The 72,089-nt window shown below is 46.6% G+C and overlaps 1 long non-coding RNA gene across 4 annotated transcripts; it reads left to right on the top strand.

Annotated features, from left to right (window-relative positions):
• Nucleotides 1-22,726: 22,726 nt before the first annotated feature.
• On the top strand, nt 22,727-52,945 carry LOC140486867 (uncharacterized). Of its 4 annotated transcripts, XR_011962647.1 has the most exons (5): nt 22,727-22,787; nt 23,402-23,508; nt 33,215-33,319; nt 51,598-51,720; nt 52,254-52,945. It is a non-coding gene; the product is annotated as an uncharacterized lncRNA (long non-coding RNA). The 4 variants fall into 4 exon arrangements; XR_011962650.1 differs by lacking the exon at nt 51,598-51,720 and having other exon boundaries at nt 52,258-52,945; XR_011962648.1 differs by lacking the exon at nt 51,598-51,720.
• Nucleotides 52,946-72,089: the final 19,144 nt, after the last annotated feature.

Genomic DNA, 72,089 nt, shown 5'->3' with positions numbered 1-72,089 from the left:
TCTGTCCAAAAACCCCCCAGCCTGAACCTCACCACTGTCCAATGATGCCCCAGCCTGACCCTCACCACTGTCCAATAAGGCCCAAGCCTGACCCTCACCACTGTCCAATAATGCCCCAGACTGACCCTCACCGCTGTCCAATAATTCCCCAGCCTTACCCTCACTGCAGTCCAATAATGACACATCCTGACCCTCACCACTGTCCAATAATGACCCAGCCTGAACCCCCACCACTGTCTAATAACGACCCAGCGTGATCCTCACTGCCGTCAAATAACACCCCAGGCTGACCCTCACCACCGTCCAATAATTTCCCAGCCTGACACTCACCACTGTCCAATAACGCCCCAGCCTGACTCTCACCAATGTACAACTACGCCCCAGCCTGACCCTCACTGCCGTCCAATAACGCCCCAGCCTGACCCTCACTGCTGTCCAATAATGGCCCAGCCTGACCCTCAACACTGTCCAATAATGCCCCAGCGTGACCCTCACCACTGTCCAATAATGCCCCAGCCTGATTCTCACAACTGTCCAAAAACGCCCCAGCCTGACCCTCATTGCTGTCCAATAATGCCCCAGCCTTACCCTCACCACTGTCCAATAACGCCCCAGCCTGACGCTCATCACTGTGCAATAATGCCCCAGCCTGACCCTCACTGCTGTCAAATAATGCCCCAGCCTGACCCTCACCACTGTCCAATAATTCCCCAGCCTGACCCTCACCACTGTCCAATAACGCCCCAGCCTGACTCTCACCAATGCCCAAAAATGCCCCAGCCTGACACTCACTGCTGTCCAATAACGCCCCAGCTAAACACTCACTGCCGTCCAATAATGCCCCAGCCTGACGTTCACTGCTGTCCAATAATACCCCAGGCTGACCCTCACCACTGTCCAATAATGCCCCAGACTGACCCTCACTGCCGTCCAATAACGCCCCAGCCTGACCCTCACTGCCGTCCAATAACGCCCCAGCCTGACCCTCACTGCTGTCCAATAATGTCCCAGCCAAACCGTCACTGCAGTCCAATAGTGTCACAGCCTGACCCTCACCACTGTCCAATAATTACCCAGCCTGACCCTCACTGCCGTCCAATAACACCCCAGGGTGACCCTCACCACTGTCCCCTAATTCCCAAGCCTGACCTTCACCACAGTCCAATAACGCCCAGCCTGACCCTCACCACTGTACAACCACGCCCCAGCCTGACCCTCACTGCCGTCCAATAATGGCCCAGCCTGACCCTCAACACTGTCCAATAATGCCCCAGCGTGACCCTCACCACTGTCCAATAACGTCCCAGCCTGATTCTCACAATTGTCCAAGGACGCCCCAGCCTGACTCTCATTGCTGTCCAATAATGCCCCAGCCGGACCCTCACTGCTGTCCAATAATGCGCAAGCCTTACCCTCACCACTGTCCAATAACGCCACAGCCTGACGCTCATCACTGTCCAATAATGCCCCAGCCTGACCCTCACTGCTGTCAAATAATGCCCCAGCCTGACCCTCACCACTGTCCAATAATTCCTCATTCTGACCCTCACCACTGTCCAATAACGCCCCAGCCTGACTCTCACCAATGCCCAATAATGCCCCAGCCTCACACTCACTGCTGGCCAATAACGCCCCAGCCAAACCCTCACTGCAGTCCAATAATGTCACAGCCTGACCCTCACCACTGTCCAATAATGACCCAGCCTGACCCTCACCACTGTCTAATAACGACCAAGCCTGATCCTCACTGCCGTCCAATAATGCCCTAGCCTGACGCTCACTGCTGTCCAATAATACCCCAGGCTGACCCTCACCACTGTCCAATAATGCCACAGCCTGACCCTCACCGCAGTCCAATAACGCCCCAGCCTGACCCTCACCACTGTACAACTACGCCCCAGCCTGACCATCATTGCTGTCCAATAATGCCCCATCCGGACCCTCACTGCTGTCCACTAATGCCCAAGCCTTACCCTCACAACTGTCCAATAACGCCCCAGCCTGACCCTCACTGCTGTCAAATAATGCCCCAGCCTGACACTCACCACTGTCCATTAATTCCCCAGCCTGACCCTCACCACTGTCCAATAACGCCCCAGCCTGACCCTCACTGCCGTCCAATAACGCCCCAGCCTGACACTCACTGCTGTCTAATAATGCCCCAGGCAAACCCTCACTGCAGTCCAATAATGTCACAGCCTGACACTCACCACTGTCCAATCATGACCCAGCCTGACCCTGACCACTGTCTAATAACGACCCAGCCTGATCCTCACTGCCATCCAATAACACCCAAGGCTGACCCGCACCACTGTCCAATAATGCCCATAGCCGGACCCTCACTGCTGTCCAATAATGGCCCAGCCTGACCCTCAACACTGTCCAATAATGCCCCAGCGTGACCCTCACCACTGTCCAATAATGCCCCAGCCTGATTCTCACAACTGTCCAAAAACGCCCCAGCCTGACCCTCATTGCTGTCCAATAATGCCCCAGCCTTACCCTCACCACTGTCCAATAACGCCCCAGCCTGACGCTCATCACTGTGCAATAATGCCCCAGCCTGACCCTCACTGCTGTCCAATAACGCCCCAGCTAAACACTCACTGCAGTCCAATAATGTCACAGCCTGACACTCACTGCTGTCCAATAACGCCCCAGCTAAACACTCACTGCCGTCCAATAATACCCCAGCCTGACCCTCACCACTGTCCAATAATTCCCCAGCCTGACCCTCACCACTGTCCAATAACGCCCCAGCCTGACTCTCACCAATGCCCAATAATGCCCCAGCCTGACACTCACTGCTGTCCCATAACGCCCCAGCCTTACCCTCACCACTGTCCTCTTATTCCCCAGCCTGAACCTCACCACAATCCAATAACGCCTCAGCCTGACTCTCATCACTGTCCAATAATGCACCAGCCTGACCCTCACTGCTGTCCAATAATGCCACAGCATGACCCTCACTGCTGTCCAATAATACCCCCGCCTGACCCACACCACTGTGCAATAATGCCCCAGCATGACCCTCACGACTGTCCAATAACGCCCCAGCCTGATCCTCACCAGTGTCCAATAACGCCCCAGCCTGACCCTCACTACTGTCCAATAATGCCCCAGCCTGAGCCTCAACACCGTCCAATAACGCCCCAACCTGACCCTCACCACTGTACCAATAATGCCCCAGCCTGATCCTCTCTGCTGACCAAAACCCCCCCCAGCCTGACCCTCACCACTGTCCAATTATGCCCCAGCCTGATCCTCACCACTGTCCAATAATGACCCAGCCTGAACCTCACCACTGTCAAATAAAGCCGCAGCCTCACCCTAACTGCTGTCCAATAACGCCCCAGCATGACCCTCACGAATGTCCAATAACGCCCCAGCCTGATCCTCACCAGTGTCCAATAACGCCCCAGCCTGATCCTCACCACTGTCCAATAAGGCCCCAGCATAACCCTCACCACTGTCCAATAACGCCACAGCCTGAAGCTCCCTGCTGTCCAATAACACCCCAGCCTGACCCTCACTGCCGTCCAATAACGCCCCAGCCTGACCTTCACCACTGTCCAATAACACCCCAGCCTGACCCTCACTGCAGTCCAATAACGCCCCAGCCTGACCTTCACCACTGTCCAATAATGTCACAGCCTGACCCTCACCACTGTCTAATAACGACCCAGCCTGATCCTCACTGCCGTCCAATAACACCCCAGGCTGACACTCACCACTGTCCAATAACGCCCCAGCCTGACCTTCACCACTGTCCAATAACACCCCAGCCTGACCCTCACTGCCGTCCAATAACGCCCCAGCCTGACCTTCACCACTGTCCAATAATGACCCAGCCTGACACTCACCACTGTCTAATAACGACCCAGCCTGATCCTCACTGCCGTCCAATAACACCCCAGGCTGACCCTCACCACTGTCCAATAATGCCATAGCCTGACTCTCACCACTGTCCAATAATGCCCCAGCCTGACTCTCACCACTGTCCAATAACGCCCCAGCCTGACCCTCACCACTGTCCAATAACGCCCCAGCCTGACCCTCACCACTGTCCAATAACGCCCCAGCCTGACCCTCACCACTGTCCAATAACGCCCCAGCCTGACCCTCACCACTGTCCAATAACGCCCCAGCCTGATCCTCACCACTGTCCAATAACGCCCCAGCCTGACCCTCACCACTGTCCAATAACGCCCCAGCCTGACCCTCACCACTGTCCAATAACGCCCCAGCCTGACCCTCACCACTGTCCAACTACGCCCCAACCTGTCTCTCACTGCTGTCCAATAACTCACCAGCCTGACCCTCACTGCCGCCGAATAACGCCCCAACCTGACCCTCACCACTGTCCAATAATGGCCCAGCCTGACCCTCAACACTGTCCAATAATGCCCCAGCGTGACCCTCACCATCGTCCAATAATGTCCTAGCCTGATGCTCACAACTGTCCAATAACGCCCCAGCCTGACCCTCACTGCTGTCCAATAATGCTCCAGCCTGACCATCACTGCTGTCCAATAATGCCCAAGCCTTACCCTCACCACTATCCAATAACGCCCCTGCCTGACCCTCACCACTGTCCAATAACGCCCCAGCCTGACTCTCACCACTGTCCAATAACGCCCCAGCCTGACTCTCACCACTGTCCAATAATGCCCCAGCCTGAAACTCACTGCTGTCCAATAACGCCCCAGCCTGACCCTCACCACTGTCCAATAATACCTCAGCCTTACCGACACCAATGTCCAATAATGCCCCAGTATGACCCTCACCACTGTCCAATAACGCCCCAGCCTGACCCTAACTGGTGTCAAATAACGATCCATCCTGACCCTCACCACCGTCAAATAAGGCCCCAGCCTGACCCTCACTGCTGTACAATTATGCCACAGCCTGACCCTCACAGCTGTCCAATAATGCCGCAGCCTGACCCTCACAGCTGTCCAATAATGCCGCAGCCTGACCCTAACTGGTGTCCAATAACGTCCCAGCCTGACACTCACCACTGTCCAACTACGCCCCAGCCTGACCCTCAGTGCTGTCCAATAACACACCAGCCTGACCCTCACCACTGTCCAATTACGCCCCAGCCTGACCCCCACCACCGTCCAATGACGCCCCTGCCTGACTATCACCACTGTCCAATAATGCGCCATCCTGACCCTTACTGCTGTCCATTAATGCCCCAGCCTGTCCCTCACTGCTGTCCAATAATTCCCCAGCCTGACCCTTTCCAGTGTCCTATAATTCCCATGCCTGACCCTCACCACTGTCCAATAATGCCCCAGCCTGACCCTCACCACTGTCCAATAATGCCCCAGCCTGAACCTCACCACTGTCCAATAATACCCCAACCTGACCAAAACTGCTGTACAATAATGCCCCATCCAGACCCTCACCACCGTCCAGTAACACCCCAGCCTGACCCTCACCACTGTCCAATAATGCCCCAGCCAGACACTCACCACCGTCCAATACTGCCCAGGCCTGACTCTCACCACTGCCCAATAATGCCCCAGCCTGAACCTCACCACTGTGCAATAAAGCCGCAGCCTGACCCAAACTGCTGTCCAATAATGCCCCATCCAGACCCTCACCACCGTCCAATAACGCCCCAGCCTGACCCTCACTGCTGTCCAAACCCCCCCCAGCCTGACCCTCACCACTGACCAATTATACCCCAGCCTGACCCTCACGACTGCCCAATCATGCCCCAGCCTGACCCTCACCACTATCCAATAATGCCACAGCCTGACCCTCACCACCGTCCAATATTGGCCCAGCCTGACTCTCACTGCTGACCAATAATGCCCCAGCCTGACCATCAGTGCTGTCCAATAATGCCCCCGCCTGACCCTCACAACATTCCAATAATGCCCCAGCCTGACCCTCACTGCTGTCCAATAATGCCCCAGACTGACCCTCACCACAGTCTCATAACGCCCCAGCCTGACCCTCACTGCTGTACAATAATGCCCCAGCCTGACACTCACTGCTGTGCAATAATGCCCAAGCCTTACCCTCACCAATGTCCAATAAGCCCCCAGCCTGCCGCTCACCACTGTCCAATAATGCCCCAGCCTGTCTCTCACTGATATCCAATAATGCCCCCGCCTGACCCTCACCACTGTCCAATAACGCCCCAGCCTGATCATCACCACTGTCCAATAATGCCCCCGCCTGTCGCTCACCACTGTCCAATAATGCCCAGCCTGACACTCACCACTGTCCAACTCCGCCCCAGCCTGACCCTCACTGCTGTCCAATAACACACCAGCCTGACCCTCACTGCCATCGAATAACGCCCCAGCCTGAACCTCACCACTGTCCAATAGTGCCACAGCCTAACCCTCACGGCCCTCCAATAACGCCCCAGCCTGACCCTCACTGCTGTCCAATAATGCCCCAGCCTGACCCTCACTGCTGTCCAATAATGCCCTAGCCTGACCATCAATGCTGTCCAATAATGCCCCAGCCTGACCCTCACAACATTCCGATAATGCCCCAGCCTGACCCTCACCGATGTCCAATAATGTCCCAGCCTGACCCACACTCCTGTCCAATAATGCACAAGCCTAACTCTCACTGATGTCAAATAATGCCCCAGCCTGACCCTCACCACTGTCCAATAACGCCTCAGCCTGACACTCGCTGCTGTCCAATATCGCACCAGCCTGGCCCTCACCACTGTCCAATAATGCCCCCGCCTGACCCTCACTGCTGTCGAAATACACACCAGCGTGACCCTCACTGCCGTCGAACAACGCCCCAGCCTGAACCTCACCGCTGTCCAATAATGCCCCAGGCTAACCTTCACTGCCCTCCAATAACACCCCAGCCTGACCCTCACTGCTGTCCAATAATGGCCCAGCCTGACCCTCACGACTGTCCAATAATGCCCCAGCGTGATCTCACCACTGTCCAATAATGCCCCAGTCTGACACTCACTGCTGTCCAATAAAGCCCCAGCCTGAGCCTCACCATTGTCCTATAATTCCCCAGCCTGACCCTCACCACTGTCCAATAATACCCCAGCCTGACACTCACTGCTGACCAAAACGCCCCAGCCTGAACCTCACCACAATCCAATAACGCCCCAGCCTGACTCTCACCACTGCCCAATAATGCCCCAGCCTGACCCTCACTGCTGTCAAATAACGCCCCAGCCTGTCCCTCACTGCTGCCCAATAACGCCCCATTCTGACCCTCACCACCGTCTAATAACGCCCAAGCCTTACCCTCACCACTGTCCAATAATGCCCCAGCCGGACACTCACTGCTGTCCAATAACGCCACAGCCTTACCCTCAACACTGTCCAATAATACCCCAGCCTCACCCTCACTGCTGTCCAATAATGCCCCAGCCAGACCCTCACCACTGTCCTATAATTCCCCAGCCTGACCCTCACCACTGTCCAATAATACTCCAGCCTGAACCTCACCACAATCCAATAACGCCCCAGCCTGACTCTCACCACTGTCCAATAATGCCCCAACCTGACCCTCATTGCTGTCCAATAATCCCCCAGCCTGACCCTCACCACTGTCCAATAATGCCCCAGCCTGACCATCACTGCTGTCCAATAATGCCCCCGCCTGACCCTCACAACATTCCAATAATGCCCCAGACTGACCCTCACCACTGTCTAATAACGCCCCAGCCAGACCCTCACCACTCTCCAATAACGCTCCAGCCTGACCCTCACCACTGTCCATTAATGCCCAAGCCTGAACCTCACTATTGTCCAATAATGCCCCAGCCTGAGCCTCAACAACGTCCAATAATGCCCCAGCATGACCCTCACCACTGTCCAATAATGCCCCAGCCTACCCCACACTGCTGTCCAAAAACTCCCCAGCCTGAACCTCGCCACTGTCCAATGAAGACCCAGCCTGACCCTCACCACCGTCCAGTAACGCCCCAGCCTGACACGCACCACTGTCCAATAATGCCCCAGCCACTCACCACCGTCCAATACTGCCCAGGCCTGACCCTCACCACTGCCCAATAATGCCCCAGCCTGAACCTCACCACTGTCCAATAAAGCCGCAGCCTGAACCTCACCAATGTCCAATAAAGCAGCAGCCTGACCCAAACTGCTGTCCAATAATGCCCCATCCAGACCCTCACCACCGTCCAATAACGCCCCAGCCTGACACTCACTGCTGTCCAAACACCCCCCCAGCCTGACCCTCACCACTGACCAATTATACCCCAGCCTGACCCTCACCCCTGCCCAATCATGCCCCAGCCTGAACCTCACCAATGTCCAATAATGCCCCAGCGAGACACTCACCACCGTCCAATACTGCCCCAGCCTGACCCTCACCACTATCCATTAATGCCACAGCCTGACCCTCACCACCGTCTAATATTGGCCCAGCCTGACCATCACTGCTGTCCAATAATGCCCCAGCCTGACCCTCATTGCTGTCCAATAATGCCCCAGCCTGACCATCACTGCTCTCCAATAATGCCCCCCATGACCCTCACAACATTCCGATAATGCCCCAGCCTGACCCTCACTGCTGTCCAATAATGCCCCAGACAGACCCTCACCACTGTCTAATAACGCCCCAGCCAGACCCTCACCACTCTCCAAGAATGCACCAGCCTGACCCTCACTCCTGTCCAATAATGCACCAGCCTAACCCTCACCACTGTCCAATAGTGCCCCAGACTGACCCTCACCACTGTCCAATAATGCCCCAGCCTGACTCTCACTGATGTCAAATAATGTCCCAACCTGACCCTCACCACTGTCCAATAACGCCTCAGCCTGACACTCACCACTGTCCAATAACGCCCCAGCCTGACACTCACCAATGTCCAATAATGCCCCCGCCAGTCCCTCACCACTGTCCAATAATGACCCAGCCTGATCCTCACCACAATCCAATAACGCCCCAGCCTGACCCTCACCACCGTCCAATAATGACCCAGCCTGACCCTCACTGCTGTCCAATAACACAACAGCCTGACCCTCACTGCCATCGAATAACGCCACAGCCTTACCCTCACCACTGTCCAATAATACCCCAGCCTCACCCTCACTGCTGTCCAATAATGCCCCAGCCAGACCCTCACCACTGTCCTATAATTCCCCAGCCTGACCCTCACCACTGTCCAATAATACTCCAGCCTGAACCTCACCACAATCCAATAACGCCCCAGCCTGACTCTCACCACTGTCCAATAATGCCCCAACCTGACCCTCATTGCTGTCCAATAATCCCCCAGCCTGACCCTCACTGCTGTCCAATAATGCCCCAGCCTGACCATCACTGCTGTCCAATAATGCCCCCGCCTGACCCTCACAACATTCCAATAATGCCCCAGACTGACCCTCACCACTGTCTAATAACGCCCCAGCCAGACCCTCACCACTCTCCAATAACGCTCCAGCCTGACCCTCACCACTGTCCATTAATGCCCAAGCCTGAACCTCACTATTGTCCAATAATACCCCAGCCTGAGCCTCAACAACGTCCAATAATGCCCCAGCATGACCCTCACCACTGTCCAATAATGCCCCAGCCTACCCCACACTGCTGTCCAAAAACTCCCCAGCCTGAACCTCGCCACTGTCCAATGAAGACCCAGCCTGACCCTCACCACCGTCCAGTAACGCCCCAGCCTGACACGCACCACTGTCCAATAATGCCCCAGCCACTCACCACCGTCCAATACTGCCCAGGCCTGACCCTCACCACTGCCCAATAATGCCCCAGCCTGTACCTCACCACTGTCCAATAAAGCCGCAGCCTGAACCTCACCAATGTCCAATAAAGCAGCAGCCTGACCCAAACTGCTGTCCAATAATGCCCCATCCAGACCCTCACCACCGTCCAATAACGCCCCAGCCTGACACTCACTGCTGTCCAAACACCCCCCCAGCCTGACCCTCACCACTGACCAATTATACCCCAGCCTGACCCTCACCCCTGCCCAATCATGCCCCAGCCTGAACCTCACCAATGTCCAATAATGCCCCAGCGAGACACTCACCACCGTCCAATACTGCCCCAGCCTGACCCTCACCACTATCCATTAATGCCACAGCCTGACCCTCACCACCGTCTAATATTGGCCCAGCCTGACCATCACTGCTGTCCAATAATGCCCCAGCCTGACCCTCATTGCTGTCCAATAATGCCCCAGCCTGACCATCACTGCTCTCCAATAATGCCCCCCATGACCCTCACAACATTCCGATAATGCCCCAGCCTGACCCTCACTGCTGTCCAATAATGCCCCAGACAGACCCTCACCACTGTCTAATAACGCCCCAGCCAGACCCTCACCACTCTCCAAGAATGCACCAGCCTGACCCTCACTCCTGTCCAATAATGCACCAGCCTAACCCTCACCACTGTCCAATAGTGCCCCAGACTGACCCTCACCACTGTTCAATAATGCCCCAGCCTGACTCTCACTGATGTCAAATAATGTCCCAACCTGACCCTCACCACTGTCCAATAACGCCTCAGCCTGACACTCACCACTGTCCAATAACGCCCCAGCCTGACACTCACCAATGTCCAATAATGCCCCCGCCAGTCCCTCACCACTGTCCAATAATGACCCAGCCTGATCCTCACCACAATCCAATAACGCCCCAGCCTGACCCTCACCACCGTCCAATAATGACCCAGCCTGACCCTCACTGCTGTCCAATAACACAACAGCCTGACCCTCACTGCCATCGAATAACGCCCCAGCCTGAACCTTACCACTGTCGAATAATGCCCCAGCCTAACCCTCACTGCCCTCCAATAACACCCCAGCCTGACCCTCATTGCTGTCCAATAACACCCCAGCCTGACCCTCACTGCTGTCCAATAATGCCCCAGACTGATACTCACCACTGTCTAATAACGTCCCAGCCTGACCCTCACCACTGTCTAATAACCCCCCATCCTGGCGCTCACCACTGTCCAATAATGCCCCAGCCTAACTCTGACTGCTGTAAAATAATGCCCCAGCCTGACCCTCACCACTGTCCAATAACGCCCCAGCCTGACACTCGCTGCTGTCCAATATCGCACCAGCCTGGCCCTCACCACCGTCCAATAATGCCTCCGCCTGACCCTCACTGCCATCGAACAACGCCCCAGCCTGAACCTCATCACTGTCCAATAATGCCCCAGCCTAACCCTCACTGATGTCCAATAATGGCCAAGCCTGACCCTCATGATTGTCCAATAATGCCCCAGCGTGACCTCACCACTGTCCAATAATGCCCCAGCCTGACCCTCACTGCTGTCCAATAATGCCCCAGCCTGAGTCTCACCACTGTCCTCTAAGTCCCCAGCCTGACCCTCACTACTGTCCAATAATACCCCAGCCTGACACTCACTGCTGACCAAAACGCCCCAGCCTGACTCTCACCACTGCCCAATAATGCCCCAGCCTGACCCTCACTGCTGTCAAATAACGCCCCAGCCTGTCCCTCACTGCTGCCCAATAACGCCCCATTCTGACCCACACCACCGTCTAATAACACCCAAGCCTTACCCTCACCACTGTCCAATAATGCGCCAGCCTGACCCTCACCACTGTCCAATAATGCCCCAGCCTCACCCTCACTGCTGTCCAATAATGCCCCAGCCTGACCCTCACCACTGTCCAATAATACCCCAGCCTGAACCTCACCACAATCCAATAACGCCCCAGCCTGGCTCTCACCACTGCCCAAAAATGCCTCAGCCTGACACTCACTGCTGTCCAATAACGCCCCAGCCTGAACCTCACCACAATCCAATAACGCCCCGGCCTGACTCTCACCACTGTCCAATAATGCCCCAGCCTGACCCTAACTGCTGTCCAATAATACCCCAGCCTGACCCTCACCACTGTCCAATTATGCCCCAACCTGACCCTCACCACTGTCTAATAACGCCCCAGCCAGACCCTCACCACTCTCCAATAACGCTCCAGCCTAAACCTCACCACTGTCCAATAATGTCCCAGCCTGAGCCTCAACACCGTCCAATAATGCCCCAGCCTGACCCTCACCACTGTCCAATAATGCCCCAGCCTACCCCACACTGCTGTCCAAAAACCCCCCAGCCTGAACCTCACCACTGTCCAATGATGCCCCAGCCTGACCCTCACCACTGTCCAATAAGGCCCAAGCGTGACGCTCACCCCTGTCCAATAAAGCCGCAGCCAGACCCTCACCACTGTCCAATAACGCCCCAGCCTGACCCTCACTGCTGTCCAATAACACACCAGCCTGACCCTCACTGCCGTCCAATAACACCCAAGCCTGACCCTCACCACTGTCCAATAATGCCCCAGACTGACCCTCACCGCTGTCCAATAATTCCCCAGCCTTACCCTCACTGCAGTCCAATAATGTCACATCCTGACCCTCACCACTGTCCAATAATGACCCAGCCTGACCCCCACCACTGACTAATGACGACCCAGCGTGATCCTCACTGCCGTCTAATAATGCCCCAGCCTGACTTTCACCACCGTCCAATAATGCCCCAGCCTGACACTCACCACAGTCCAATAACGCCCCAGCCTGACTCTCACCAATGTACAACTACGCCCCAGCCTGACCCTCACTGCCGTCGAATTACGCCCCAACCTGACCCTCACTGCTGTCCAATAATGGCCCAGCCTGACCCTCAACACTGTCCAATAATGCCCCAGCGTGACCCTCACCACTGTCCAATAATACCCCAGCCTGATTCTCACAACTGTCCAAAAACGCCTCAGCCTGACCCTCATTGCTGTCCAATATGCCCCAGCCGGACCCTCACTGCTGTCCAATAATGCCCAAGCCTTACCCTCACCACTGTCCAATAACGCCCCAGCCTGACGCTCATCACTGTGCAATAATGCCCCAGCCTGACCCTCACTGCTGTCAAATAATGCCCCAGCCTGACCCTCACCACTGTCCAATAATTCCCCAGCCTGACCCTCACCACTGTCCAATAACTCCCCAGCCTGAACCTCACCACAATCCAATAACGCCCCAGCCTGACTCTCACCACTGTCCAATAATGCACCAGCCTGACCCTCACTGCTGTCCAATAATGCCCCAGCCTGACCCTAACCACTGTCCAATAATACCCCAGCCTTACCGACACCAATGTCCAATAATGCCCCAGTATGACCCACACCACTGTCCAATAACGCCCCAGCCTGACCCTCACCACTCTCCAATAATGCCCCAGCCTGACCCTCACTGTTGTCCAAAAAACCCCAGCCTGACCCTCACCACTGTCCAATAATGCCGCAACCAGACCCTCACTGCTGTTCAATAATGCCCCAGCCTGACCCTCACCACTGTCCAACAATACCCCAGCCTTACCGACACCAGTGTCCTATAACGCCCCAGCCTGACCCTCACTGCCGTCCAATAACGCCCCAGCCTGACCCTCACCACTGTCCAATAATTCCCCAGCCTGACCCTCAACACTGTCCAATAATGCCCCAGAGTGACCCTCACCATTGTCCAATAATGTCCTAGCCTGATGCTCACAACTGTCCAATAACGCCCCAGCCTGACCATCACTGCTGTCCAATAACGCCCCAGCCTGACCCTCACTGCTGTCAAATAATGCCCCAGCCTGACCCTCACCACTGTCCAATAACGCACCAGCCTGACCCTCACCATTGTCCAATGATTCCCCAGCCTGACCCTCACCACTGTCCAATAACAAATCAGACAGACCCTCACTGCTGTCCAATAACATCCTAGCCTGACCCTCACTGCTGTCCAATCACACCCCAACCAGACCCTCACTACTGTCCAATAATGCCCCAGCCTGACGCTCTTCACTGTCCAATAATGCCCCAGCCTGACCCTCACTGCTGTCCAATAATGCCCCAGACAGATCCTCACTGCTGTCCAATAATGTCCCTGCCTGACCCTCACCACTGTCCAATAATGACCCAGCCTGACCCGCACCACTGTGTAATAACGACCCAGCCTGATCCTCACTGCCGTCCAATAACACCCCAATCTGACCCTCACCACTGTCCAATAATGCCCCAGCCTGACGCTCACCACTGTCCAATAATGCCCCAGCCTGACCCTCACTGCTGTCCAATAATGCCCCAGTCTGACCCTTACTGCTGTCCAATAATACCCAGCCTGACCCACACCACTGTCCAATAATGCCCCAGCCTGACCCTCACTGTTGTCCAAAAACCCCCCAGCCTGACCCTCACCACTGTCCAATAATGCCCCAGCCGGACACTCACTGCTGTCCAATAACGCCAGAGCCTTACCCTCACCACTGTCCAATAATGCCCCAGCCTCACCCTCACTGCTGTCCAATAATGCCCCAGCCAGACCCTCACCACTGTCCTATAATTCCCCAGCCTGACCCTCACCACTGTCCAATAATACCCCAGCCTGAACCTCACCACAATCCAATAACGCCCCAGCCTGGCTCATACCACTGCCCAATAATGCCTCAGCCTGACACTCACTTCTGTCCAATAACGCCCCAGCCTGAACCTCACCACAATCCAAGAACGCCCCGGCCTGACTCTCACCACTGTCCAACAATGCCCCAGCCTGACCCTAACTGCTGTCCAATAATACACCAGCCTGACCCACACCACTGTCCAATAATGCCCCAGCCTGACCTTCACTGTTGACCAAAAACACCCCAGCCTGACCCTCACTGCCATCCAATAACGCCCCAGCCTGACCCTCACTGCTGTCCAATAACGCCCCAGCCTGACCCTCACTGCTGTCCAATAATGCCCCAGCCAAACCCTCACTGCAGTCCAATAATGACCCAGCCTGACCCTCACCACTGTCTAATAACGACCCAGCCTGATCCTCACTGCCGTCCAATAACACCCCAGGCTGACCCTCACCACTGTCCCATAATTCGGAAGCCTGACCTTCACCACAGTCCAATAACGCCCCAGCCTGATTCTCACAATTGTCCAAGGACGCCCCAGCCTGACTCTCATTACTGTCCAATAATGGCCCAGCCTGACCCTCAACACTGTCCAATAATGCCCAAGCCTTACCCTCACCACTGTCCAATAACGCCCCAGCCTGACTCTCATCACTGTCCAATAATGCCCCAGCCTGACCCTCACTGCTGTCAAATAATGCCCCAGCCTGACCCTCACCACTGTCCAATAATTCCTCATTCTGACCCACACCACTGTCCAATAACGCCCCAGCCTGACCCTCACCACTGTCTAATAACGACCCAGCCTGATCCTCACTGCCGTCCAATAATACCCCAGCCTGACGCTCACTGCTGTCCAATAATACCCCAGGCTGACCCTCACCACTGTCCAATAATGCCCCAGACTGACCCTCGCCACTGTCCAATAATGCCCCAGCCTGACCCTCACCACTGTCCAATAATACCCCAGCCTGATTCTCACAACTGTCCAAAAACGCCCCAGCCTGACCATCATTGCTGTCCAATAATGCCCCAGCCGGACCCTCACTGCTGTCCACTAATGCCCAAGCCTTACCCTCACCACTGTCCAATAACGCCCCAGCCTGATGCTCATCACTGTCCAATAATGCCCCAGCCTGACCCTCACTGCTGTCCAATAATGTCCCTGCCAAACCCTCACTGCAGTCCAATAATGTCACAGCCTGACCCTCACCACTGTCCAATAATTACCCAGCCTGACCCTCACCACTGTCTAATAACGACCCAGCCTGATCCACACTGCCGTCCAATAACACCCCAGGCTGACCCTCACCACTGTCCCATAATTCGCAAGCCTGACCTTCACCACAGTCCAATAACGCCCCAGCCTGATTCTCACAATTGTCCAAGGACGCCCCAGCCTGACTCTCATTGCTGTCCAATAATGGCCCAGCCTGACCCTCAACACTGTCCAATAATGCCCCAGGCTGACCCTCACCACTGTCTAATAACGACCCAGCCTGATCCTCACTGCCGTCCAATAATGCCCCAGCCTGACGCTCACTGCTGTCCAATAATACCCCAGGCTGACCCTCGCCACTGTCCAATAATGCCGCAGCGTGACCCTCACCACTGTCCAATAATACCCCAGCCTGATTCTCACAACTGTCCAAAAACGCCCCAGCCTGACCATCATTGCTGTCCAATAATGCCCCAGCCGGACCCTCACTGCTGTCCACTAATGCCCAAGCCTTACCCTCACCACTGTCCAATAACGCCCCAGCCTGATGCTCATCACTGTCCAATAATGCCCCAGCCTGACGCTCACTGCTGTCCAATAATGCCCCAGGCAAACCCTCACTGCAGTCCAATAATGTCACAGCCTGACCCTCATCACTGTCCAATCATGACCCAGCCTGACCCTCACCACTGTCTATTAACGACCCAGCCTGATCCTCACTGCCGTCCAATAACACCCCAGGCTGACCCTCACCACTCTCCAAAAATGCCCCAGCCTGACGCTCATCACTGTCCAATAATGCCCCAGCCGGACCCTCACTGCTGTCCAATAATGCCCAAGCCTTACCCTCACCACTGTCCAATAACGCCCCAGCCTGACTCTCATCACTGTCCAATAATACCCCCGCCTGACCCACATCACTGTCCAATAATGCCCCAGCCTGATCCTCACCACTGTCCAATAACGCCCCAGCCTGACCCTCACCACTGTCCAATATCGCCCCAGCCTGAACCTCACCACTGTCCAATAATGCCCAAGCCTGACTCTCACTACTGTCCAATAATGCCCCAGCCTGAGCCTCAACACCGTCCAATAACGCCCCAGCCTGACCCTCACCACTGTACCAATAATGCCCCAGCCTGATCCTCACTGCTGACCAAAAACCCCCCCAGCCTGATCCTCACCACTGTCCAATAATGACCCAGTATGACACTCACCACTGTCCAATAATGACCCAGCCTGAACCTCACCACTGTCAAATAAAGCCCCAGCCTGACCCTAACTGCTGTCCAATAACGCCCGAGCCTGACCCTCACTGCTGCCCAATAACGCCCCAGCATGACCCTCACGAATGTCCAATAATGCCCCAGCCTGACACTCACCACTGTCCAATAAGGCCCCAGCATAACCATCACCACTGTCCAATAACGCCACAGCCTGAAGCTCCCTGCTGTCCAATAACACCCCAGCCTGACCCTCACTGCCGTCCAATAATGTCACAGCCTGACCTTCACCACCGTCCAATGACGCCCCAGCCTGACCCTCACTGCCGTCCAATAACGCCCCAGCCTGACCTTCACCACTGTCCAACTACGCCCCAACCTGTCTCTCACTGCTGTCCAATAACTCACCAGCCTGACCCTCACTGCCGCCGAATAACGCCCCAACCTGACCCTCACCACTGTCCAATAATGCCCCAGCCTGACCCTCACTGCCGTCCAATACCGCCCCAGCCTGACCATCACTGCTGTCCACTAACGCCCCAGCCTGACTCTCACCACTGCCCAATAATGCCCCAGCCTGAAACTCACTGCTGTCCAATAACGCCCGAGCCTGAACCTCACCACAATCCAATAACGCCCCAGCCTGACTCTCACCACTGTCCAATAATGCACCAGCCTGACCCTCACTGCTGTCCAATAATGCCCCAGCCTGACCCTCACTGCTGTCCAATAATGCCCCAGCCTGACCCTCACCACAGTCCAATAATACCCCAGCCTTACCGACACCAATGTCCAATAATGCCCCAGTATGACCCTCACCACTGTCCAATAACGGCCCAGCCTGACCCTCACCACTATCCAATAACGCCCCAGCCTGACCCTCACCACTATCCAATAACGCCCCAGCCTGACCCTCACCACTATCCAATAACGCCCCAGCCTGACCCTCACTGCCGTCCAATAATGACCCAGCCTGACCCTCACCACTGTACAATAATGCCCCAGCCTGACCATCACTGCTGTCCAATAACGCCCCAGCTTGACCTTCACCACTGTCCAATAATTCCCCAGCCTGACCCTCACCACTGTCCAATAATGCTCCCGCCTGACCCTCACCACTGTCCAATAACGCCGCAGCCTGACCCTCACCACTGTCCAATAACGCCCCAGCCTGACCCTCACCACTGTCCAATAACGCCCCAGCCTCTCCCTCAATGCCTTCCATTAATGCTCAGCCTGGCCCTCACCACTGTCCAATAACGCCGCAGCCTGACCCTCACCACTGTCCAATAACGCCCCAGCCTCTCCCTCAATGCCTTCCATTAATGCTCAGCCTGGCCCTCACCACTGTCCAAAAACGGCCCAGCCTAACCCTCACCACTGTCCAATAATGCCCCAACCTGATCCACACCACTGTCCAATATCACCCCAGCCTGAACCTCACCACTGTCCAATAACGCCCAATCCTTACCCTCACTACTGTCCAATAATGCCCCAGCCTGAGCCTCAACACCGTCCAATAATGCCCCAGCCTAACCCTCACCAGTGTCCAATAATGCCCCAGCCTGACACTCACTGCTGTCCGAAAACCCCCAGCCTGACCCTCACCACTGTCCAATTATGCCCCAGCATGACCCTCACGACTGTCCAATAACGACCCAGCTTGACCCTCACCACTGTCCAATAAGGCCCCAGCCTGACCCTCACCACTGTCAAATAACGCCGCAGCCTGACCCTCACTGCTGTCCAATAACACACCAGGCTGACACTCACGGCTGTCCAAAAAATCCCAGCCTGACCCTCACCACTGTCCAATTATGCCCCAGCCTGCAACTCATCACTGTCCAATGAAGCCACAGCTCGACTAACTGCTGTCCAATAACGCCGCAGCCTGACCGTCACTGCTGTCCAATAACGCCACATTCAGACCCTCACCATCGTCCAATAATGCCCCAGCATGACCCTCACGACTGTCCAACAACGCCCCAGCCTAATCCTCACCACTGTCCAATAACACTCCAGCCTGACCCTCACATTGTCCAATGACTCCCCAGCCTGACCCTCACCACTGTCCAATAACAAATCAGACAGACCCTCACTGCTGTCCAATAACATCCGAGCCTGACCCTCACTGCTGTCCGATAACGCCCCAGCCTGACCTTCACAACTGTCCAGTAATGCCCCAGCCTGACCCTCACTGCCGTCCAATCACACCCCAGCCAGACCCTCACCACTGTCCAATAATGCCCCAGCCTGACGTTCTTCACTGTCCAATAATGCCCCAGCCTGACCCTCACTGCTGTCCAATAATGCCCCAGACAAACCCTCACTGCTGTCCAATAATGTCCCTGCCTGACCCTCACCACTGTCCAATAATGACCCAGCTTGACCCGCACCACTGTGTAATAACGACCCAGCCTGATCCTCACTGCCGTCCAATAACACCCCAGTCTGACCCTCACCACTGTCCAATAATGCCCCAGCCTGACGCTTACCACTGTCCAATAATGTCCCTGCCTGACCCTCACCACTGTCCAATAATGACCCAGCCTGACCCGCACCACTGTGTAATAACGACCCAGCCTGATCCTCACTGCCGTCCAATAACACCCCAGTCTGACCCTCACCACTGTCCAATAATGCCCCAGCCTGACCCTCACTGCTGTCCAATAATGCCCCAGTCTGACCCTTACTGCTGTCCAATCATGCCCCACACTGTCCCTCACTGCAGTCCAATAATGCCCAGCCTGGCCCTCACCACAGTCCAATAATGCCCCAGCCTGACCCTAACTGCTGTCCAATAATGCCCCAGCCTGACCCTCACCACTGTCCAATAACGCTCCAGCCTAAACCTCACCACTGTCCAATAACGCCACAGCCTCTGCCTCATTGCCTTACAATAATGCTCATCCTGGCCCTCGCCAATGTCCAAGAACGCCCCAGCCTAACCGTCACCACTGTCCAATAATGCCCCAGTCTGACCCTCACTGATGTCCTAAAATACCCCAGCCTGACCAACACCACTGTCCAATAATGCCCCAGCATGACCCTCACCACTGTCCAATAACGCTCCAGCCTAAACCTCACCACTGTCCAATAATGCCCAAGTCTGAACCTCACTATTGTCCAATAATGCCCCAGCCTGAGCCTCAACACCGTCCAATAATGCCCCAGCCTGACCCTCACCACTGTCCAATAATGCCCCAGCCTGAACCTCACCACTGCCCAATAAAGCCGCAGCCAGACCCTCACCACTGTCCAATAACGCCCAGTCCAACTTGCCCATGCTGACCAGATATCCAAAATTAATCTAGACCCATTTGCCAGCATTTGTTCCATATCCATCTTAAACCCTTTCTACTGATTCAGTTTATTTTACTTTATCAGCACTTGAAATACTGACATTTTTTTCTCCCAACATTGGTTAAAGAAATTATAAGTTTATTCATCCAAGTTAATTTTGTAATCTTTCACAAAGAAAAAAGTGAAAACAACATATAGCTGAGTGCAAAACAAAATACTGCAGCTGTGCGATATCTGGGAACACTCTAAAGGTGAGGCACTGATACTGCACAAGTTTGTCAGCACGGTTTCAATTACTGACAATAATTTAGTCATGTCTTAGACTTCCCATAGTTAAGGTAAATGTGAGATATCTGAATTTCATGAATTGGTTCCTATTGCACTTTGATCAACAAAAATTATTCTTGGTTTAAACTTCTCAAAAGAGAAAGTGATGACCAAAGAAGCTGGATATCAGAGTCGAAAAGTGTCATGCTGGAAAAGCACAGCAAGTCAGGCAGCATGTGAGAAGCAGGAGAGTTGATGTTTCAGGCATAAGCCCTTCATCAGGAATCACAGGCTTCAGAAAAATAACTGGCATAGACTTATGCCAATACATATGTAGAAGGGTCAGATTAGAGACTAATTTCAGATTTGGTACCATTCAGTGCAACATTTCAGTATGATATTTACATATGTACCTAAAAGAGAAGTTGTCTAAAATTACAAGCTGTAGGATGATTATAGGATTAAACCTGGAAATAAAGCTGGTGACCCAGAATGGCAAAGTGAAGTCCCATCAATATCGTCTTGGGCAGTGTCAAGTAAGAATTTGAGAGCAGAGTTGCCACTTTGGTGTAACCTGCAGTCTGGCCAAATTGCAGCAAAAATCTGTTCAATTTTATCTGCAAACTATTGAATGCAAAATCCTCCTTGCACAATAATGAGGCAGCATTTTGGGATGTCATTTTTAAAATATATTATTTTCAAAGTTACTCACAATTAAGAGTGATCACTTGGTGCTGTCTGCATAACACAGTATGAAAAGGAATTAATAGAAAAAACATTATAACCCAAATTCAGAGTCACTAATTCATTGATATTGCATGGGTCCAGCATTTATAAGTAATCAATTTTTAAAAATAAATACAGATACATTTACTAAGTATATTGGAGTACAGTCAAGTTTCTTACTGAACAGTGACAGGATTGGACAGAGTCCACATGGATTTAAGAGAGGGGAATCATACTTAGCAAATCTACTGAAAGAGTCTACAGAGTCGAATATTAAAGTAAGAAATTGCAGGATATTTAGAAAAGCTTATTATTAAACATGGTAGACTGGGTTTTGTGAAAGCGAAACTATATTTGACAAATTTGCGACAGTTCATTGAGGAGGTAACAAGCAGGGCTGATAAAGGGCAATCCAATGATGTTCTGTATTTGGATTTTAAAAATGCAAATGATAAGGTGCTACATAAAAGTTAATTGCACAATTTAGGAGCTCATAGTATCGGCGAAATGTATTAGCATGGACTGAGGATTGGTTAACCACACTGGCTGTTGCTGAGTCCTCACTTGGAGTACTGTATACAATGTTAGCTCCCATATTTAGTAAAGGATAAACTAACATCGGAGACCATTCAAAAAAGATTCACTTAGTTGCTTTGAGGACAAAAGGGTTGACCTATCAAGAATAGATAAGCAGGGGTGATCTTATGGAAACAAGATTCTGAGGAGCTTGACAGGGTAGATGTTGACTAGATCTTCTAGCACCAGTGAAGTCTCAAACCAGTTGACATTACATAAGGGAACATTCATTTTAGAAAAAGTAAAGAATTTTTTTCTCTCAGTGAATGGCTAGAATTTTCTCGCCCAAACAATTGTGAAAGTTAAATGTGGGAGGGAAATAGTTGGGTTACTCTTCGGAGGGTTGTTCTGGCTTGTTGGGTTGAAAGGCCTGTTTCCACATAGTAGAGAATCTGTGATTCTGTCTCAAATTATTTTAAAAGAGGGCACATAGATTTTTGAAATGTTGAGCAGTTGAGGGCTATGCGGATCAAGCATAAAAGAGGTGTTGAGGTCTGGTTTGGCCAAGCCGTGATCTGATAGAATGGGGGAACAAGCTGAAGGCAATGAATGCCCTACTCCTGCTCCGGTTCCTTGAGGCTCCGTTTCATGTTTTTTGTTGTTTCCAAAGAAGAGTGTGATACCATGTGCTAAAGATCTCAGATGTTGTGAAAATGGGGTGTTTATGTACTGGTTCAGATGGCAATGATTCATCAATCACAGCTATGCAGTCGTGAGTAGGAAGGCAATTCCCTCCATGAATAAATGAAATCTACTGCAGAACTCACACAAAGGGAATTCTTACCCTCAGTAAACTCTCCCATCACATTATCCAACATATCAGCTAAAGCAGGACGCACTGCGCATGCTCTAGCTAACAAAGTGACCCGCGGGTGATTGATGTCAGCACCGGACCAATGAAAGGACGGTGGGCGGATCTGGAGGACTTAGCGGGAGGTTGGTCCTTCAGCCAATCAAAATAAATGAAGGGCGGAGCTAAACTAAACCATGTGATCCCCCTCGTGCGGCGCAGAGTCGCCGTAATGAATGCTCTGGAAGTTATGGAGAGAAAGGATACGGTAAGGAAAGAAATAAACAGGGAAACGGGAGAAAAACTGCGTTGCTATGAGCGGAGAGGTTTTACAAACAAATTGTGCCCGTCGGAAAACACAAATTTGAACGTTCCAGTCCCGTGTTTGCAGTAAATTAGGAATGGCCTCAGCGCGGTTGCGGGCCTGAGTGAGCGCCGCCATCTTTATTCGGGACAACGATTCACTGAATATGTGCACCGCCGCCATCTTTGTAGGGGGCAAGGTGCAGCCAGGCGCATGTGCAGCCTTTCTCTCGTATAGAGTCACTGAGATCATAGCAGCCAATACTGCTGATTCACCTCTGGGCTCCCTCATAACCACTTTGTCAGTATATAGCTTCCTCAATCTCGAACTATGGGTGTATTTTTACTTTTATAGATCCTTTGTAAGTGAGTTTTTCACTGCGGCCCAGCTCCTGACCATGTACTGCTGTATTATCAGATTACTTTTTTCTTGAATATTTTTGACAGTCAAGAATTCTTTTTTTCCAACAAGCAAGTGTATTTTCCTTTCATTTCTGACTATCAAATTCTGCACCAATTTCATTCCTTGTAATCCATTTTGCACTCCCTGAAACATCAACTGTGTTTCTCCTTCCACAGATACCAGTGATTAATGCCAAAGCCCTGTTGCTTGTGGCGAGGGTGATGTTTGACTTTCTTGTACAGCTGCAGTTTGTGTGGTGAAGGTGCTCCTACAATGTGGTTGGGTAAGTGACATTATAGATTATTCATTCAGCAACAGTGATGATTTGAAAATAATGCCCAAATCAACAACAGTTTGTATTTTTATTATCATGCTTATAATTTCACAAAAATACTATTGGGAACTTTAGACATAAGGCCAGAGATGGCGATATTAGGTCAGGTGACCAAAAGCATTGCCAAAAAGCAGGTTTTGAGTGATGTCTTAAAGGTGGAAAGCAGACCTGTGAGGTTTTGGCTGCGAAGTTCAGACCATGCTGCTTCAGCAACTGTAGAAACAGACATACAGGTGAAGTAATGAATTCACAAATGGTTGGGAGTCTCGAAGAAAATGGGTTGTCGAGGTCTCGGTGTGTGTGGTGCAGGGAGCTAGGGATTATCACAGCCAGGAATTAAATCAAGTGTGAGAATTTTAAATTGAGGGATATTGGCCAGGTGCTGGCAGGTGACACTAGATTGGGTTGGGTTATCTGGCCGGCATGGACGGGTTGGACCGAAGGGTCTGTTTCCATGCTGTACATCTCTGTTGATTATAATTAGGAGCCTTTTCATGAATCAACAAGCAGAAATTTAGACTTTGTTGAGATTACAGGGAGGTTGAATGTGGGAAGCTGGCCCTGAGTGTGTTTGGAAAATGAAATCTGGAGATAACACAAGGTGGATGAGATGACATGAGCTGAGACAAGGGTGGAATCAGCTAGAAATAGTGGTCTTGGAGTGGGACTGAGTTATCACACTCACCTCACCTCTGGGATTCAGCTAGTTGCCAGATTGTGAATCAGGGCGGTAACACAATCGGGAGCTGAATGGTCCTGGTGGAGCCTAAAATGAGTCTCGCTGAGCTGACTGTTGCTGAGCAGCTGCTGCTTGGTAGCTCTGTCGATGACATCTTCCATCACTTTACTGCTGATCGAGTGTGGACTGATAGATGGAAATTGCCTGGGTTGGGTTGCCCTGTGTTTTTGTGTTGAACATCCCTGGGCAATGTTCCACATTCTCGGTAGATGCCAGTGCTGGAGCGGTACTTGGCTTGGTGGGTGGCAAGTTATGGAGCACAAGATATCAGCATTATTGCCAGAATATTGGCAGGGCCTGTAGCCTTTGCACTACTTAACCATTTCTGAACTGAACTGCTTTAAAATTCACTTCTGTGATGTTGGAAACCACTGGAGAAGCCTCAGATGGATCATCTCACTTTGCACTTCTGGCTGAAGATTGCTGCAAATGCTGTCATCTTATCTGGTGCATGGGTGTGTGAGGCCCCTCCATCAGTAAGGGTGGGGATATCTGTGATACTTCCTCCAGTGAGTTGTTTAATTGTCCATCACCGTTCACAACTGGGTGTGGCAGAACTGCAGAGCTCCGATCTGTTCCATTGGATGTAGGATCACTTAGCTCTGTTGCTTGCTGCTGATGCTGTTTGATATGCAGGTAGTTCTGTTTGATAGCTTCACCAGGTTGGCACTTTGTTTTTAAGTCTGCCTGGTGCTGCTCTTGGCATGCCCTCCTTTACTGTCCATTGTGATGGGTGAGAGCAGGATTTAAAACCCATGAGATTACAGATTGTGCTGGAGTACAGTTCTGCTGCTGTTGATGTCCCACAGTGCCTCAGAGATACCCAGTTTGAGATCCTACATCTCTTCGAAGTCTGTCCCATTTCGAACAGTGGTAGTGCCACTCAACACGATGGAGGTTTTTCTTAAGGCAAGACTTCTGTCTCCAAAAGGAATGTGTGATGGTTGCTCTTACCGATACTGTCATAGACAGATGTATCTGCAGCTAGTCAATTCATAACAATGAGATCAAGTATGTTTTTCCCTCTTGTTGGTTCCCTCACCACCCGCTGCAGACTCAGTTGAGCAGCTATACCCTTTAGGACCTGACCAGCTCAGTCAGTAATTCTATTGCAGAGCTCGTCTCAATTGTGAACATTGAAATCCTGTACCCAGAGTACATTTGACACCATTTTATTGCCTCAGTGCTTCCTCCAAATGTTATTCAACATGAAGGAGGAGTGATTCATCAGCCAAGAGAGGGCGGGACGTGGTAATCAGCAGGAGCCATGAGACTTCCTGGTCTCCGGAGTCAATGCTGAGTACTCCCAGGGCAAATCCTCCCTGTCTGTACACCACTGTGTCACCACCTCTGCCTGGTCTGTCCTGCCGGTGGGACGGGACATATCCAGAGATTTCAGGAGAAAGTGAAGACTGCAGATGCTGGAGATCAGAGATCAGAGTTGAGAGTGTGGTGCTGGAAAAGCACATCAGGTCAGGCTGAAGAAGGGCTTAGGCTAGAAACATCGATTCTCCTGCTCCTCGGATGTTGCCTGACTGTTGTGCTTTTCCAGCACCACACACTCGATATCTAGGGATGGTGATGGTCGTGTCTGGTCATCTTTGTAAGGGATGATTCCGTGGGTATTACTTTGTCAGGCTGTTCCTTGACTAGTCTGTGAGACAGCTCTCCACCTTTTGGCACCAAAAACCATATGTTAGTGAGGAGGAGGTTGCACCATCGAGAGGGCTGATTTTGTGGTTGTAATTTCTGGTGCCTTGTTAGTTGCCAACTGGTCCATCCAGTTTCATTCCTGTATTGTGACTTTGCAGTGATTAATACAGTGAGTAGCTGGCTGGGCCGCTGTCAGGTTGGCAGGATTTTTTCGCCATTGACAATGGTTTCATGGAGATGAGATTCCTAATACGTTTTTTTTCTTGAATTCAGATTCCACCATCTGCCAAGATGGGATTCGAAACAGGACTTCAGTCATTTGTTTTAATATTCTGGATAAAAGCTAAATACATCAGTTTTGTTCACTCATTTTAAATATCACTAACCCTGGTTTTGTTTCTTTGTGAAACACTGTCCATCATCCTGTCTCCTCCAACAACGAGTGAGGAGCACATGGAGTTTCTCTGTCACTAAGACTGAGATAATCCGATCTGCTGTTTCTCTCCCTCCCACTAGCCCACTGAGCCAAACTGCCTCACGTGGTGTTCCTGGTTTTGTCCTAAACCTACATGTTTCTCCAGTCTCTTGTCAAGCCTTATCAGAGCTCACCTTGACCCTTTACCCTAATCTCGCTAAACTCACTTTCCAACTCTCTTTCCTCCGCTGCCGCCTTCATCACTCCCCCTCGCCAATTCATAGATATTGTTCCTTGTTCTGTCTGTTGGTCTTTTCTGGTTATGTCCTTCTCTCCCATTCTGTGAAAAACTAATATTTGACCTCACCGTTGTTGGAAAATCCTGCTCCATCTCCACTCTCCCTTTCCTTTCTGAATTCCTTGCATTTGGTGTCCCTCAACGATCTATCCTTGGTCTCTCCTGTATCTCACGTACATAGTGCCAGGAGGTGATATCATCCAAACACACTGTTAGGTTTGACATGTACACTGACGATGCCCAGCTCTCCCTCCCCATCATCCCTCTCCATTACTCCACTGTTACTCAGTTATCAAACTGCTTATCACATTCCCACTACTCGATTAGCTGCAATTTCCTCCAATGAAACGTTGTCATGGTTAAACCCATTGCCTTACCTTTACCTTTCTGCTGAGCCCCTCCCTCCCACTGGGAACTGTCTGAGGCAGAACGACACTCTTCACAATATTGCTGTTATGTCTGACCCCAAGGTGACCTTCTGTTCAGACATCCACACAATCACAATACCAGGAAATCCAATCTCTTAAACGTTGCTCTTCTCCACCTCACCCCAGCTCCATTGCTACTGAAACCCCTTACCCACGTCTGTGTCGCCTTAAACTTGAATCCAAAACAGAACTTTTGATTCCGTAACTCAGAATCTTGTTTCAGGCTCCCCTCTCAGTATTTACCCTCGGACACATCCTCTCAGTATTTATCCTGTCAAACCCCTTAAGAATCCCATCTGTCTCAATGAGATCACCTCTCTTTCTCCAAAATCCAGTGAGTAGAGTCCCAACCTTTTCAGCCTTTATTTAAACGATAAACCCTCCAAACCAGGGATCATCTCATTGAATCTTCCCTGAAATGCCTCCAATAAAGTGACACATTTCCTTATCTAAAGGGACCAAAACTGCTCTCATTCCTGCAGATATGGTGGTCTCACCAGCACTTCCACACATTACTCTCGGGTATATACTCCAAGCTCTAATAATGAAAAACTTTGAAATGAAACATTCCATTCCCCTTCCTGATTCCCTGTTGTAACTGTGTGATAGCTTTCTGTGTTTCCTGAACAATTACCCCTGGTCCCTTTGTTATGCAGCTGTCTAAAGTTTCCACCATTTAAATAGTACTTTGTTCTTTTATTATCTCCTCCAAAATGAGCAACTTCCCATTTTCCCAAGTTACACCCCATCTAGCAACTTGTTGCCCCCTTCTCCTGTGTATCTCTCTCTTTTCATAATCCTCTTAGACCTTTACAGTTATGCCTTTTCTAGGAGATATTCCCCCACTTCCCCTTCTTCCAAACATTTACTGGGAGCACTGGGCAGTGGGAAGCAGGCGGAGTTGCTATCTTTTTAGGGATATGCTTTGGAGTGATTGAGAGGATCTTCCTACCCATTGGTCAGGTTGGAGACAACTTGCCCATCGTTAGGCATTAGCCTTTCACACCCATGTCTTGTGCTGCCGCTCTGCCTCATCAATGAAATGAAAGAAAATAAAGTAATTCTTGTTCCCCATATCTCACTGATGCTTGGATCATTTTCTCCAATGTGTCAAAGAACTGCTGTGTTCAGTCACATGAGATCTCAAGTTGGAATCTCCTAGAAACCCACAGATTTGCCTCTGAGTTGACTGCTGATGTCCTCAAGGGTAATATGTACAGTAATCCTGGGCCACGAGGAGGAGATGTGGGTTTCTAACTTGAACTGATAGTGACAGATTTTATAAACTTGTATTAGTAATCTCAGTAAATATTCTGCTAAACTCTGATTGAATTACTCAGTACATCAGGATCTGGATATTCACATTGTGTGTGTGTGAGTATTGTGTTCCAGATCAATCCCATTTGCTGCTTAAAAATTCTCCTTTGAATCATCGCATCCTCTCAAAAGGTCTCCCCAAACCTTCAATGTGTCATGTAATCCTTTTATGATGACCTGATGAGTGTAAGGTTTATTATTCGAATGTGTAATTTTTGTATAAGGATGTCTCAGAGAGGGAGCAGAATATTCTTAAAGGGGAGAATATACATTTTGAGGGGAGGCAGTTGTTTATTGCTGTCAATGACAGGAATAGAAGAGTTCACATTATTGGATCATTGGAATCTCTTGTGGGGTAGAATTGCCCTCCATCAGAAGGATGGATTGTACTAGCACTGGAAGGGAACAGTTGCTAGCTCTATTCAGGAGGCATTAAACCAGTGAAGAAATGGGAGTAAACCCAGAGAGAGAGAGTGAGGGAAGAGCTCAGTCTGACTCTGGTGCAGTTCAGCCGTCAAACAGTCAAGGCAGACAAGGGCAAGGCACAGAATGAGCAGTTACTCTGCATTTATTTCAATGAAGGAGGCCCGATAGGTCGGGCAGAGGAGCTCAGGGTATGGTTTTGAACATCGCACTGGGATATTATAGCAATTACAGAGGCATGACTTAATGATGGATAGAACCAGCTGCTTAATATTCCAGTGTATAGATGCTATAGCAAAGATAGAAAGGGGGCAACAGAGCAGGGGGAGTGGTATTTTTGATTAGGGATAACATTACAACTGGGCTTCAAGAGGGTATTCCTGGGAGTACATCCAGGCAGCTTATACAGGTGGAACTGAGAAATAAGAAAGGGATGATCTCCTTATTGGGATGGTAATGTTGACCCCCTTCCCCAGTAGTCAGCAGGGATTTGAGAAGCAAATTTACTAAGAGATCACTTATCTGTAAGAACAGTATGGTTGTGTACAAGACTTGACCTTCTTTGTTATTCATTCACAGGATGAGGGTGTCACTGGCTAGGCCCAAAAGGTAGTAAAGAGTCAACTACATTGCTGTGGGTCTGGAGTCTCATGTAGGCCAGACCAGGTAAGGATGGCAGATTCCTTCCCTGACGGGTATTAGTGAATCTGATGAGGTTTCTTTTTGCAATAATCAACAGTGGATTCATGGTCTTTAATAGATTCTTAATTCCAAATTATTATTGAATTCACATTCCACTGACTGCCGTGACTGGATACAAACCCTGGGCCCCAGAACGTTATCAGGGTGTCTGGATTATCCATCTAGTGATAATCTCACTCGGCCATTTGGCAGGGTGAGTGACTGAGGTATCCGTGGGGCAGCACATCAGCACCAAAGATCCCATGGTCTCTGTGGAAGATAGAAAGGGCTGGGGAGGGAGATATATCCCTGGTGGTGGGGTCAGACTGTAGGTAGCGGACATAGCAGAGGTTACTGGAGATTAGTGGGTGGCAGGTGAGGAGTGGGGGATTATATTCTTATTGTTGTTGGATGGGTGGGGGGAAGACGGAGGTACAAGAAGTGGAGGATATGCGTTGGAGTTCATTGTTGATCAAGTGGGAGGGAAATGCGGTCCTTGAAAGAGGAAACCTTTCTGGGATGTCCTGGAGTGGAATTGCTTCTCCTGGGAGCAGATATGGCAGAGGCGGCGGAATTGGTAGTACAGGATCACGTTTTTACAGGAATATACGTGAGGGTAATCAGGAGAGCAAAAAGGGGACTTGGAATATCTCTAGGAAATAGTTTAAGGAGAATCCAAAGAGATTCTACAAATACTTTAAGGATAAAATAACCAGACACAGAATAGGACCCCTTAACGATCAACAAGGCCATCTATGGAACAACAGGAGGTGGGAGAAATACTATGCTATTCTATTCTGGAGAGTTTGGAGAAATAAATAGTGATAACTTGAAATAATATTACAGAGGAGGAAGTACTGGATGTCTTAAACAGTGGCAAGGTGGATAAATCCCTGGGACCTGATCAGGTGTATCCCAGAAATTTGTGGAAAGCTAGGAAGGTGATGGCAGTGCCCCTCCCTGAGGTATTTATATCATTGTTTGTGACAGGTGAGGTGCTGGAAGATGGGTGCCATTATTTTAAAAAGGTGGTAAGGAAAGGCCAAGGAACAAGAGAACAGTCAACCTAACGTCAGTGGTAGGTAAATTGTTGGAAGGGATTCTGAGGGACAGGATTTACATGTATTTGGAAAGATGAGGAATGATTAGTGATAGTCAACGTGGCTTTGTGTGTGGGAAATTCTCTCTCTCTAACTTGATTGAGTTTTTTTGAAGATGTGACAAAGATGATTGATGAAGGCAGACTGTGGACGTTGTCTATATGGGCACTGAACGATGTTCCACAAAGCAGACTGGTTAGTAAGGTTAGATAACATGAAATGTTGGGAGAACTAGCCATTTGGATACAAAACTGGCTTGAAGGTAGGAAGCAGAGTGTGGTGATGGAGGGTTGCTTTGCGGACTGGAGGCCGGTGAGCAGCATTGTCCTGCACGAATGGATATTGGGTCCTTAAATAAATGACTTAGATGTTCATATATGAGATATGGTCAGTGGGTTTACAGAAGACACCAAAATTGGAGGTGTAGTGGACAATGAAGAAGGTTAGTTCAGAATTCAACAGTATCTTGACCAGATGGGCCATTGGAGCAAGGAATGGCAGACTGGGTTCAATTTAGACAAATGTAAGCTGTTGGATTTTGGAAAGGCAAATCAGAGCAGGACTTGTACACTTAATGGTAAAGTCCTTGGGAATGTTGCTGAACATAGAGACCATGGAGTGCAGGTTCATTGTTCCTTGAAAGTAGAGTCGCAGGTAGGCAGACTAGTGAAGGTGGTGTTTGGTATGCTTATATTTATTGGTCAATGCATTGAGTACAGAAGCTGGGACGTCAAATTGTGGTTGGACAGGTCATTGATTAAGCCATTTCAGGAATTCTGTTTTAAGTTCGATATTCCCTGTTCTGGAAAGGATGTTGTGAATCTTGAAAGAGTTCAGACAAGATTTACAAAGACTTTGCTAGGGTTGAAGGATTTGGGCTACAGGGAGAGGCTGAATAGGCCAGGGTTAATTTCCCTGGAGAGTCAAAGACTGAGAGGTGACTTAATGGAGATTTATAAAATCATGAAGGGCATGGATAAGGTGAACAGCCAGGGTCTCTTTCCCGCCCCCCAGTTAGGTGGGTTCAAAATAAGATCACATGGGCTTAAGTTGAGATGTCAAAGATTAAAAACAGATCCTAGGGGCAAAGTTTTCAAGCTGTGTGTGGTGTATGTGTGGACTGAGCTGCCAGATAAAGTAATGGAGACTGATACAATTACAACATTTGAAAGGCACCCGATTGGGTACGTGAATAGGAAGAGTTTCCAATGATACGGACCAATAACTGGCAAATGGCGCTCCGTTTGTTGAGGATTTCTAGTTGGCATCAACCAATTGGACCAAAGGTCTGTTTCTGTGCTGTACATCTCTATGACATAATAAATGAAAATAAGATGTGTTCCTCTTTTGTGGAGAGCTAGCAGAAGCACAGATAATTGTCCTTGGAGCTGAGAAGGTTAAGCAGTGATTTTGACCAGGTGCAAATTTGTTTCTAGGATATCTAATCTGCAGAGAGAGGGGAATTGTTAACAATGTCACAATTTTAGTAACTATTTTCAGGTAATTGGCAAATAATGTGAATATGTGAACATTATTTTATTCAGTACGTTCTGAGTATCTGGAACAGTCTGAATGGCAGCTGGACACAGACTCAGCAGTTATTCATAAACAGATTTGGAATTTTACTTTTTAAGGGAAGATTTGAGGGTCTATGGGCAAATGGGAAGGGAATTGGGACAGATTTGCAGCATCTTCAGAGGGAGAGGTTACAGCCCCAATGGGTTGAATAGCCCCAGCCCCTGTGCTCTGTGATACTGTCCCATTGACTGTGAATGTTGAAGCTCATCCCAGGGGAGAGAGAGGGAGGATCCCACCACTCACCTCACAATGGGCCCCGATGATTGATGTCAGCGCAGGCCAATGGGGGGCAGAGGGCAGTACTGGAGGACCAGGTCGTACCACTTTGTCCTCCAACCAATCGGAGTGAATGAGGGCATCCTCAAGGCTGGAACTAAAGAAAGGCACATATCGCAGAGATTTGCGGAACTGGAGGACATGAGATAGGGAGCGTTCTGTGGCTGGTGAGGAATTATATAAATAAGGAAGAGTTGTGAGGCTGGATGAGGTGACAGTGATCGGGAGAGTTGAGGATGGAGGAATTTAGAGTTAGTGAGGATTAGAGTCATAATGTTAGACAGCGAGGAAACAGGCCCTGTGGTCCATCCAGTCCATGCCAACCATAATTCCAAACTGAACTAATTGTACCTGCCTCCACTTGGTCCACATCTCTCCAAATATTTCCTATTTATGTACTTATCTGAAGGTCTTTTAAATATTGTAATTGTATTCACAGCTACCACTTCCTCTGGAAGTTCATTTCAGATGTATACATTTTTTTTTAAAACTAATGTCTTTTCTCAAATCTTTCTAATTTCTTCTCAAAATGAATGCACCCGAGTTTTGAATCCCCCTCTCCCCCGGCTACACTCTTTCTGATTTTGTAAGCCTCTAATAAGGTCACCCCTCAACTCGTGCACGCCAGTGAAAAAAATTCCCAGCCTATCCAGCCTCTCCTTTGAACACAATCCTTCCATTCATGACAATATGCTGGTAAATCTCTTCTGAACCTGCTCCAATTTAATAATATCCTTCATATAACAGCACAACCTGAACTGGACAGAGTATTCCAGAAGAGGCCTCCCCAACGTCCTGTACATCCTCAACATAACGTCCCAACTCCTGGACTCAAAGGTCTGAACAATGAAGGTAAGTGTGTTAAGCAAAGCACCTTCTTCACCACCCTGTCTACATGTAACACAAACTTCAAAGACGTGAAGCTCTCAGTCTCTCAGGCCCTACTTTTATTGAGTGTAAATCCTACCCTCGTTTGTTTTGTCAGGATGTTATATTTTGCATTTATTCCAATCCAAAAAATTTTTGAGTATAAAGGCTGTAGGAGTATAATTAAAAGGGAAATCAGGAGGCAACAAATGGACGTGAGATAGCTTTGGCGCATAGGGTTCAGGATAATCCAAAGGGCTTTTGTAAATACATGAGGAACAAAAGGCTAACTAGGAAGAAAATAGAGACCCTCAAAGATCAGCAAGGCAGCCATTGTGTGGAGATGCAGGCATTGGGCAAGATAGGAAACAAGTATTTTGCATCAGTGTTTACTGTGAAGAAGTACATGGGAGATATAGAATGTGGGGAAATAAATGCTGACAACTTGAAAAATGTTCATATTACAGAGGAGAAGGAGGTGCTCAATGAGTGGCTAAGGAGCTGGTGCAGGGGAAAAGGATTCACGTTTTTTGGATCATTGTGATCTCCTGGAGTAGAGTTGACCTGCATAAGAAGGATGGATTGTACCTGAATTGGAAGGTGTCTAATATCTAGGCAGGGAGACTTGCTGGTGATACTCGGGAGGCATTAAACCAGTGAGGGAGTGGGTATAAACCCAAGAAGATAGTGAGGAAAGAAGTATGTCTGAGGCTGGTACAGTTCAGAAGTCAAATAGTCAAGGCAGGCAAGGGCAAGGCACAGAATGAAGTCGGACTGAGCAGTTACACTGCATTTACTTCAATAGAAGAGGCCTGACAGGGAAGGCAGATGAGCTCAGGGTATGGTTTTGAACATGGCACTGGGATATTATAGCAATGACAGAGGCATCACTCAGGGATGGATAGGACTGGCAGTTTAATGTTCCAGGGTATAGATGCTATAGGGATAATAGAGAGGGGGACAAGAGAGGAGGGGGAATGACATTTTTGATTCTGGATAGCATTATGTTTTTGCTTAGGGAGGATATTCCTGGGAGTACGCCCAGTGAAGTTATTAGGTGGAACTGGGAAATAAGAAAGGGATGATCACCTTATTGGGGTTTTCTGTATGGATTTCGTCCGGGCGCTCTGGTTTCCTCCCATAGTCCAAAAATGTGCAGGTTGGGTGGATTATCCAGGCTGAATTGCCCACAGTGTTCAGGGATGTGTAGGTTGGCTGGTCCTGGGAAATACAATGTTACAGTGGAAGGTTAGGAGGCTCTCCAGGTCAGTATCAATGTGATGGGCTGAATGACCTACGTCCACTCTGTTGGGAGTCTCTGATAATTCTACTAGTGTTAAAAGAGTTACAGAAAATAATATACCAGATCTAAAAGTTAAGGTTCTGAATTGGACAAAGGCCAATTTTGATGGCACAAGGCAAGAACTTTCATCTGGCCCCTCGAGCCTGCTCTACCATTCAATAAGATCAGGCCTGAGCTTTTCATGGCCTCAGCTCCACTTTCCTGTTCTCTCACCATAATCCTTAGTTCCTTTCCTGTTCACAAATCTACCTTTTGACCTTAAGATAGTCAAGTCGCTAACCTAAATTGCTGCACTCAGCAGCAAATTCCACAGATTCACAGATTTAGCTGAAGAGGTCCAACCTGAACTCAGTCCTAAATCTGATACCCCCTTATGTTGATGCTCTGCTCCCTAGTTTGACCCACCCCTAGTGGAAATCACCTCCCTGCTTCTATCTTATCTACACCGTTCATAATTCATTTTTTTTTTCCCATCCAACCTCCCATACTTTGAAATTCCAATGAGCATACTACCAGTTTCCTCAATCCCTCCGCATACACCAACCCTCTGAAATCCTGACTGAAACTAGTGAACCTCCTCTGTACTCCCTCCAGTGCCAGCACATCCTTGCTAAGGTAAGGGGACCAAACTTGTACACAGTACTCCAGGTGTGGCCTCCCCAGCACCCTGTACAGCTGTAGCCTAACTATCCCTCTAGCAATGAAGGACAATATTCCCTTCACTGCCTTATTTACCTGCGGTACCTACAAACCAACTTCCTGTGATTCATGCACAAGGACACCTAGCTCCCTCTGTACAGCAGCATGTTGCATGTTTTCACCATTTCATCATCAGTTAGCTGTTAGTCCGACCAAAATGGATGACTTCACATTTCCCAACCTTGTCCTCCATCTGCCAGATCCTTACCCCCTCACTTAACCTATCTGTATCCCTGTGCAGACTTACAGTGGCCTCTGCAGACGTTGCTCTACCACTCATCTTCGTGACGTCTACCTTTCATGAATCGATGCTGTGTCTGCTCAATGAGATAATTGCTATCCACATAGCTCACTATTTCTTCCTTAAGAGATCGGGCATTTTCCCCACCAAAGAAGTTACGCTAGCAGGTCCATTTTAAAATATTCGCATCACATTTGTAGCTTGCCAATCTGTCAGAACTGTCCCAGAGTCCAACAAATTTTAGTGAATTATCACGAGGGCATTTGCTATTTACCTTCTGTTAACGTCCCCTGGGATGCATTCCACCACGGCCAGGCGACCCATCTATCTTTAGGCTGTTATCTTTCCCAACACCACCTCTTTACTGAGAATGATTGCTTCTCTGTCCTCATCTGCCATTGCGTCCATAGGCCTGCGACAACGAGAGTACACAGACAGTATGATCCTGTTAAGGCCTTGACAGGTAGTGTAGGGAATGCTGCCTGTCGTGAGAAATTGAGGGTCTGGTCAAGAAAGTGAAGGAGGGATACGGCAGGTGCAGACATCTGTGTTTGATTGAATTCCTGGAGGAGTATAGGGGCAGTAGGAGTATACTGGAGGGAAAACAGGATAGCAAAAACGGGACATGACAGAGCTTTGGGAAATATGTTCCCAGAGAATCCAGAAATTCCAGAAATACACTAAGGATAAACGAGTAACCAGGCAGAGAATAGGGACCCTCAAAGATCAAGGAAAAGCTCCTGTTTGTCCAAGATAAGTATATACCTGTCAGGCAGGGAGGAAGCTGTAGAGTGCGGGAGCTGTGGTTTACAAAGGAAATGGAATCTCTCTTCAAAAGGAAGAAGGCGGCTTATATTAGGATGAGATGTGAAGGCTCCGTTAGGGCGCTTGAGGGTTACAAGGTAGCCAGGAAAGTCCTAAAGAAAGAGCTCAGAAGTGCCAGGAGGAGACATGAGAAATTGTTGGCGGATAGGATCAGGGTAAACCCTAAGGCTTTCTATAGGTATTGAAGGAATAAAAGAATGACGAATAAGATTAGGGCCAATCAAGGATAGTAGTGGGAAGATGTGTGTGGAGTCAGAAGAGATCGGGAAAGCACTAAATGAATATTTTTCAACAGTATTCCCTTCAGAAAACGCCAATGCTGTTGAGATTACTGAGATACAGGCAACTAGACTGGGTTGGATTGAGGTTCATAAGGAAGCGGTATTAGAAATCTTGCAGAGTGTAAAAATAGATATGACATATCCTAGGCTCCTCTGGGAAGCCAAGGAGGAGATTGCCGAGCCTTTGGCATTGATCTTTAAATCATCATTGTCTACAGGAATAGTTCCAGAAGAGTGGAGGATAGCACATGTGGTTCCCTGTTCAAGAAGGGGAGTAGAGACAGCCCTGGTAATTATAGACCAGTGAGCCTTACTTCAGTTGTTGGTAAGGTGTTGGAAAAGGTTATAAGAGTTAGGATCCAGAAAAGAATAATTTGATTAGGAATAGTCAGCACGGTTTTGTGAAGGGTAGGTCGTGCCTCACAAACCTTATTGAGTTCTTTGAGAAGGTGACCAAACAGGTAGATGAGAGTAAACCGGTTGATGTGGTGTATATGGATTTCAGCAAGGCGTTCGATAAGGTTCCCCACAGTAGACTATTGTACAAAATGCAGAAGGATGGGATTGTGGGAGATAAAGCAGTTTGGATCAGTAATTGGCTTGCTGAAAGCAGACAGTGGTGATTGATGGGAAATGTTCATCCTGGAGTCCAGTTACCAGTAGTGTACCACAAGGGTCGGTGTTGAATCCACTGCTGTTCCTCATTTTCAGAAATGACCTGGATGAGGGCGTAGAAGGGTGGGTTAGTAAATTTGCAGACAACATTGAGGTCGGTGGAGTTGAGGATAGTGATGAAGGATATTGTACGTTACTGAGAGACTTAGATAAGCTGCAGAGCTGGGCTGAGAGGTGGCAAATGGAGTTTAATGCGGTCAAGTGTGAGGTGATTCACTTTGGTTGGAGTAACTCGAATGGAAAGTACTGGGCTAATGGTATGATTCTTGGTAGTGCAGATGAACAGAGAGACCTCAGTGTCCAGGTACACACAGATCCCTGAAAGTTGCCACCCAGGTTGACGGGGTTGTTTACAAGGCATACAGTGTTTTAGTCTTTATTAATAGAGGGATTGAGTTCCGGAACCATGAGGTTATGTATGCTACAGCTGTACAAGACTCTAGTGAGGCAGCACTTGGAGTATTATGTGCAGTTCTGTTCCCCACATTATAAGGAGGATGTGGAAGCTTTGAAAGGGTGCAGACAAGATTTACTAGGGTGTTGCCTGGTATGGAGGGAAGGTCTTACGAGGAAAGGCTGAGGGACTTGAGGCTGTTTTCATTAGAGAGAAGAAGGTTGATACGTGACTTAATAGAGACATACAAGATAATCAGAGGGTTAGATAGGGTGGACAGGGAGAGCTTTTTTCCAAGAATGGTGACAGCGAGCACGAGGAGGCATAGCTTTAAATTGAGGGGTGATAGATATAGGACAGATGTCAGAGGTAATTTCTTTACTCAGAGTAGTAAGGGTATGGAATGCTGTGCCTGCAACGGTAGTAGATTCACCAACTTTAAGTACATTTAAGTCGTTATTGGACAAGCATATGGATGTACATGGAATAGTGTTGGTTAAATGGGCTTCAGATTGGTATGACAGGTCGGCGCTACATCGAGGGCCAAAGGGCCTGTACTTTGCTTTAATGTTCTATGTTCTATGAGCAATATGCTGTAAGGATTGTTGCTGGGTCCCTGCTTTTCATCATTTATGTAAATGTTTTCTCTGTGAATATAGGAGGTATGGTCAGTGACTTTACATAGATACAAAAATGGAGGTGCAGTAGACAGGGAAGAAGGTTACCTCAGATTACAATGGGACTTCAAACAAATGGGCTTTGGAGTGGCAGATGTAGTTTAATTCAGAAAAATGTGAGGTGCTCCGTTGTGGAAAATCAAATCAGGGCAGGACTTATACACTTCATGGGAAGGTCCTGGGGAGTGTTGCTGAACAAAGAGAACTTGGAGTGCAGATTCATAGTTCCTTGAAAGTGGAATCAGAGATAGGCAGGGTTGTGAAGAAGGTGTTTAGTATCCTTGCCTTTACTGGTTAGTGGATTGAGTATAGGAGTTGTGGCTGTTCAGCACGTTGATTCAGCCACTTCTGGAATTCTGCTTTCAGTCCTGGTTTCCCCACTATCAGAATGATATTGTGAAACTTGAAAGGGTTCAGAAAAGATGTGCAAAGATCTTACTAGGGTTGAGGGTTTCAGCTATATAGGGATAGGCTGAATAGGCTGGGGCTGTTTTCCCTGGAACATCGGATGCTGAGAGGTGACCTCAGTGGTTGATACAATTGTGAGGGACATGGATAGGTTGAACAGCCAGGGTCTTATTCCCAGATTAGGTGAGTCCACATTTATGGGGCACAGGCTTAAGGAGTGAGGAAAACAATTTATAAACGATCTGAGGGGCATTGTTTTCAAGCTGAACATGGTATGTGTATGGAATGAGCTGCCAGAGAAAGTGTGGTGGCTGGTACAATTGCAACTTTTAAAAGGCATCTGATTTGGGTCAGTGATTAGGAAAGGTTTAGAAGGTTATGGGCCAAGTGCTGTCAAATGGGACGAGATTAATTTAGAATATCTAGTCGGCATGGACAAGTTGGACCGAATGGTTGGTTTCTGTGCTGTACGTTTTGATAGCACTGAAACATTAAAATTAATATAAGTTTCTCTATGTGGAGAGTTAGCAGAAGGTCAGATAATTCTCCTTGGAGCTCGGAAGGTTAAGCAGTGATTTCACCCAGGAGCAGATTTCTTTCCAGGATATTTAATTTCGAGAGACAGAGGGAGAAATTATTAACGTCACAATTTTTAGTAACTACTTTCAAGTAATTGGCAAATAATGCAGGTTAAAAACGTGCACATTATTTTATTCCGTAAATTCTGAGCATCTGGATCAGTTTGAACGACAGCTGGATGCAGATTCAGTATTTATTGTCAAAACAAATTTGCAATTTAGCTTCTTTTAAGGAAGGATTTGGAGGACTACAGGCAAATGGGAGGTGAATTGGGACAGACTGGCACCATCTCCAGAGGGAGAGAGTACAGCCCCAATGTGCTGAATAGCCCCCAGTCCCTCTACTCTGTGATACTGCCCCCTTTCACTGAATGTTGAAGGTCATGCCAGTGCAGAGCCATAGAGATGTACAACAGGAAAACAACCCCTTTGGTCAAACTAGTCCATGCTGACCAGATATTCTAACCTAACTTCGTCCCATTTGCCAACACTTGGTACACATCCCACTACACCCTTCCAATACATAGACCATTTGGCATCTGGATGGGTATAATTGTACCAGCCTCCATCACTTCCCCTGACAGAAGATTCCATACACGCACCACCTGCTGTGAACAAACTTGACCCTCTGATCCCTTTTATATATTTGCCCTCTCACATTAAACCTACGCCCTCTAGTTCTGGACTCCTCCACCCCAGGGAATAGACCTTGTCTATTTATCCTATCCATGCCCCTCATGATTTGATAAACCTCTATAAGGTCACCCTTCAGCCTCCGATAGTCCTGGGATGAGTGCACAACTCGTATCACAATGGGGCCCGGGTGGTTGATGGCAGCTTCATAGGAGAGTTGGTGTGATCCTCCAGCCAATGGGAGTGAATGAGGGGTGGGTCCAGTGGCCAACACGTGACCATGAACTGTGCAGGTGCAGTGTGACTGTGGTGGGGGTGTACTCAGGGAGTGAGAGAGACAGCAGAGACTGGGAGAGCAATTGAGTTTGTATGGACTGGTAGTGTTTATAAACACACGGTTTTAGGCGGCGAGACCTGAATTAGAAATTCCTAGTAAATTAGAACCAAAAGAACTGCGGATGCTGTAAATCTCTTACAACAGCCAAAAGGTACTGGTAAAGCTCAGCAGGTCTGGCAGCATCTGTGAAGAGAAAACAGAATTAACATTTTGGATCTGCTGACCCTTCCTCAGAACTGATGTGACTGAAAAGAAATGTCTGTTTATATGCAGAAAGTTGGGGTTAAGGAGTAAATGATAGGTGGTGATAGAGTCCAAAGAAAGATGGGAGCAGTAGGACAAAGGAGTGGATAACGATCTGGCTGGGGGAGGGTGAATAACTGTTTATGGCCACTTAGTGGCTAGCCATAGGTAGTGTATAATGGCAGGCTATATGATAACAAGGACTGGTATGTGGGTTAAGAGCCTAGGGCACTAGGACATTGGAGAGTTCAGGACCTAAAATAATTGAATTTGATACTGGGGCTAGAGAGGTGCAGGGTCCCCAAGTAGAAGATGAGGTGTTGTTCTTCCAGCTTGCGTTAATGTGTGGCGCTGGAAAAGCACAGCAGGTCAAGCAGCATCTCAGGAGCAAGAGAATCGACGTTTTGGGCATAAGTCTTTGATCAGGAATGCCGGGATTGGATGGAGAAGGGGGGTAGTAAGACGGCTGAGAGATAAGTAAGAGGGATGTGTGGGGTTGGTGGGAAGGGAGCTAGGAAGGCTAGATGTACGTGGAGGGTAATGGAGAGAGGGTGGAGTGGATAATTGGATAAGAGGTTGAACAGATGGGACAGCTCAAGGGGGTGTTGTCGAGTTGGAGGATTGGATCTGGGATAAGGTAAGGGAGGGGAGATGAGGAAACCTTGATTCTGTGGTTAAAGGGTCCCAATGTGGAAGATGTGGTTTTCTTCCTCCAAGCGTCGGGTGGCTGGGATTTGGTGGTGGAGATGGCCCAGGACTTGCATGTCCTCGGCGGAGTGGGTGGGGAAGTTGGCGTATTCGGCAGCAGGATGATGGGGTTGGTTGGTGCATGTGTCCCAGAAATGTTCCCTGAAACATTCCGGAGGTTGGTGTCCTGAATCCCCAGTGGAGAGGAGACCACATCGAAAGCAAAGTCCATAATAGGTGAGGTGTTTGGACGTGCTGGAAATTCTCTGCTGGATGTGGAAGGATCCATTATGGGTGAGGGGGATGTGTGGGCATAGGTTTTACACCTCTTGCATTGGCGAGTGGATGGTGGATGGATCTGACTAGGAATTCACAGGGAATCATCTCTGTGGAATGCTGAAAGGAATGGAGAGGGAAATCTATCTGGTGGGATCTGATTTGTAGGTGGTGGAAATGGCGGATGCTGATGCGTTGTATCTGGGTGGAAGGTGAGGACTAGGGGGTTCTATCCTTGCTGCAGATGGAGAGGTGTAGTTTAATGGCATAGGTGTGGGAAGTGGTGGAGATACACTGGAGAGTATTGTTGACCACACGGGAGGGGAAATTGCAGTCCTTGAAATACGGGGCGTTTTGGTATGTTCTAGAGTGTTCTGCCAGCTTGCATCAAGCTTCACTGGAACACTGCAGTAAGCATGAGACAGATGTTGGCCACGGAACATAACTCATGTGTTAAAGTGACAGGCAACTGGAAGCTTGGGGTCTGTTTTGCAGCAGAACGTAGATCATCAGCTGCCATTTCCAGTACCTCCACTGAGATGTTGCCAGACACAGGTTCCTGTCCCCTCCATTAACAGCTATGCACCCTCCCAGCCAGATTGTTATCCACTCCTTTGTCTTTCCAAATGTTCCTGTCTGTCTTTGGGCTCTGTCCCCACCTATTATCTACTCTTTATACCCCTATTTCCTGCAGTCCAAAGATATGCAGGTTAGGTGAATTGGCCCAGCTAAATTTCTTGTGGTGTTCAGGGATGTATAGGTTAGTTGCATTAGTCAGGAGAAATGTAGAATGATAGGGTCGGGGAATGGGTTTGGTTGAGAAACTCTTCAGAGGGTGGGTGTGGACTTGTTGGGCCGAATGGCCTGTTTCCACACAGTAGGGATTCTAATTTTCCCAGCTGCTCGGTTTTGAGGAAGGGTCACTGGGCCTAGAATGACCCTTGGTTTACGCAGGAGGAGGAAATGGGAATGGGGAGGGTTTATTAGATTAGATTACTTAGTGTGGAAACAGGCCCTTCGGCCCAACAAGTCCACACTGCCCCACCGAAGCGCAACCCACCCATACCCCTACATCTACCCCTTACCAACCAATATGGGCAATTTAGCATGGCCAATTCACCTGACCTGCACATCTTTGGACTGTGGGAGGAAACCGGAGCATCCGGAGGAAACCCACGCAGACACGGGGAGTACGTACAAATTCCACACCGTTGGTCGCCTCAGGCAGGAATTGAACCCTGGTCTCTGGCGCTCTGAGGCAGCAGTGCTTGCCACTGTGCCACCGTGCCGCACCTAATTACACTCTGAACAGCTAGTTAGGCCTGAATTAGAAACTCTTGGTCCCACGTTTACAGCAAATGGGAAAATGTCTGTGGCCCTCAGGTCCTGGGTTATGGCCGCCATCTTTATTTGGGGCAAGGTACAGCGAGGCACATGGACATGTCATCTTCCTTGGTGGGGGAGGGGTGATTGAAAGCGGAGCGTTTACACATCAAACACATACCAAGAGAAATTGTTGCCTTTACTGTTCAGCCTGCACTGACTGTGAGTTTTGTTTTGTGAATTCATTTTATAGGATATTAATTGAGAATAATTGAGACAGGGATCTCAAAAGCAATTTTCTATCGTCAGCAGGGTCATCAGGATCTGAATACCATTGACATTTAACTGTGGAAGGGGAAAGGTGTGTCTGTTCTGCCTGTGGAAAAGTATTTGTTTCCTTCAAGCAAAAAGAAGCACGGGCGGCACTGTGGCACAGTGGTTAGCACTGCTGCCTCACAGCGCCAGAGACCCGGGTTCAATTCCCGTCTCGGGCGACTGACTGTGTGGAGTTTGCATGTTCTCCCCGTGTCGGCGTGGGTTTCCTCCCACAGTCCAAAGATGTGCAGGTCAGGTAAATTGGCCACGCTAAATTGCCCATAGTGTTAGGTAAGGGGTAAATGTAGGGGTATGGGTGGGTTGCGCTTTGGCGGGGCGGTGTGGACTTGTTGGGCCGAAAGGCCTGTATCAACACTGTAAGTAATCTAATCTAATAGTCAAATTTGTGGCTGGATCATCCTTTGGGTTTGTGTTTAATTCTGGGCCCTGCAGCTGTGCAAGGTGTCATTGGCCTGAAAGGGAGCACAGATTTATCCAAATTATACCTCATCAGATTTAGGAACTGTCAGATTTAGACCCAATCACCCACTTCATGATGTTCATCTGTAAACTCCTCATTTTCAATTCCCTGCAAACTTCTCATTAAAATTCCTTATGCACTCAAATTGCAGCACCATTTTGGGTGGAATGTTCCAGATTCTGACAACTGTCTGTTCATCGAGAAACTACTGAAGTCCTTGTTGACTCTGGGATTACAAAGGGCTGAATTGAAAGATGAGATGCTGGTCCTGAGCTCCCATCGAGATGCATTGGAACAGTACAGGAGGCTGAGGGCAGTGTAGGTATGAGCAGACAATGAAAATGACAGGGCTGCACTGTGAGGGCTGCTTGGCTCAATGAGAGTGTTTTGGAGTTGGGTGTAAACAGAGCAAGGGGAGACAGGGAGAAGGTGAACCACAGCTTCAGTTTTAGTTCAGGCCGTTCAGAAATTCACGTGATCTCAATGGGAACAGGCAAGTTGTAAGCAATACCTGCTGAGTTTTTTTTAAAAACAAATTTTATAGTATAAAATGTCAGCTTAAGTAAAGATCGGGGCTTTTGATTATAATGGAAATGTCTGAAGAGAAGGAAGGTTGCTAGCTCATTTAGATTCTCCTAATGGGAGTAACGAGCTGATACGAGAGAGACATTGTGACAGGAGCCCTTAGACCAGTGGTGTGCTCCTCTTGCACAATGTGGGTAATAAGGGACACTTCCAGTGTCTGTGACGGCTATGTGTGCAGCAAGTGTGTTCATCTGCAGCTACTGGGAAACTGTTTTTCAGACCTGGATCTGAGAGTGAACTCACTGTGGAGCAATACTGAGAATGTTATGGACAGTACGTTTAGTGAGTTAGTCACACTGCAGGTGAGGGTGACACAGGCAGAAAGGGAATGGGTGACCATCAGATCAAGTAAATGGTCAGGAAGGACCCCATTGATCGTTCCCCTTTTCAAACATATATTGTGCACCGCTTGGGATTCTATAAGGGGGGAACAGGTGGGGTGGACTCTCAGGGGAAATCAGCAACAGCCAGGTTCATGACACTACAGATAGCTCCGCTGCACAGAATGGGAGGAGGGAGAAAGGCAGAGCTATAGTGACAGGAGATCCACTAGTCAGGGTCAGAGACAGGCATGTCTGTGGCCACAGACATGAATCCAGGACAGTGGAATTGAACCCAGGTCCATTTATTGATAAGTGCACAGACCAATAAAGGTCAGCGTCCCAAATGCAGCCTTCAGCACTTGAGCACCCTGAAACTCTACTTTCCAGGGTTTGTGCACTTGTTCTGAGCCCTTCAGTGGGATTGCAGGGGATAGGGAGAAAACAGGAACAGCGTTGTGTTGTAGATCTACAAAATAACGGTCACCCTTCCCTCTCTGTCTCCCCCATCGTACCTCCTCCCCACCGCAGGGAAAACACCGTGTGTATTTACCCTATCCATGCCCCTACTGATTTTATAAACCTCTATAAGGTCACCCATCAGCATCTGACGCTCCAGGGAAAACAATGTATTCATCCTCTCCCTGTAGCTCAAATCGTCCAACCCTGGCAGCATGCTTGTAATACTTTGCTGACCCCTTTCAAGTTTCACAATATTGTTTTGATAGGAAGGAGACCAGAATTGCACGCAATATTCTGAGCGTGACCTAACCAATGTCCTGTAGAGCCGCAATACGACTTCCCAACTTCTGTACTCAGTGCTCTGACCAATAAAGGAAAGCATACTAAACACCTTCTTCACTATCCTATCTACCTGCAACTCCACTTTCAAGGAGCTATGAACCTGCACTCCAAGGTCTTTTTGTTCAGCAGCACTCCCGAGGACCTTACCATTAAGTGTATCCATCCTGCTAATATTTGCTTTCCCAAAATGCAGCACCTCTCATTTATCTAAATTAAACTCCATCTGCCAGTCCTCAGCACATTCAACCATCTGATCAAGATCCCATTATAATCTGAGGTTATCCTCTTCACTGTCCACTACACCTCCAATTTTGGTGTCATCTTACGAACATTACTTCCTATATTCACATCCAAATCATTTATATAAATTATGAAAATTAGTGGATCCAGCACCGATCCTTTGTGACACCCCACTGTTTTTTTTAGATTACTTAGTGTGTAAACAGGCACTTCGGCCAAACAAGTCCACACCGACCCGCCGAAGCGCACCCACCCTGACCCATTCCCTTACATATACCCCTGCACCTAACACTACGGGCAACTGAGCATGGCCAATTCACCTAACCTGCACATCTTTGGACTGTGGGAGGAAACCCACGCAGACACGGGGACAATGTGCAAACTCCACACAGTCAGTCACCTGAGTTGGGAATTGAACCCAGGTTTCTGGCGCTGTGAGGCAGCAGTGCTAACCAGTGTGCCACCGTGCCGCCCAAGGTCTCCAATCTGAAAAGCAAACTTCCACCACCACCCTCCTGTCTTCTACCTTTGAACTTTTGTATCCAAATGGCTAGTTCTCTCTGTACTCCGAGATCTAACCTTGCTGACCAGTCTCCCATGGGGAAGCTTGTTGAACAACTTACTGACAACCACGTAGATCATTTCCACCGCTTTGCCCTCATCAATCCTCTCTGTTGTTACTTCAAGAAAATTGACTCAAATTCATGAGACGTGATTTCTCTCACACAAAACCGTTATTAATATCCAGGACTTAACTCTGTACATTGGGGTCTGCGTCACCCAGTTATGGCTGTTAATATTCTGGATAAAGTTCCCATACACCAGCTTTGTGTTGGTGACTGTGAATTGAGTCTTCTGAATAAAACCAACACAGATGAGTTCCTTTGGAAAGGCAGTCCCAATATCCCTCAACCCCCTCGCATCTGCTTTGTCTCCTCCTTCCCCACCGTAGACAGTAAGTGGGAGGAGCTCATGGAGTTTCCATGTGAGTGAGATTGAGAAAATCTTCCCTTCTTTCCACTAGACCACCAAGAAATGGTGGTAGTGTCCTTACCTCTGGACCAAGAGAATCGGGTTCAGAGTTTGGTAACAGCATCTTTGAAGAGGCTGATTAGTAAACCTGCCCAAGCCACCAGACCATACTGTCTCCCAGCTGTCCCTGCCTGAGCCTCTAAACAGAACCTTCCTGTAGTTTCTCTCCTATCAGACTCTCCCATTGCTCAGTTTGTCCAGGATCCCCTCCTGCTGCTGCACTGATCCTGTCCCTCACTGACCTGTCCATCCCCCAGTGTCCTCCACATTCATTTGTTGTTTACAATCCCATTGTCCCAGTCCTCCAGCCCCGCCCCCTCCACTCTATTGGGTGCAGCTGCTGTCAATCACCCAGGCACCTGTTTGATCTGGAGCATGCTCTGTAAGAGGGGAGACCAGTGCACGGGCGCAGTGCTGGCCAATTGTTGGCGTATGTGCAGTATGGGTCAGTGCCAGGGAGGGAGGCTGTGGATGTGTGGGATTGATCTGTCACTGGCTGCTCCCTCCCTTCCTCCCTCTGAGAACAGGATCCAGGGGAATAGTCCCTGCCCTGGTATCGTGACAAATGGTCAGTGTATCTGTGGGGGAGCATTTTGCAGAAAGCTATCAGAACTCGGGTGAAGATTCAGGAATGTTATGGAAAGGAACAAAGGTGGGCCTGCAATTAATGTTCTAATTTGGTTCATTTTAGTTCAACCAGATATGATTTGTCCAGTGTGTGGAGGATGGCTCTCATCAGAGGGTCGGTGTGGGGGAAATAAATAAGAGGTTCCAGATTGGGAAAAAAAATCAATGTGGGTCTGACCAGGAAGGAAACCCTGGAAGGTGGGGGGAGGATTCACCAACACCCAGGAGGCTCCCAGTCAGATTCATTGATTTGATTAGATTAGATTTCCTGCAGTGTGGAAACAGGCCCTTCAGCCCAGCCAGTCCACACCGACCCTCGGAAGCGTAGCCCACCCAGACCCATTTCCCTCTGACTAATGCACCTAACACTCTGGGCAATTTAGCATGGCTAATTCACCTGACCTACGCATCTTTGGATTGTGGGAGGAAACCGGCGCGCCCGGAGGAAACCCACGCAGACACGGAGAGAACATGCAAATTCCACACAGACAGTCACCCAAGGCTGGAATCGAACCTGGGGCCCCAGTGCTGTGGGGCAGCAGTGCCATCGTGCCACACCTTTGTTTTGGCTCTTAGCCTGCAGGCAGGAGCGAGGAAGCTGAATTCAACGAGAGGAGAGAGTACTAGAACTGGGTGTGGAGGAAAGGAGTGAGGAGATTGGTTTGGATTTCAGTTCACAGAAGAGAGAAACTGTGAGACTGAGAATTAAAGCTTTGGGGGAACAAAGAAACTACAATTTAATCCTATGATTGTCTTATGAATTTCCATCCTGTATTAACAGTGGTGAATTGTTTTCTCTGTTGTCGGGTATTGAAAGGGCGGATTTGTGGATGAGAAATTCAAATTGAATTTCATGTTCCGTTTTGATAGTTACTTGATCCGTGGCGATCTGAATATCATTGACCTTTTCATGTGGAAGGAAAGGTGTGTATTCTGTCCGTGGGCGAATAGTTCAAATCTCAATGTGACTGGAAACATTACTGAGACACAGCCAAGTCCATGTTAGTGTGGTGACTGTGGAGAGAGATTTCATTTGTTTTTAAAAGTCTGAAAATACATGTCACATTTCCCAGGAACAATTAAGTTACAGATTTGTTTTGTATGAGGACAAGTTTTTAATTAACCATGCAACCAGAAAGACACAAGGATACCTGCACCATGGGGAACACTATGAAAACGGGATTGTTGTAAAGGAGTTAATTATCGATCATGGCTTGTAATCCGTTGGCGTTGTCACGTTGGTTCCAGTGCCGTGGGGAGACACTGGAAATGTGATGAGTGCAGTGTAGGTTTCAGTTATTAAACTGGAAAAAGTGCAGAAGAAATGGGCTCAGGGGCCTGAGTTAGAGGGAGAGGTTGGACAAGCGAGGATTTTCTTTTGTTTAGAGCCGAGGAAACAGAGGGGAGATCTATTTCTGGAAGTGTATAATATTGTGACAGGTTTGAGTAAGGTGAATGCACTCAGTCGTTTTCCCAGGAAATCAAGGAGTGGAGGGCATCAGTTTCAGGTTAGAGGAGAAATTATGAAAGGGAACCTAAGGGGCAACTGTTTTACACAAAGGATGGGTATGTATATTGAATGAGCTGCCAGTGGAAGTGGTTGGGGTGGGTACATTAACAACATGTAAAAGACATTTGGACAAATACATGGATAGCAAAGGGTCAGAAGCAGATGGGCCAAGTGTGCAGGGAAATGGGGTTCGCGTGGATGGACATATTGGCCGGCATGGGCCAGTTTGGTCCAATGTGCCTGCCTTTGCTGTAGGACTCTGATTCCAAGTATATTTACTATTTCTCCCGCTATCTCTGGTAGCACCCTGGGATGTATTCCATCAGGGCAAAGAGACGTGTCTACCTTTAGCTCCATTAGCTTACCCGGCTCTAACACTTTCGTGATAATGGTTGTTTCTTGGTCCTCGCCTTCCTCCGTCGTCTTATCAATTACTGGCATGTTCTTCGTGTTCTCCACTGTGAAGACTGACTGCTGTGTACTCATATTCCTGAACCCTGCTGGATAGGAATAACCAGGTACAGAACTCTGAGAGGTCGTCTTTGAGTCTTTATTGATGAAACATGGAAGTTACCTGGATAGTGTCCATGCAGAACACCTCCAGGAAGCATCAGGTAACTCCCCGCCTGTCCGATGTACGGCTCCCATTCATATACCTTTGTGGTTTGTGGTTTTGAATGGACGCTGTCTCTCAGTATTATCTCCATGGCATTGGCAGTTAAAAAGTCGAGTTCAGCTCAGCACTTTGTGGTTAAACCACATACCCCTCCCCCACGGGCCTGTGGCTCAGTGAAGTATCTGACAGGCACTTCAGTTGCAGTGGGGCTGTCTGCCAGGATTCTGATGTGGAAGAGCCGGTGTTGGAGCGGGGTGGGCAAAGTTAAAAACCACACAACACCAAGTTATAGTCCAACAGGTTTATTTGGAAGTACAAGCTTTTGGAGTGTGCTGTGATTTTGAACTTGATCAGGATTATCTCTATGGTAACAGTTAAGTGCTTCAACAATTACAGAGGCCATATGTTCCTCACACAATAGGTTCCCCTCTAGCAGGGTAAACTGCTATTCTGGCCCTGGGGATAGCTACTTATTGCTTTTCTCCCCCAATCCCATCTAGGTTTCTGTTGATCTTTAAAGTTATTCTAATCTCCTAGTTTCTCCTTGGTCTTTGCCAATTTGTATGCTTTCTATTTCAGTTTGATAGACTCCCTTATTTCCTGAGTCGTCCATGGCAGATTACTCCTTTTCCTACAGTCCTTCCTTTTCACTGATATATACTTTTGCTGAGCAGTTTGAAAACATTTTTGATATTCCTCCACTGGCTGTCAACTGTCCCAACCTAAACTCTTTGCTCCCAGTCTACATTAGCCAACTCCTGCCTCATCCTATTGTAGTCTCCTTTGTTTAAGCACAGGATTTTGGGATTGGATTTAATCTTCCCGCTTTCCATCTGTGTTCTAAATTCAACCAGATTAATGACAAGTCTTTTATCAGATTACGAGGTGAGGTGATGTTTCCTGGGTGTTTTGGTTTTCATCGTCAGAGACCTTGGCTTTGTAATAAAGTACAGGATAGGTATTCAAAACAAAGTAAAGTGGACGGTGTGAATGTACTACACAGTCTAAAACCATAAATCACTGTCTCCCCTCAGTTTACATGATTTGGAGATGCCAATGTTGGACTGGGGTGTATAAATTTAAAAATCTCACAACACCAGGTAAGAATCCAAAAGGTTTAATTGGTAACACACTAGCTTTCGGAGCGTTGCTCCTTCATCATGATCCAATTAAACCTGTTGGACAAGAACCTGTTGTTGTGTGATTTTTAACTCCCCTCAGTTTATAATTACAAAATCATTATCTCCCACACGCTTCCTCACTATCTAAGTTTGGAACGCTAATCCACCTGACTATCCTGCTTTGTCAAAAAATCTCCTTTGGTGAAGGTGGTGAGTTTTGGATTCAGCTTTCCAGTTATTACCGTCAGAAGATAGGCACTGGGCACAGGAGAGGCAATGCAGCCCTTCGAACCAGCTCCACCGTTTAATACGGTGATGATTGAGCTCACCTCGGTCTCAGCTGGATTTTCCCACCTGCTCTCTCTCACCCTTCAACTCATTGCAAAATCAACATCTCTATCTCTTCAGTAAATTTGCTCATTGTCCTGGCATCCACCGCATTTTGAATAGGGAATTCCACAGATTCACAGCACATTGAGATAGGTACATTCTTCTTCATGAGTATAGAATAGAATCCCTACCGTGCAGAAACAGGGTAATCATCCATGGAGTCCGCACCATTCCTATAATGAGCATCCCATTCAGACTCACCCGTTCCCTGTACTTCCCATGGTTAATGGCTTAACCTGCACACGCATGGATACTGTGGGCAATTTAGCATCGACAATCTACTTAACCTGTACATCTTTGGACTGTGGGATGAAACTGGAGCACCCAGAGGAAACCCGCACAGACACAGGGAGAACATGTAAACTCCACACAGTCACTTAAGGCTGGAATCAAATCCAGGTCCCTGACGCTGTGAGTCAGCAATGCTAACCATTGAGCCACCTCTGCTTAAAATCTGCTCCTCCTATTAACCTATCCACACCTCAGTTGGCTGAATCTATATTCCTTACATCAGAAAATCAGATTGTGGAAGCAGATGTCTCAGTAAAACCCAGTGACAGTCCATATGTTCTGTGTATCTGAATGGGGATACTATACACAACACCCTCCAGTCCACACTTTTCTTTCACTTTCCTGAGACAGGGCTCCAGTGGCTTCATGGGGACTACAACTTCAACAATCCCTGAGGCAGGGATCACACGTGTGCGGGGAAACCCGGCACTGTATATGTCCAGAATGTGGGTGCGTTTTGGAGATGTGCTTTGGGTAAGTATACTTTGCGGAAAATATTTCACACTGTGATTGGCTGGAGGAGGAATGTATCTGCTTATAATATTGATCTGTTGGGGGGTTAAAGTGTCACTACACCCATGTAGGACCACTCTCCATCCCCAATTCATTGTAATGCTGGGAATCACCTAATGGGGAATGAAGAAGGATCTGACCCATTCTCACAGACTGAAGGTTCCTCTTCTGTCCAGGATCTGCCACCTCCCTTTCTGTTTCCTTTTGTTTCATTCTGCTGTTAGATTATTGACTTGCAGCAACTGAAGGGAAAGGAAGTGAACCCAGAAAGGGTGCAGAGTCTAACCAGGGACGGGACGTGGTGGCATGGATCTGTTTATCAGTAACACCATGAGAATGTAGAGGGTGTACATTAGGGGGTAGTAGAGTCAAAATGGTGGGAGAGAGTAAGTGGGCTGGAGGGTTACAGCTTTGGGGGAAGGAAGGGGAAAAAGATATTCCAGAGAAACTAGAATTGTCTGTTCTGAATTTCTAATCTGTACATATTCTTTTAGACAGGGTGCTAGATGGTGAAGATTTGCAGACTGAAATCTCAAAATCACGTGCAGGTCGTGATTAAGTTAACCAGCATTTGAAGAAGCAAAGATGGAGAATCACTGGGCCAAAATCCTGCAACACTCTCCCTCCCATCATTGTCGGTCTATCTGCGCCAAATGGACTGTGAATGGTACAAGACAGGAGCTCACTACCATCTTCTGAAGGGTAACGAGAGTTGGGGTATAAATGCTGGCTGAGACCGTGATGCCCATATCCTGGAAATGGGTTCTATCTCTAGTTGCTGAAAACCAGTTGATGTTAATGCAGGATAATGAGGGACGCTGAGTACATCCTCCAGGAGGCAGCACCATCACATTACCTCTGCCTGCACCTACACAGCAACGCCACTGGAACAAAAGGCAGTGAAACCAAAGGAGGAATTAGATATAGTTCTTCGAGGTAAAGCCATGAAAGGGGATTGGGACGCAGCAGGAATAGGAGACTGAGCTGGATGGTCAGCTGTTTCCCATTGAATGGTGGAGCAGGATTGAAAGGCTGAATGGTCTCCTGCTGCTATCTCCCAGGTCTGTATATAGTCATGGAGCCCGGGTAGGAAGAAGGGGGCAGGGATTCTCCAGGAGATTGCACCTCCACAACAGTTTTCAGTGAGGGATGGTTTGATGGATTTTATTTAACATTTATCTTTAACACAAGGTTTGTAAATTTTGGCTTTAAAATGTTGTAAAAGTTTTTTGCACAGCAAATAAAATTAAAGAAAATAAATTGAACTGTCTGAATGTAACAGTTTTAAAGCTTTCAACCTCCTGTAAAGCAAAATCCTGTCTATTCCCAGACATCATCACTTTCCAGCTACTCCAACTCCAGGGAAATATTCCCTCCCTGTCTGAACCTTTGGTTTGATTTAACAGCTTTTCAGTTCTCGTTCTATGAGCTGTGAAGCGTTCTTTTTCTCATTTTTTCCAACCCAGAAATGTGATCACAGCAACCTTCCCACCATCAAAATCATCATGACGCCATTTTGCTTTTGGTTAACATATAATCACCAGCAGTGCAAAAGTGAGGACTGCAGATGCTGGAAACCAGAGCCTAGATTAGAGTGGTGCTGGAAAAGGGCTTTTGCCAAAACGTTGATTTTCCAGCTCCTCAGATCCTGCCTGAACTGCTGTGCCATTCCAGCACCACTCTAATCTAGACATATCATCACCAGCAGTAAACCATTTGTGTTACCAGTTAAATATTTATAAACAAAGCCCATTACGGGCCAAGCAAACCATTACAAGTGACAGAGTGGGAAGGGACTAAATCAAAGTAGAGTTGGGGGGAGGAGGGGGCAGCGGTGGAGATAAAGCACTATATCTCCTGCGGTGCCCACCTCTATCTGAAGGCAGAGAAAGCATTGATTCGCACCACCTGCTCCTTCTCCAAGGACATCCTTCTGTGTAACCTTTATCCTCAATCATAGAATAGAATCCCGACAGTATGGGAGGAGAGCGTTGGCCCATCAGACCCCACCGACCATCCGAAGCACATCACTCCCAGAGCACTCCATCACTGTTACACTGCATTTCCCATGGCTGATCCACCTAGTCTGCGTATTCCTGGACACTGTGGACAAGTTAGCAGACTGATCCACCTAACCGTCGCATCTTTGGGCTGTGGGAGGAAACCAGAGCACCTGGAGGGGACCCACACTATCATGGGGAGAATGTGGGAACTCCACACAGGCCGTGGACCAAGGCTGGACTCCAACATTGTGCCTGATGCTGTGAAGCAGCCGTGCCACAGTCACAATTTAAATCGAAGCAGATGATCACTGCTCATTGTCACATTGCTATTTGTGGAGACTTACTGCCCAGAGAGACATCCTGAGGTTCAGAAAGTGGCAATGTAAGTTCAGTCAAATCCAGCTCAGTTAATGTGATTAACAACAACAACATCAATACTCCAACAGTGTGATCATGTACAAGGTCCACTCCTGACTCTGATGGACAGTAACATCAGAATCAGAGTCCTGCAGTCCACACGGAGCAGGGGGATGACCACTTCCCTGTGAGCACTCACTGGGCTCTCCATCGTGTTGAAGATGCAGCAAAACCCTTGTCTCACAGAGGGGTGAACAGCTCCGACCCAGTGTGAACGCGCTGGGGTCTCGGGGGTTGGATGAATAACTGAATCCCTTCTCCCATACTGAGTATCTGAATGGCCTCTCCCCCTGTGTGGGCTCACTGGGACTTCGCAGGTGGTGCATTCGTGTGAATCTTCCCCCCCACTCCCCCCCCCGACACTGGCAGCAAGTGAATGGCCTTTCCCCAGAGTGAGCTCACTGGTGTTTCAGCAGGTCGCTGAGTGAATCCTTTCCCACAAAGTGAGCAGGTGAATGGCCTCTCCCCGATGGGAATGCACTGATGTCTCCGCAGGTGAGAGATTTGAATGAATCCTTTCTCACACATGGAGCAGGTGAAGGGTCTAAATCCACTGTGCCATCTCTGGTGCCTCAGCAGGTTGTAAGATCGAGTAGTTCCCTTCCCATACATGGGGCAGGTGAACGGCCTCTCCCCTGTGTGACTGTCAGTCAGTGTCGCGCTGGGAGGTGTAAGTGAATCCCTTCCCACAGTCCTTACATTTACACAGCCGCAACCTGGTCCAAACATATTGGTGTCTTCTCAGATCACATGACCAGTTAAAAATTCGACCACATGCATAACATAGGAATGATTTTTCTGTGCTGGGAATGCTGCTTTCACCTTCCATATTACCGATAAGGATCAGGACCTGCGGAATTGGACGACCCTGCAGTTGATGTGATGTTAAAGTTCAGTTTCACATCTGGGAACACTCTCTGTCTGTAAAACAAGGTTTCCCCTATCATTACTACAACTCCCAACACCAGCTCTCCCTCCAATTTCCCTGAATTTCTAAATTTGGACTAATGCAATGACCTACTTCTGGTGCCTTTCTCTCACTTGTTTCTGAAAGTAAGTTGGGGCCATTTTGAATAATTTTATACACTTTACCAGCAGAACTCGTACTTACTTTGTCATTTACGATTTGTAACCCATGGGAAATTTGTTACCATCTCCGATGACCGTTATAATGCTCTGACCACTTCTCTGGAGCCAGTACAAGTCAATTATAACAATTACCAATAGATTGTATCTGAACGGGATGCCCCCACAACAATAGGAGCTCTGACACTCAATGCCCATCATTTAAGTTCCATTTCTTAAAGCCCCTCATGTGTCTGGCAATCTGGCAATACAATCGAAGATATTATATACAGTAACCTTTCAGTCTCAATTGCCAGTTCCAGTCCTTGAAGCAGCCAGTAACACACCATAGTGACTTGAATTCTAACAGCAGCATTGCCTGGCAGAAGAGATTGAGGAGAATGAAGCTGTCTTCTCTGGACTATCTAAACATGAAACACTTCAAAAGAACAGAAATCTTAAAGAGATCAATATGGTAGACACAGCAAGGATGTGTGTCCTGGCTGGTGTGTCTGGAATGAAATCAGCACTAACTGTGGTATCTTTACCCAGCATCCCCTTTAGCTGCATAAATGTTTCAGATTTTTTTGCTGCTCTAATTCCACTCTCTTGATCACTCCCACTTGTAACTGCTGTAATGTTTGTGGTCGTGCAAATTTATAACATTTGATTTATTCCATCCCAAAACCTCTCTGTATAGATGTCTCACTTTTGTTCACCGAGACTCTCATTCAATCTGACCTCTTCACAATCCCTTCTCTGATAATTCCTTCTAGGGCTCAGAATGAAATGTTCACAGAAGGACAAAAGGAGGCTGATTGACTCATCAGATCTCCAAAGGATCACCTCACCAAATGCCATTCTTTACCTTTACCCCATAAACATTCCCATTCATCCCCTTCCAATAACTGTTCAATTCTATTCTCGTCATTGTACCTGGCTCCACCTCGGTCTTTGGCAGTGCATTCCATAAACTTTCTCTGCATGAAACCGTTTTGTCTCATGTCACATGTGTTTCTTTTGTCAATCCCTTTACATCGGTGCCTCCTCATTATTGATTCTTCCATGCATGTGAACATTTTCTCCCGATCTACTCTCACTAGATCCCTCTTGGAGGTATTTTTACCCAGTATCCCCTGGGATGGTGAATATCATCTCTCCCAGTCCGAGGAGACCAGTGAGAGACCATTCAGGTGCTCTCACTGTGGTACTGGGTTCAGTACACCATCCAGCCTCGCTGTACTCCAGCGAATTCTCACTGGGGAGAGGCCATTCACCTGCTCTGAGTGTGGGAAGCCACGGACTCAGATATCCAGCTTAATGAAACATCGGCGAGCTCACAAGTAACCACAGCGATTGGATTTGTTTTGTTTGTTCATGGGATCATGCCATCACTTGCTGGGGCAGCACTTGTCATCCATTCTAACTGCCCAAGAGATGGTTCAGAGTCAACCACATTATTCAGGGTCTGGATTCACATGTAGGCTAAACCAGGTCAGAATTAGCACAATTTCCTGGACCCAGTGACATGAAGATTTCTGGTCTATTATCCTATTTCAGAAATATTAATGAATAATGTTTGCATTTGAATTAAAAGTGAAAGACCAAAATGTGTTTTATTCTGATTGAGCACATCCTCCTGTTTTCTCAGTTGTTATTGACAGTCTCATTCCTCTTGCACCGGAACCTGTTCCAGACAGTGTTACAGAAAAGGCAGAATGGTCAGCTGCAGTTGGTCACCTGACTGGTCACTGGTCCCAAAGGTGCACTCTCCACAGATGCTGCCAGATCTGCTGAATTTTTCCAGCTATATCTGCTTTTGTTCCTGATATCCCAGCATTTGCAGATGATCAGTTTTTCAATATTCATCTTGCCTGTTGCAGAGGAGTTTATTGATGAGTTCGTAGGGTTTTGAAAATTGCAAGTTAAGCCACAAATCAGCCATGATCATCCTGAATGGCAGAGCAGGATTGAGGGGCTGAATGGCCTCCCCCTGTTCCAATTAAAGTTGTCCATCTGCAGCTTGTGGCAGCATTTCCCCTCACTGTTCACTTCACATCCATGTCTAACACACTGTTACTGACTGAACCAACCTCCTGTATTTGAACTAAACCTGTTCATGTTCAGTGGCTCCCTCTCCGGCCACCTGCATTTAACTCTCATCATGGAATGCTGTCTCGTGTTACTGCGGGAATGCCCACAAGGATTAATCCTGGAGTCTGTATCCCTGGGATCCACAAACCCCGTTTATTTCCTCCTTCCTCTTTCATTCTGGCTTTTGAACTGTCAGTTTCAATCCATTCTCCTGTCATGCTCTTCAACATATCCATGTGGGTGGACTATAGGCAGCTGGGATTTAATAAAGGGAATGGGGATTAGGCAGAAACACTAAGAGAGGTGACAGCAAAGAAAGCTCTCATGGTAACAGCAGAGGTTCTCCGTGTCCCAATGAGTGGTGAGGCACCTGAGATTGTGGGGGGAGGCAGATTCAATCAGGGATTCGGGAAAACACTCAGACAATGACCTATCCATCTGATTGTTGACTCAGACAGATAGGCAGAAAGAAAGATGCACATTTAGATAGCATCTTTGATGACCTGGGGAAATGAAACATGCTTCAAACCCAATGATTTCAACCTCAAATCTCTGAAAACACAGACACTAAGCTTCCTACTTATACCAGGTTGTCTCTCAGCCTCCTCTTTTCTTAGGAAAAGAGTTTTAAGCTATTTAGCCTTTCCTGGTGATTATAACCTCTGCGTTTCTGTCACATTTGTGACTGAACCTTTATTTTCCTGTTGTGAGTGATGCTAGTAGCAGAAACATTTCCTGACCTGTGAGGGGTTTCGGTTGGAGTATTTATATTTACACATTCATTCCCAACCTCACATACAGTGTGAAATTGATGTAAAACTGAAGGAAAGGATTGAGTGAGCACCCACAGAAACACAAAATGCAGCATGTGTACCTGAGCTGAATGAACCTGGCATGAGGAAAATGTGACAACAATCACAATTAGTTAGAATCACAGCATCCCTTAGGAACACAAACAGGCTATTCAGTCTATCGAGTCTGCAATGACTTGCTGTCCCACCCTACCCCTATAACCCCACATTTAGCAAGGCTAACCCAACCCACCTAACCTACACACTACAGGCCATGTTAGCACGGCCAATCCATCACACCTGCACATCTGTGGGAGGGTCTCAAATTATGTCTAAGTGCTCAGAATTGTGGATGAAGGCGCAAATTTTTTTTTTTCAAAATAAAATCTGTGGGAAACTGCAGCCAGAAAGATTTCCGATTATTTCATGAGGAAGAGAATTCAAAACTCGTGCCACTGACCCAGGGGGTGCAGTGAAGTCACAGAGGTCTGGGAACCATCAGAAATGTAACAGGTTGTGAGCAAGTTGGGGGTGAGACAAGGACAAAAAGACAGTCTGTCACATGGGGGAAGGCAGGAGAGATTAAACAGCAGAAATGGTTGTCCCTCAAGGCCACAGGGAATGGAGTTCGGGCTGGGAATGAAACCAGGAAACAAGGTATGCAGCTGTGAAAGATATAGATTATAAAAACAGATTATAACAACATAGAGGGCAGAGTTCACAGTCTGAAATTGTTGCTCTCGTTGGTGAGTACAAAACACTGTAAAGCCTGGGTCGTTCTATCACAGCCAACACATGCAGAATGACCCACGTGGCCTCATTCTGTGTTGTAACTTTCTGATAAAGCTATTCTGCCATTTGGAATTCAGGTCGGATGATGTTCATAAATTCTCAAATTGGACTTGACTTTAATATGCTGGAGAAATGTTAAATAAATCACAATGATCCCATTCTGCAGACTTTAGTCCACAGCCCTGCATGTTCCAGCGCCTCAGTTACATCCATGTCCTTTTATTCTAATGTGATGCTGGTTACTGCCTCTGCCACCCCATCAATGCGTTCCTGCTCCCCACCATGTCTGAGTGAAATGCATTCTTCCCTCCCCTTCTTTCTGGGAATTAGTTTCAATCTAAATCCTCCAGTTTCTGACCTCTCAGTTAATGAATAGCTCCTTCCTATCCACTCGATCTGGATTCCTCAGCATTTTATCACTTCAATTAAATCTCAGCTCATCCTCCTCGGAAATCATCCCCCAGCCTATCCAACCTTTCCTCAGAGCAGAAATTTTCCAATTGTAGAAACATTCTGATCAATCTCCTGTGTACCCTCTCAGGTGTGATCACATCAACCCTGGAATGTGGGGATTAGAAGTGTGTGCCAGTAAATTATCTGTGCTCAAATGAGTGTTCCTAACATTTCCCCTGTCACCTCCGTTTTCTTGTGGTTGTCGCTCACACAAGAAGTGTCCTGGTTTTCCCACATGGAACTGGATGTGCACTCCATGGGACTGGGATTCCCTACCATGTGTTTATTTGTTAACTAATCCTAAATTAACTTCAGATTAAAACAAAATTATCAACTACCTACCAATCAATTTCTTCCATTATACTCAAGTCATCTTACTTTTTAAAATCTCTTTAAAATTATTACTATTTAAACACAAGAGGCTTTAAGTGGAGTTAAGATGTCTCCACTGTTATAATCACTTGAAGGTTATCTTTACCTTCAGCTACATTTGGTGAATTGAACACTGATTGTAAATATACGAATATCAAACGGACTTGAGTTTTATGATAATCAATCCAGTCTGACATTCTTGTTGGTTAATATCTTGAAGTGAACTGTCCTCGGAACTCCAGCTGTGCTCTGACTTCAATCACAACTGGATGTGGCAGGACTGCAGATCTTAGATCTGTTCTGTTGTTTCCAGGATTGCTTCGCCTGTCTATCACTTGCTGCTTATGCTGTTAGGCACACAAGTAGTCCTCTTTGGGAACTTCATCATGTTAACACCTCATTTTTAGGTATTCATGCTGCTGTTACTGGCATGCCCTCCTGAATTCTCTCAGTTGAATGAGGATTGATCCTCTGGTTTGATGGTAAGAGGCAAGTTGGGGAATATGCTGGGCCGTGATTCTGTAAGTTTTGTTGGAGTACAATTCTACTGCTGTAGGTGGAAGGAAAGGGCTAAACTCTTGCACTGTAAGCCGTTAATGCAAGAAGCTACATGCAGTATCATGAACACTGATAGGCCAAGAAATGAAATGCTGGCATCACTGTACAATGATGCAGGATCACAACTGCAGCAAGGGGAGATTAAGAGCCAACTTGACATAGGAGTAGGGAAAGAAGCAGCTGATCAGATTGTCTCATTCATAGTCACAAAGAGACTCTGAGATTATTGTACTGTTGGAGGTGAAGATGGAGGAGGTCGGGGAGATGGAGAGTCCTCCTACAGAAACTAATCTGCCTGAGATTTATGGGATCGACTTGATTGCTGTGCATTTAATAGAAAGCTAATTGAAACTGTTTTTATCCCCAAAGGCTAGCAAGACAATAGAAACAAACCGCAGAATACATGGTTCAGAGATGGGTGTCAATAGCCCATCAACATCCAACTCCTGCAATTATTAAGCAAACGTATGTGTGATTACCCTGTTCTGATGAACCAGAAAACCGCTGTTCACTCTGTGCAGATGGACAGCGATGTGGGGAAGGATTGTTCTAGTGGTATTGTCACTAGACATTTAATCCAAAGCCCCAGATAACGTTCTGAAGACCAGGGTTCAAAGCCTGCTGCAGCACTTGGGGGAATTTCAATTCAATAAAAAAAGCTCTGGAATTAAGAATCTAATGATGACCATTAATCGATTGTCAGAAAAACCCATCTGGTTCAGTAATGCCCTTTCAGGAAGGAAGCTACCATCCTTACCTGGTCTGGCCTACATTGTGACCTCAGACCCACAGCAATGTGGTTGACTCTTACCTGCCCCCTGGGCAATTAGGGATGGGCAGTAAATGCGGCCGGGCCAGCGACACCCTCATCCTGTGAATGAATAAAGGAAAATAAAAGTCTCTACCCAGTGTGAATCTGTACACGTTCAACGATGTTGTGAACATTTCCAAAGCTAAGTTCTCTATATGCAAAACTTTATGAACTGCCAAAACCATTGTTCATGACTTGGTGACTTGGTGTGAACAAGAGAAAAAAAAATCCTTCAACTTGTGGTTATGAGTAAATTCCCTGGTGTCTCAGCAGAATGGATGGCTGAGTGAATCCCTTCAACCCCACACACACACACACAGCAGGTGAACAGCTTCTCCCCAGTCTGACTGGTTTGGCCAGTGTCCAGGTGGGATGGGTAAAGAATTCCCTTCTGGCATCCCCCACATTTCCAGAGTCTGTCCCTAGTCTGGCTGCACTGGTGTTTTGCCATTTCAGATAAATGCTGACAGACTGTTACACACACCGTTAGCAACCCCGCCCCCCACCCCCACCCCCCACCACCCCCAGAACCCAGTATAAAGCAGTAAACATTATCTCCTGCTGTCGAAGAACAGCCTGTATTGGTCTGAGTAGGAACACTGAGCAGATTTACCTCAATGACAATTTAATTGGTGACCACAGCAAGTTAAGCAAGTCCAAATAAAATGCATTATAGCACAGAAAGAAGCCCATCAAATCCAGGCTGGCTCTCTGTAGCAGAATCGAACATTCTCATTCCCCATCTGTCCCCTAAACTCTGCGATTTTATTTCCCTCAGATCTGATATAAATATTTTTTTATCAATCATTCATCTTCTCTGCTTGCACCACCATAATAGGCAGTATATTCTGCATATTTCCAGCCAATACAGTCAGCAGAATCACTTGCTCATCTCCCACTGTCTCAAAACCTTACATCTGGTCTTAATTCTTGTGCCATCACCTATCAAATACAGATATTTTTGTCTGCTATATCTAGGTCTGTTACAATCTTATACAGCTTTATCAAAAATATATTTAACTTGTTTATTTCAAAGAAAATAGCAATCTCTTCAAATCAATCCAGTGACTGCATTTTCTTCATCAGTGAACCACTCCAGTAAGTCTGTACTCCACACTCTGAAGATTACTCATATCCTTCCTTGTTCATGGCTGTTTTGTTCCAAAAATCTAGACGACACAAGTGTTCTGTACAACAGCAGTAGTTTTATTATCGGACAGCTAGCAAAAATTTCAAAGCATCTCTAAAGAAGCCAAATGTCTACTTGTACAGACTCATCTTCACGAATCTCTGCCTTACCCATAGAGAAAGTATATTTAATAAGAATTAGACAAAGGCATATCAGTCACATGGGCGATTGTCATTACATAGTTTAAAGCTGGTAATTATGAATTTACAAAGCTTGATGAATGCCAATGTCCTGTGATAATGTGTGTTGGATTACAGAAACTGATTTTCGGATTGTTCATGATTATGTGTTGACAGGAAGAGATTAAGGCAGAAGGGTTCTTCTTTCAGTAAATGGGGGATTCACTTACCTATGCTAATATGGAGGGGAAGTAAGACAATGGGAGCAGGAGGCAGTTTAACAGGGTTGTGCCCAGGGTTCTCAGTCTTGTCTGGAAAGGGCAAACTGCTCTATCTGGGGTTATGGTGGAATCCACATGTGTGGCTCCAAGAGGTTCTATTTCGAAGATACAGTCTGCCTCACCCCTACTGAGGTGTTCAGTCTGTATTGGAAGAGTGCAGGCCTAGTACTCTTACAAAACGGCAGGAAGACCTTTGGCAGGAGAATGTTTAACCCGTGGCCGGCACGGTGGCACTGTGGTTAGCACTGCTGCATCACAGCGCCAGAGACCCGGGTTCATTTCCCGCCTCAGGCGACTGACTGTGTGGAGTTTGCACGTTCTCCCCGTGTCTGCGTGGGTTTCCTCCGGGTGCTCCGGTTTCCTCCCACAGTCCAAAGATGTGCAGGTCAGGTGAATTGGCCATGCTAAATTGCCCGTAGTGTTAGGTAAGGGGTAGATGTAGGGGTATGGGTGGGTTACGCTTCGGCGGGGCGGTGTGGACTTGTTGGGCCGAAGGGCCTGTTTCCACACTGTAAGTAATCTAATCTTGAGTCGCCAATGCATCCTGAAAGAGAAGCAAAGTATGGCACAGGCCCCTCTGTGGTATTTTAACTTCCTCATCCTGACCTGGAATCTGTTGACCACAATTGGATGCAATGATTGACTGTGACCGAACTAGAACGTTGTTCAATGGTCAGCATCTTTTCCAACAGTATGTTATCATTCCCTCTATTAATGAAGCCCAACATCCCATACGTTTACTCAAAACACTTTATGTTCTCTCTCCTTTAAGGATTTGTACACGTTGTCCCGCATTCCTGCTGTCCTGCTCTCTCTGTCTGTGCCATTCAAATATATATTCCCTTTCTACATTGCTTCTCTCAAAATGCATCAACTTACTGTGTGTTCTAAAGAAGAGACATATTATACTCAAAATATTATCTCCCGCTCCACACATTCCCTCTCCCCACCCCCGGAAAACAGAACAGGACAGCAATGGAATAATTGGCCCACCACGTCTGTGTGGATCATGATTCCATCTGCCTGTGTATGATCCATATCCCTGCCAACCCATGCCTGTTTATCTGTCTGTCCAAATGCCTCTTAAACATTGCGATTGTTTCTGCTTTTACCATCTCTCAGGCAAGTACATTCTAGTCACTGACCACCTTCTGCATAAGAAACTTGTCTGACACAACTCTCTTTTAACTTGCACAGATATTGTTGAAAATGCTCAGCAGGTCATGCAGCATCTGTGAAGATAAATCAGTTAATGTTTCGGGTTCGGTCCCCCTTCCTCAGAAATGTGAACTAATTTGTCTTCACAGATGCTGCGAGAACTGCTGAGCTTTTTCAGAAACTTCTGTTTTTCTTTCTGGTTTACAACATCTGCTGTTCTTTCGGTTTTCATTTCCTTTAAACTTGCCCCCTCTCCCCTTAAATTTATGGCCTGTGGAATTGGTAATATCCACTTGGAAAAAGATTCAGATTATTCACTCTGTCTGTGCCTCTCGGATCACTCCACAGCCACTGACTTTCCAAAGACAACAATCCAAGATTTTCCAACCTCTCCCAATCCAGGCAACATCCTGGTAAACCCATTTCCACCCTCTCCAAAGCCTCCACATCCTCCTTGTAATGCGGTGCTCAACACAGCACACAATACTGCAAATGTGGCCTAATGACAGTTTCATATTCACTCCCCTGACAGAAGAATGCAAGCCTGCCATCCACCTCCTTCACCACTTTCAGGGAGCTGTGAACTTGCACCTGAAGATCCTGGATATCAATGCTGCTCAGGGCACTTCCTTTTAGTGTATACATTCCTTTTACAATGAGCCGCCCAAAACGCATCATGTCACACTTGACTGAATTAAAATCTATTTGCAATTTCTCCGCATAACCTTCCAACTGATCTCGTCCTTGATGTTTCCTTTGACAACATTCTTCACGATTCACAACTTCTACACTTTGTGCTGTCTACAAACTTGCTAATTAAATCGTTTTCATTTTCAGGCTAATCATTTATATGTATTACAAACAACAGATGTCCCAGCTCTGACCCTTGTGAAACAGAGGCACTGGTCACAGACCACCAGCCAGCAACATACCCCTGCACAACTGTTACTGGGAGAAATATCAAAGAGGAGCCTTGAGTTCTGTGCTGAGCAGCACGACCAATGTTTATTCAGAGCTCCTTACTAATGGATGATGGAAGAGTTCCCTCTCAGGAACTCTGTGACTCCCCCAGCCAAGTCCAGCATTTGGATGTGTTTCTTTCATACGTTCCACTAATATTTCCCCCTGACCCGATCTCCTGGGTTCGGGATGTCAGCTCGGATGGTTATGAGCTCCCTTTCCCAGTCTCTGATTCTCTGTCCCTCTGCAACTCCCCTCTCAGCTCATGCAGTTGCTTTGTCAGTTCTTTTTTAGATTGTTTACCCCTATCCTTGCCATTGTACATCTCCTGCCCTCCCACTACCATACCCTCTTATAGCTGCATAGTCCAAATTCAAAGGGAGATTGCTCGGTTCCCTTTGCTGGGGTTGACGTCAGTTTTATTAGGATTGTGGGGAGTACACTAACCCATCCTGGCCTGTCTCTGTCAAGGCCTTAGTCAGACTAGTTTTCAGTGTCTGCTTCATTCCTTCTTCTGTCCCAGAGCTCTGGGGGTGGTATGTGAGATGGGATTTCTGCTCAGTACCAAACAGGCCACAGAGCTGCTTAACTTTGTTTCCTGGAACATGTGTACCTTCGTCAGAATCTGCAGGGGAATGCTTCCACCTACTGAGTAAACCTGTTTATTCAGACCCAGCAGGATTTCCTTCCCTGGGATTGGGATGGGGGTGTATGTAAAATCCATCTGTAATTGTTCCCGTGGGCCCCTGGGTCCCTGCAGCTGTCTCCATTTTATCCTGATTGTTTTCCCTGGCTCACACTGTGTACAGACTACACCCCTTCGACAAAACCTTCTTGCTCCAGAACACCCCTGTAGTTGATCATCCGATATTGCATTTTATCCTGCTCAATAAGGGCCAGCCCATGATATGTTTTTCATAATGTTTGTCTTATACAGTGGCACTGCTGGATCATCCTATTTCCTATTACTGTCCCACCCTTTTCCCATGCAAGTCTATGCAATCATGAGATACATAGGTAGGGTTGTCAGTCAGGAAGTTTCTTCCCAGAGTTGAAACGTCAAAACTGTGAGGCATGCATTTAAGGTTGTGGGGGGTAGTTCGAGGAGCATGTGAGGGGCATTTACTTTTTACACAGGGAGTGGTAGGTGTCTGGAATGAACTTCAAGGGTTGGTGGTGGAGGCAGATACATTAAGGCTATTTAATGTTCATTGAGATAATTTAGACGGATATGGACCAAGGATAGGCAGAAGGGATGAGTTTCTTTTGCATTATATTCAGCACAACATTATGGGCCAAATGACCCATTCCTGTGCTGCACAGATCTTTCTGAGAAAACTAATACCTCACTCATATGACATTTAATCTAATCAATATTTAGCCACTGGTGTCAGAAATAGGAAGAAAATAAGTAGAGAACAAACTTGACTATAATCTAAAGATAGAGTCAATGACATTTACAGAGGAAATTTTTTGATATTTTTTTGAATGATAAGATTAATATCTTTGGAGATGTGTTGAAAATGTTTGCAGTTACTGATGTGCTGAGCCAAAATTACCGTTTTTAAATTGAAGATTGGACTAGAAACGTGTTAGAAAACTTGAAAATATTCAGTAAGGTGTTATGCACATCATAATTTAATCCATTGATTATTACTGCCAATACTACAATTAAAAAAAATTCAGCTCTACACCAAAAAGCATCAATTTTCCATCCAATGCTCATTGGAAATATTGGAATACTACTCATTTCAACAATCAAAGTAATCACAGCCTCATCGATTAAGTGATATCTAATGACATTTCACCAATAATTACTGTTTATTTCGACACATTGCTCGTTCAAGCGGCAATGTGAAGTTTCTCATTTATTTTCAGTTCACTGACAGCATATTAATAATTGAGTTATTGCTAACATCTAACCATTGATCAATCCAGTCAGGGATAGAAAAGTGGAAATATGGCTCAGTACATCAACTGATGGAAAGATATTGCAGTGTTCACTCTGCCAATTATTGTGAATATCGATGTATATTTTGATTTGATTTGATTATATCTTTCTTCAACACAAAGATTTATTGTAATTCTGATCACAGTAAGATTATTTAAATTTGTGACTTTTTTGTAAACAAAAAAAAAATAGAATTTACAGGCGTTTGCTCTTTCCTTTATCATTCAGAATACAATTGGAATTGTTGCAAGTTATACATTTTTGGAAGGAAGAGAAGATGTCTGCAGCTGAATAGTCACAGTGAATGACCTTTTCTTCCGATTCCATCCGACTGCTAAACATTCTCATTGTCTTTTTTCTTTTTAAGAAAAACTGCTTTAAACGAATTCAGCTGTTGTATTTTTTATGAATTTACAATAAGCTCATGATATGTCGATTTATCTTTCTTCCCATTATTCTGATAATAATTTGTAAGTAAGAGCATATGTGCTTAGTACCATTATTATAGTGAATTACTATTTCATTCTCAGTCCATTACACAGAAACAGTCTAATTAATTCCCAGCCCAATTATCGGAATGAACACTGGTTAGTTTTCATTTGAGTAATCCCAATTGATTATAATCCCAACCTTCCTTGTTGGGAAGATAATGAAAGGCACTTGTGTATCTCTAGTAGTGTCTCTCCTAAGAGACCAGATCACCTGATACAGAGCCATAGCCTTGAAAGCTAGTGCTTATAAATAAACCTGTTGGTCTATAACCTGGTGTCATGTGATTTTTAACTTTGTCCACCATAGTCTAATACCGAGATCTCCAAATTATTGTTGCACAAAGGAATTCTCATAATTTTTAAAAGAAAATATGACTTTAATTAAGATCTTTAACACACGACTATTAAGCACTTCCAATATTCTTAAAATATAGTTGTAATTGAAAACATATGCTCACTGAACACGGCACACACAGCTACACAAATGTCTTCCTGGTCATCTAATTACTGCTCCAGAGAAAAACCTGAGTAAGTATCTTATTGTTTCTGAGAAAAAGAACCACAATAAACATTTGATGAGCAGTTCCATCCAATAAATGCATTTGATTTCTTACATATCACTTCAGTAATTGCACACGAAATATTTCGCTAAAACCAATAACAATGCATTATTACAAATGAGCGAGGACGCTAACGTCAGCATACATAGCAGATTTCCAATCCAGTTGAAGTATCGCAAAATAAAATGATGTATTTTGGCTTACTACAACCAGTAGGTGAAAACATTTTGAGCTTGCACCTTAAAAATCTTTATCTGCTTATTCAGAGAAAATAATGAAAGATGGCACTGTAAATTTATTTTGACTTTCACTCATGAAAATACTCATGTGAATCGCTTCTCATTTTCTTCCTAGTTCTGATACAAATGTCGAAATATTTATGATAATAAAACTTTAGGAATAATAAGAGTGTTCTTTGCAAGAACGACATGAAGATGTTCAAGGTCCTCGAATTCCTGTTGAGTAGAATCCCCTTCATAAGGGTCTTATTGTCTTGTGCCGATGTTTTTTGTGACGGGTGACTGATGCGTTTTCAAATCATTTGCACTGTAGAAGGATTTTTTTTTAAATTTTCAATTTGTTATGATCAAAAAAACTGCTTTGAACATGTTGATTTACTTTTTTTACTCCAAAGTTATTTATCAATGTACAATCATCACAAAATTATGGAAGTTCCCTGTATCTTACATTCACTGTCATACGCACTTTCACTATCTACTTATTAACTTCCTACTTCTGACAGGAATGTCGAAACATTGGTCATGATCAAAAGTATATAAATTAAAAGTACGTCTCAGGAAGCAAAACAGTGGATGGTAATATGTCATTCTTGTAATCCTGCATGTTTGACACAAAAACAATTCTGCTGAATAATAGCTGACATGCTCATTTTTGTGAATCCACAAAGCTAGCTGTTATATTGTATTCCTCAGTTTACCAATCTTAATGAATATCCAATCATCATCATAGCAAAGTGCTTTTAGAATATTAAATCATTTTTTTTTTCAGATTATAATGTTATTTTTCTAGTCACTGCCTTGACGATAATTGCAAAATTATTGGAGTTAATCTTTCTAACAAATATAGTGAGAATCGCATTTTAATTGCATCAATTGTTTCTGAGTACGAACCCTACAATATAAAAATCAATTTACTGTTCAGCTGAACGATCCCATAATGGAACCAATGATTTCCCATTCAATACCTCATTGTAAATATTTGATGATTGCTCATTTGAATGATCACGGTAATCTCAGCCTGAAGCGTTCAGAAAACTGTAATTACTTTTCATTAGAATAATTCCTGGTCGTTTCTCCACATTGTTCAGTGAAATAATCAACTAAGATTTCTCAGTATTCTTAAATTAACTGATAGAATTTTGACAATCCAATTGCAGCTCTTATCTAATCATTGTTCAATATAGTTCAGGGTATATCTGTGAAATTATGGCTCATGCATCAAATAATGTAAAGATTTGCAGTGTGTGTTGTAAATATCAATTTTTATTTTAACCCTAGCAAAAGTTGAATTGATTTAATTATGTTTCGCTTACATGTTAACATTTACTGTATTTATAAACATGTTACAAGTTAATCATTTTTCATGGAACAAAATCATTTCAAATTCTTGTGACGTTTTGAAGTACAACAAAAGGAACTAACATCTCTATTGTTCCATGAAATAGTCACAGTACATTTTGAACTTAGGGAATTTTAACATTTTGGGAAAGAAGGGAAGTTGTCTTCAGATGAATAGTCGTATTGTGTGACTAATTCATTTATTTTCCTATTAATTTATTCTGTGAAAACTTGCTTTGAACATATGGAACTATTTTATTGATTTTTGTTCATCAGTGTACAATGATCAAATGATTAGGCTTTTTTTTCCTGTCATGGATCTTCATGAGATTCATATTTAATTAAAGTCATTATTGCTTTGTTCCAACTTTACTGTAAATTACTAATTCATTTTGTCGTTCATTACACACAGGAAATATGTAATTAATTCCCATACAAATTATTACAATAAACATCTGATTCGTTTTCATTTGTGTTGCCACAGTAAGCATGTGACTATGGTCCTACCCTTCTGGGGTGGGGACATTATGAAGGGTCCGTGTGGAGCTCTGACAGTGTCTCTACAACAAGATCAGGAGGAATGATTTCAATTCCCACCTTCAGCAGAGATGTGTCAGAGCAGCTCCAAATATTCATGAGAAAATACCTGGCATAGATTGAACTGCTTTTCAAAACAACTTGAAATATACTTCGATCTGCTGTGCATTTCAATCATCACCATATCTACTACTTATTTTCTTCAGGTCATTCATAAAACGTATCATATCTGCTAGTTCAACATGCCTTGAAAAAGTAATTGAGAATGTTGCAATCTTAAAGTTGGAAGAGTCTAAGAAATGATACTCACTGATATTTTTTTCTCTGTTTGAAAGAACCTCGTTCAGACTTTTCAAGCACATAAATCCTTATTCTCCGCTTTTATAAAGATGAAAAAATAAACAGTCAAAATTCCTCTTCAGCAAAATAACCAAATGCAACTTCATATTATTCATTGGTCAGTTGATCACCTACAATTGTAACGAAATAATGCAATTCATCTAAATATTGTTATGTGCTTTGAACAAATTAAATTTCTTATTACTATTCATTCTTGAATTGTCAGGAATTTGTTTTTATTTTCCATCCACCAATTCATAATTCATAAGATTGATATGCTTTCAAAATATCGACGTGTTCATTTGAACATTTAATTTGTCTCTCTCTCTCACTTATCTCACTTCATGCATGATAGCTTCAATGCATTTTGCTAATTAACTCGAAGAAACTTGAAAATGTTGTTGACTTTACTTCTTTTGTACGCAAGAAAACAATGTAGGTACACCCATTTGTTCTTTAGCTCAAATAACACTAAATTTTAAATTATTGAAAATACTACACTGGGGGAAAAAGAACGATTCTTCATCTCAAATATCACATTAAATGACACTTTTTTCAAATCAATACAAAATGATTTGTATTCTAATTTCATTATAAGAAAAAAAACCTGCTTTGGAAATGTTAGAATCTGTTTCTTTTACTTCCAGCATTAGTTGTCAATGAACAAGAATCACGTAATTATCAGTCATTTTGTGCAAAATAATTTTCTGTACCAAATGTCATTTATTTGACCTTTTGTTCACAATACTACTCACTTTCCCGGTCTAATTATTTTCTTCCTTATTCTGACATAGATGTCTAAACATTTATCACGATAAAAATTTTAAAAAATAAACATGACTCAACAAAAAAACCGAATGTTGAACTGTGTCAATTGTTGCTGAGTATTTTTTATAATTATTAAAGCGACTTTTTATATATTAATTTTCTGTTTATCAATCTTAATTATGACGCAATCGATGTCAGAGCAAAGTGCTTTCAAAATATTAAGTTAATTTATCGATCAATATTCTAGAAACAATTAACAATTACAATAATTACACAGCACTTTGTGCTTGTTATGAAGTCTAAGTTAATGTGTTATTAATATTTTCCATATTTCTTATTGTAAATGCTACAATATAAAAACCTGTTTGGTCGGGCCAATACACCCAGAAAAGACCAATAACTGCCCTTGTGACATCCTTTGTAAATATCTGACTTTTGCTCATTTGAAAGATCACAGTCATTGATATTCAGACAACACCAGTTACTTTACACTGCAATATTTCTCTTCATTTCTGCACATTACTCAGTGGAATAGTAAGATGAGATACCTCATTATTCTTAAATTCATTAATAGTAGTTTTAAAATCAATTTGTTGCTAATATCGAATTATTGTTCAATTTGGTAAAGGATGTAAATGTGGAATTATGGTTCCATATAATAACTATTGCAAGGACTTAGCAATGTAGAATCTCTCAATCATTGTGAATATTGCTTTTCATTTTAAACTTGGAAACACTTCTGAAATGATTTGATTGTAATTCACTTCAATGTTAACATTTATTGTGCTTCTAATCACAATAATAGTTGAATATTTTTCTTGTGCACAATTATTTAAATTCCGATGCATTTTTTTGAAGTACACAAAAAAAGGATTGACATCTTTCTTGTTTCATTAAACACTCACAGGAAATGGTGGCTTCTTAGAAATCAGACATTTTCAGAAACAATGAAAGTTGTCTTCAGCTGAATATTCCAATGGACTGACCAAGTCATCATTTTGTTCCAATTTACGTGTAGAACAAAAAAAATTACGTTGCATTTTA

This window comes from Chiloscyllium punctatum, chromosome 16 (genome assembly GCF_047496795.1).
Source record: "Chiloscyllium punctatum isolate Juve2018m chromosome 16, sChiPun1.3, whole genome shotgun sequence".
In the NCBI taxonomy this organism is placed as follows: domain Eukaryota; kingdom Metazoa; phylum Chordata; class Chondrichthyes; order Orectolobiformes; family Hemiscylliidae; genus Chiloscyllium; species Chiloscyllium punctatum.
This window is presented reverse-complemented; position numbering and strand designations above follow the sequence as displayed.